At 37.0% G+C, this 72,089-nt stretch overlaps 1 protein-coding gene across 1 annotated transcript; it reads right to left on the minus strand.

Annotated features, from left to right (window-relative positions):
- Nucleotides 1-3,085: 3,085 nt before the first annotated feature.
- On the minus strand, nt 3,086-25,405 carry UFL1 (UFM1 specific ligase 1). Its single transcript, XM_062572728.1, has 19 exons — nt 25,271-25,405; nt 24,420-24,565; nt 23,336-23,364; nt 22,363-22,460; nt 21,403-21,517; nt 20,038-20,168; nt 19,333-19,391; nt 16,281-16,427; nt 15,429-15,604; nt 14,563-14,742; nt 14,213-14,333; nt 11,361-11,483; nt 9,946-10,066; nt 8,845-9,011; nt 7,616-7,746; nt 7,400-7,480; nt 6,509-6,594; nt 5,860-6,040; nt 3,086-5,227 (listed from the first exon to the last, which is right to left on the minus strand). The coding sequence occupies exons 1-19, from the start codon at nt 25,345-25,347 to the stop codon at nt 5,015-5,017; spliced, it is 2,382 nt and encodes a 793-aa protein (XP_062428712.1). The 5' UTR covers nt 25,348-25,405; the 3' UTR covers nt 3,086-5,014.
- Between the last annotated feature and the right edge of the window lie 46,684 nt (nt 25,406-72,089).

The raw sequence follows: 72,089 nt of genomic DNA on the forward strand, positions 1-72,089 counted from the left end.
TTTCGAAGACTCGGAAGAGCTCCTCTGGTACTACTAATGCAATTTCTGTGCTGGAAGGTTTGCCACTCTTGCAGCATGCAGGAAGCTGTTTATCTTGCATTTCACCCATGTGGTACTACCAACCTTTCAGTAGATCCTTCTCCTGTTTTTCTCATTTCTGGCCGAGACTGAATTACAGTCATGTCCTACCGTGTGTTTGGACAGAAGAAGGGCCAGCTAACTTCCACAAACAGCCTACAGCACACACAAAGCATATGGAAGAGCTTATACTTTGCATAGGACCCTTGTGCAGACCTTTAACCAATTTTAGCTTAAAGTCAGAATACTGGGTCCATTTGAACAAGTTGCAGGCTGAAGTTAATCAGACTGAAAAGGAGGGTGGCTGGTTGTGGTTTTAACCATTACTGACCTCCAGGCAGATTTTTCCATCACCAAGAGCCAACGTATCCAAGTAATTTAGTCTATAACATCAAGTGAGTGGGAACTGTTTTTTAATCACAGTCAAGTAAACATTTAAACAATTTACGTAAGTATCATGTCTTGTGAAGCTTTCAATAAAATTGCCAAATCTGGAGAATGTGTTCTAGAAGTTTTCTGTGTCTAGGTAATGTCTTGCCATTAAGACTATAATTATTTGATTGTTACTGCCACGACTTCATCACCTCTCGCTGTGGCTAATTGGTTTGTTATATCTCTGCAGACACTTATTTTCTTCTACACAAACTATAGTGAAATTTTTCCTTCTATTTGTTATCTGAACTGTTAGCTCCATTTAGGCTAAGCACTTGGCTGATTTTTCAAGCCTGAGATGGTGCAAATTGAGAAGAGGACAACAGTCAGATCTGAGTTTGAATCCAGAATGAAAATCAGGAATAGCTCCCTCTTGCCTTTACTTCCAAAACAGAAAAATCCGAAAGTACAATTCTTAATCAAGTATCTTTTGGAGCTTGCAAGTGAAAATAAGCCAAAAACATTATTCAAGTGGATCTATCAAGAGCTAGCGACACTTAGAAAGAGTTCTAATACAACATGTGCTTTTCCAGAGAGGGGACTAAAAAAACAGATGACTCCTCTAGTATATTATCTTCCTCAAACTTCAAGGACTTTCCCAATTTTTTCTGGTGTATATTAGAGATAATTATGTTAATATAAGACACATTTATGTGCATTTAAAACAAAGTTAATATTTTTGCTAATTGATGCAAATTACAGTACAACTGAGGAGGAAAATAAATTCTGTTGTTTCTTCAGAATACTAGTTAGACGTCTCATACGACTCACATCACCTCCTGAACTTCCTGAAGTAGAGAGCTGCCTATCACATCTGTGCCCAAACCTGACTTGTCTTGACCTAAGTTTCCTCTTCTTGAAGATTTGGGAGTTCTTCAACCAAATAAACAGCATGGTGTTCCTCTTTAAACTTTTCAAAGTGGCCATCCCACATTAAAAAGTGCAATTCCTCAACAATTCCAAAAAAAAAGAATTTAATGTTTTTCCTGAGAAAATATCTTCAGCATTTGATGAGTACGTTCTCAGTTATTTGGGTGAGCAGAGAGAAGGCATTCTGCTCTCAAGCATCCAAAAGCTTCAGATCACCACCATTTTTATGTTCCAAGTACAACCATCTTTCTAAAGTCAGAGCAGCACATATTTTGAGGCTTGAACAGCACTCAAAGGAAACATCACAACATGCCTTGCTCTGTAGTCCTCCCCAGGTATCCACTTTTGGCCGCTGTTGGGGACAGAACACTGGGCTTGACAGACTGTTCATCATATCCAGTACAGTTACTCTTACATTTTCTGCAAGAGTACTAAACTTCCTTTTAAACAAACAAAAACTCCCCAAATCCCAACCCAGTAGTCTACCCTGTTTTGTAGATCCTGATCTAAGGAAAACATAACTGTACAAACATGCATACACACATATACAAAATCTTTTATATATTTATTTATATACCTATAAAAGGTTTGTTAAGTAGCAACAGCTACATGAGCAGCCTGCTCAAGGGTCTATGCAGAGTGGAAGCACTGTAGCTGCAACCACGCAAGCTGTACGATGAATTTATCCAGACGATTATCCAAAGCTTGGAAAACCATCCAAAACTTGAAAACTTCTGCTAAAAGATTGTTAAAGAAATCGCAAAAGCAGAGAATTACAAAGAAAACTGCCGGTCTGTTAGAACTTGCAGCTTTCTTTTCTCTAGCAGACTTGTAAATAACCAAAGTTAACAAAATGAGACTTTCGTAATCACAAACAGGCAAAGAAAAGACTGCTGCTGAGGAAGATATCTTTCTACCTATGCTTAAGACAACTTCAGGTTGAGAGTAGAAGCAAATAAGGTTGTGGAATCACATTTGTAAGTATTCATGTGTATATAAATACATATGTACATATATATATATCTGTATCTCAGTATCAGCAGTGTAAGTCTGTAAAAATATAAAAGGTGTTTTTCAAATATTATAGGCTAAAGGATAGAAGGAGAGGCTGACACTACTACTTAAAGCCAAGGTAAAAGTGTTGACTTGCACATTGTGCATTGCATTTTCCTAGATATGTCAATAGGCAGTTTTACTTTGTGAACTGAATCCCTAATTTCTAAGGTAAGAACACTCTTCCTCCCATATGTATTCGTTCTAGGGAGTGAAAAAACACCAATTAACAAAATGTTCAGGAAATTATGTGTATTCTTTTTCTTTCTCTCTCAGAACACTTTATTTGATAAAGACTGATTTTCTACATCTAAGAGATTAAAAAAAAAAAAAAAAATGAGGTGGTTTCTGAACCAATGCCTTCCAGAATTCTGTCAGCAGCCAAAGGACACTTCTGAATCTCAGTGCTTCCTTCTCAATTTGGAAGAATGTATTCTTTTTTAAATCATTTTAAATTCATATTGTTGCCTACATTATAGAAAGCCTAATGCATTATGTAGTAGATTCTGTTATATATTATTATTCTGTCACACTGTATCAAAAGGGACACTCAGTGTCATGTTAAATCAAATGATGCATTTCAGATGGCCCCAAGTGCCATCTGAAAGCTGCAAGTGTAAGACCATCAATCATTGGTTAAGTCAACAGAAGGTATTTTAAATATGTCATCATTTAATATTATTAAAATCATATTTGCATACAGAACATCATATGGCATATTATTATTTTAAAAATAGATCAATGTCATATAAAGTCATCTACATTCAGTATACGAACATTATAGTTACTCTAATTAACAAGAAATCAAACTTTTGCACTATATGTAAATTGTATTAAACAGCAACAGTATTTTTCACCTCTTACTCCTCAATGTCCTTTATTGTCAGCTACGATACGCTCCAGCCAGAGAAAGAGGAGTACCTACCTTTGCTTCTGCCTCCAAAGGAAAAGAATTTAAACTACTCTCTTGCATTCCAATTGGTAAAGATTAGCACTTCGATGTAAACTTTGTTAAACAGTAATGGTTTTTATATATGTATATAATATATATATATATTTTTTACCTTAAATTAACTCAATCTTGGTTGAATTATTACCAAGTTTCTGTATTTGGTCATGTCAACTCTGTTTGTTGCAATTTCAGGCTTGAAGATATTTTTGGTCAAGTATACAGGATATGTATACTGTTGGAAAAGAGTAAACAAATTTAAACAAAGTACACTTTGCAGAGAATGCAAACTATTTTCTTTTGTTACCAAAGAATTTTAGCATAATGGGTGAACTGTTTTCAGTGAACAGCTATATTTCTTGTTTTACTACTCAAACTTAGTTTTATCCAAAAAACTGAAATTACACACAAAGTCATTGGGCATTATGGAAGTAAAACAAAGTATTACTAACATAGTTCATGTCTGAAAAATAACTGACACATGAAAATTAACGTCATTAACACTGGCAGAACTCTGATGTACTTTACCTCTTCCACTTTCCCCAAGACATTCAGTATAACTCAAGTATACATAAGGCTGGTAAAAACTCGAGGGAAACACTGTAACTATATTTAGCTTCTTCAGATTAGACAAACAGATTTCAGCATATAAAGTTTATGTAAAAAGATTAGCATTTAAATTCTTTTCAAGAAACTCAGGATAATACAAGTTGTCTCAAACAGAGCAGATCACAGAATGCAAAGCATGTGCCTCTAACCACTGTGGGAACCGGACTGAGAACTCAGTCTACTGAATAAACAGAGGATGTTAAATATGGCAGGTGTAACAGTATTTCTCCACTTACAAAATATCCATGCTAAAGGATATCTTCTCCTCTGTTTCCATTACCAGTTTTCAAGCGAGCTGCTATTATAGGCATTAACATGATATATTTGTAGCACAGGTGATGATTTTCGTAAGATTACAGTACATTTAGAAATATCACAGTAATACTGGGTCTCTTTAGAGATTTTTACTTGTACTCATTGTTTTTACTGTTGTGGTCTAGTGAACAATTTCAAATTTCTCCGCTGTTCATACATAAGCTGAAAATATCAACCACCTATATAGAAAAGTAAAGCTGGCCTTTCATTTGTACTCTATTAGATACTAGTATTATAGTTTCAAAACTAGCCTTTGAAATTGGGATACACAGGCTTACACACAGTGCAGCAATTCTTATAAATCCACACTAGAAAAGCAAAACTATAAGCCTGTGCCTCTATGTAAAAGAATATGCTGCTATTTGAACAATAATCATTTCTTGAGGCCTCACATAAAGATGCTCGCTTAAAAACATTGATTTCATACCCAATGTGTTCACAACTGTGCTCTGTCATGTTTGCATTTAATGCATTACAACATGCCTTTTTATATGTTGTAGTAGTATTTAGCCAAACTCCATTTTTCACCATTATCCAATAACTACATTCCCTGGCTGTAATTTGCAATTGTAACAAGCCAAATTTTTGTCAAACATTTTCTGTGATCCTTGCCTTCAAGATTCAACAAAAAACAAAAGAAGAAAAAAAACAACCCCCCTCCCCCAAATACTGGACTGTGCCATAGACATGGTACATTGAATTATGACTTTATTCCTCTGTTACAGAAGATTTTCTAGGTCTGAGAACGAGATCTTTGATAGAGGTAGTGATTTCCTGAAGCTCTTTTCGAATGTTATCTGTTTGCTCCTCCTCTTCTAGGTTATCTGTTGTGTCACCATCTCCCTGTTCAGTTTTCTTACTCTGACTGATCAGTTGTTTCACCACTAATCCTTGGTATTTGACTAAAAGAGAATGTTGATCCTAGGGAAAAAGCAGAACAAAGCAAAGAAATGTCAACATTACGGAAAAGGGATGCAGACAAGCCACGCAGACAAATTAAAGATTTCAAGTTAAAAAAAGCCCTCACATTTCTTGCTAAACAAGATTAATGATACATAAATACATATTTATCCCAATATTTTACTACCTAAACTCTGAGCAAGATAAACGATATCACTTTTAGCTCACTAGAATATAGAAATTGAGCCTTTTATTTTTGAAGAGGTACATCTGCCTTTAAAATTGAGTTATAGAAGTTCATATGCAAACACATTCTAAATGTGAAAAAAGAGGTATAAGAATTTTCAATGGTTTGTAACATTTGATAATGCACAGTTGGCTCCATGGTTAAAGGAAAAAGCTACAGCATTAATGACACACGTAAAATAGCTGAAAATATATTGGTAACACATCCCTGAAACACTAGGCTTGAAATACAATACAGATCAGAGAACTTGTATATTCTGCACATAAAGCAATGGTTACAAAAACACAAAGACGCCAGCCTTACGCAACAGAAATAGTCAATATAAGGCACCATTCTTATATTCTCTCTTACACACACACACACAAACAAAAAGCTATTCCCCCCTTAGAAAGCTGAAAAGGAATACCTCTGGGATCTTGCTACTTAGAAAATTAATGATCTGTGGTACGGATCTTCCTGGTGCATGAAGCATGCAGTGGGTTGAAAATTGAAATAACAAGACGGCTGTCAGGTGCAGAACAAGAGCTGGATCCTCTGTGACTTTCAGCTGTTCAATCAGAGCCTGCCTATGCTGGAATAGGACTTGCCTAAGGAAAAGGAATGTATTATGTAAAAATGTATTTCTCATTCTATCCTATAATAATTCATAATAGGCTCTATCTTTATGTGTTTGAGTTTTCATTAATGTTAATTTTTGAACCTGCCTGATTGACTGGTTTCTTGATGTGAAATTCCAGGTTAAAAAAATGCTAGCACTGATGTAGCTCAAAGATTTTGAAATCCCCCTTGGGAATTTTTGAACCAATATGTTGTAGTATCCAGTCAGTTAAGCAAATCAGCTAAATAAGAACCCTCTCCCTTTTCCCACCATATTAGGGCTACCTGCCTCCGTATTTTCCATATAACCATTTTGGAAAGACAGACAGCCCCTTCTCACAAACACACAGGCATCTACCTATTCTGTGTGATGACTATCAAACAAGCCACCTGACATTTGTGCAGTAACAGTGCTATAGTTCACATAATATACAGAGAATAAATAAAATTAAAAGTACCTTTCCTTCTTTTTGTCCCCTTTTTTCACCATAATATTACAAACATCCGCTGCAGAATCAAGGTAGGAAAGAAAATCTTCTAAACTCTGTTAAAAAATAAGTAAATAAAACAGACTCGGATATAAATATCTGATCTGTGTTAGCAGGTTAAAAACACAAAACAAAAAAAACCCCCCCCAACCCCCAGAAAACAGTCCACAATTTATCATCTAAACAGATGACAGTGAATACATGTGGAATAAACTAGTAAAAAGGAGAGAGAAAAAAGTATTTAATAAAAATAATCTTTGTTCATCTTTCAATAGCTCACATACTGAAACATTAAAACACACTCTGATCCCTAAGTCTTAAAAATAAAATATCAAAGGAGGAATACATGCTCTACAAGTTCTTTAGAAATATTTTTTCTTATGAAACATAAATATAACTTTTTGCATAAAAAAGTAAACTGCCTTCCTTTGTACTTAAATGGTTATGGTCTGAAGCTTTTTTTTTCTTTTTTTTTTCTTTTTTTTTAATATCTAGGATTTTATCTGCTACTGAACACATGCGACAATGATTAGGAGTTCCAACAAGAAAATACAAGCCACTTAATAAAAGCTGAGAATCTGCAGTTTATTCTCATTTGTACATAAAAAATGCACTGGACTCATCTGGAAGCAAAGAGCTAGGTGCCTATCAATATGAAATACAAGATCAGTTTTTTATCTTTAAAATTTGTGCATATGAAAACGTACTTACTTGTACTGACTTACATAAATTCAAATGATGACTTTGGGTTCAGCCTTCACAACAGCAGCAGCAACTTACTATACTATATAAATCAGCTCTTTATTAATATTGTATTGGCAGAAAGGAAAAAGTGAACTCACAGATTCTGAAACACTTTACCTTGCCATTCAGAGAAGTATGGAGTTTAGTTAAAGGACCTTTGGTGTCTTCTGGTAATTTACCCAAAATCTTGGTCCTGACCTATTGTGGGGAAAGAACAGAAATAATGTGTAAAAACTTATCTGTATGAACATTTAAAGAGAAGATAATTAAATATATTTGATGAGCATCATAGATCTACTTGAGATTATTAAAAAGGAACTGGTATCTGCATACCTCACTTGTGATGGCAGAAGAATTTTCTGTTGCCATCATTGAATCAGATGCTAGGAAGTTGAAAATAAGATTTGTAATGTCTGTACAGACAGTCTTCAGCAGATGCTTGGCAAGGTTAGCCTGAGTCTCATCTGTTGAAAGAGAAAATAAATTGTGATTAAAAGCAGGAATGTAGCTTCTTACAGCTATCTGATTTCACAGGAAGGGACATCACAGTGTTTCCCAAGATGCATGCTATAAACCATGGGTAGTACAAGAAAGTCATCTGCATGCATGAAGCTAACATCCATCATTTGCAGTTGCTGGTAGAGCATTCTTCAGTGAAAATAAGCCCTGGTCTGTAAGTTTGTAAATGCATTTGAGCGCACAGTATTTCACAGATGTACCTGTACAAGCAGTAAGGCAGTCACTGCACTAACCACTAACGAATAAACATTGCCATCCATTAAGCATAAAGTACTTAAAGCAAAGGAGTCTAAAGGACAAGCAGTTAAAAAAAAAAAGGCATATCTCATTTTAGAAAAAAAATGAGGTAGCAGAACACATGTACAGGAACAGAGGCTAATGGAAAATAATTCCATTTATTCCAAAACACAGGAACATATTTTTAGTTAACATTTCCTTTTGCTACACGTTTTCCATGGTGAAAATTCTAGAAGAAAGCTGAATACAGCAGAGAATCTTGGAAATATCTACAATATTTTCCTAATACTACTTTTTTTGATTACAAAGTGTACGTTGCTGAAGAGAACCCTCCAATAGAGCAACCCACTACAAAATAAGTCTATACCTATTGGAGAAACCATCCTCGAAGAGCGATTACTAATGTTTCACTATCAAAAGAAAGAAAGAACTGAAAGAAGTGGGGCCTTTTAGGGTTGGGCAATGTTCTATAATCTCATGAGTGAGACAAGTGACAATGAAATAAGCTTTACTTAATTTTACAGACAGTACAAAAACTGGCAGGAGAGGCAAACAGTTTGCAATAAAGGACAAGAACTCACAATCATCTTGACAGAATGAAGATTGTGGGTATTAAATAAAAAAAAGTAATTCAGTAAAGGTGCAAAGTTAGGCACTCCAGCAGTATCTACTGGTTAGAGTTAGGCAATATGAACACATTAAGTTGTTAATCTTTCATAAGCCCTTCTTTGATTCCGAATGTCGATTCTGGAATAAATTCAACATGCTTGATAGGGTAGTTTTTTTAAAGTATATATTTATTGTACCTGTGAAATGTTTTGTTCCCTTTTCAAACAACCGAATGTTATTGTACAAGTTTGAAAATTCTTCCTGCAAGTCCTTCATAGTTTGTCTTCTGCTAACTCCAGAGGAAGATGATGTTGAAGATGTAAACACAGAACGTACAACTTCCTGGTAACTTTTTGTGAGGGGTCTTAGAAAAGGAAAGAAGGGAGAAAAGGGGAGATGCTGAAGTGTAAAACTGCACAAGGCTTTTCCAAATACATCAGTATTGGAGAAAGCTACCTTCATTACACAATAAACGAGTGGGACATCAATGCCACAGGCTGATGAGATAAATGAAAAACATAATTAAAACTACAACAAAACCACTGGGAAATTAATATATTTTTGACGACTGCAAAAGTATAATTGATTACACTATGTATGGTGTGTTTGCCAGAGTTTTAGTTTCATAACAGTTCTTAAATGTGAACAAGATAAAACATTTCCAGAAGTGATGCTATTCACAAACTTTTTCAAAGCTTTGTGGACAAATTTTCAGATGAATGAAAGCTGTAAGACAGGAAGAGTCAAGATGCATTAAAAAAATACTCAGGTCCTTCTAAAGGTTCAGTTACTATTACACTCTAAATGTATCCAAGCTGGGGTCACACATCCTGCTAGCCCCAAACACACACTCCCGTCCTGTCTCTTGCATGAAATGTCTTTTAAAAGAAGTTATTAATCTTTGGTTAGATCAGTTTGCTGGCCTATCTTACTACGCAGTCACACAGGTGCCAGTGGAACATGTACCAGGCACTGTACAGAAAATGAGACTGCAGAAACTCCAACACGGATCAGCATAAGCTTCAGTGGAAATATACCCATGGACCAGAAAACGTTTGTTAACAGAGGACACAAAACCACCTGCTATCAGACAGAAGTATTATTTCTCATTATTGTATCAGCATAGCTTTCTCACATATAAGGATATATGCAATCCGGAGTTGCACAGAGAGTATTACAGTTTACTTCCATCAGAAATATATATATATAATGTATGCATGCAAGAAAACAAAAGTAAGAGAAGATTCATTTGAAAAGAATCACAGACTCTCTTAGCCTAGATTAATTGCTGCAATTACCTTATTAGATGTCGAGCAAGTTCTGCAATAAGCTCCTCAGGGCAATCCTTTATATGGGTCTTTAAAACATCCTGAATTTCTTCTTCTGACAGGAAAGGGAACTCTGGCTGCTTATTCCTGCCTGTAGTGGTCATGAGCAACATTCATTGATGAAACATTCTGTTTAATATTGTTACAATTACTTTGTGGCATGAGGTACAGAAGTGCCTCAAAGTTTAAAACTCCATAAAAGAAATGCATGAACAACTGAAGAAAAAAGAATGACTAAAAGGTAACAAGAGTTAAATTTTATATATAGTTTCTGTTTTGATAATTTAAAAATTATTTTTCTTGCAGACAACTTAGGAAATATACTAGTCCTTGTTGAGAGATTTCAAATTATCTGGTCCCATCCACTAGTTCAGAAATGATGATGATAAACTGTTTTTTTTAATGCCAAACTGAATAGAATTTTATTTATGGGATTTCACAATTTTTTTTTAACCACATTCAGTGAGGTACACTGTCACTTAAGAGAGTCAACTTCAGATGACAATATAAAATTTAAGATGAGATAATCCAAGAATATTGACCCTCATGAGAAGCTGAGTAGTTAGATCAGTATTACACATACAAATTGGTGTATTTATGTTTTGTTTTGGGGAAAAGTATGAAGTTTATCTGGATACTACAGAAAAGGTTTTTACATGTAGGAATGAGCTCAGGATGATAGCTGGGAACCATAAAAGGACAGGCATTCAACGCTCCAGGTGCAGCACAAGAAAGCAGTATTCTGCACAAAAGGTAGCTGAATTAATGGAAATCAGTGATGTTCCCAGTTGTGCCATAGTACTAATGAACTATAAGACCAGACAAGCAGGTGTGGTGGGGTCTTAAATCAGGTTTTTGGAAGGCTGTAATTTATATTTGAATAATTATATCTGATATATTGCAGGATTTTTGGTATTTAAATCTGATGACTGAGTATTTTTTCTGCCAAAGAAATAATTCAAAAGTGAAGTCTATCAAACAGCATTCTTTAAATACTATTCAGCTCAGTCTGGTTATTGCAACATAGAAATATTAACAACAACAACTGTAAATCATGTAAGGCTACACTGAAAAAAAAAGTTTATGCAGTAGCCGAGCAAGCTTGAGAAAAACTTCATTTAAATGCAAATTATATGTATCTTTCAGAGCAGCATCACAGAAAATCAAGATACTACACTTCATAACTTCAAATATCTCATTTAAAAGTATTTGTCTGCATTACTAGAGTCTAGTTATAAAAACAGAAGTACACTCTTTTGGTATTCCATCAAATAATAAAAAATAACATTTAATTGTGATCATGTTTCAGAGATCAGAAATATGCAAAAGCAGTTGATAAAAGCATGCCACTGAGAAGAGGCGAACTGAGAAAATAAATGACAAACTTGTGCTTGTTGTCTGCGATTCTTCATCACTGTCGGCATCCTTTCTTCCTTTCTTTTTTGTTTTCTTAATCTTGATCTCTCTAGCATTACCACCTCCTCCTCCTCTCACGCTTCCACTGCCCTCTAGTGGAGAATTATTTGCTTAGTACATAGTAAAGCAGACTTGACCCCCTCAACCTACAATACACATTTGAGTCTTACAATTATGACAGTTTTATATTTTAAGAAAACCCATACACCCAGTTAAAGCGTCATTTAAGCTAATGTCATTAATAAGCACAAATTCTAATCATATCAAAGGCACATATCATCGAGAAAAAAAGTAAGAAAAAAAAAGAAAAAAGTAAAATCTTTTCTCAGCTTGGGGGGAGGGGGGGTACACGACCAGTATTCACACTGTAAATGGAGATTTTTCTATTGGCTGAAAATAGTGTTTTAATAAGATAGTTCAATGATGCTGAATAATTGAGCTACTCAAAAATATTTTGGATAACATAATTTGGTGCAGCATAAACGTTAAGGGAAATAATCCTACATAGTAAACATTTATCAAAAAATATTCCTGCAAGTTTGCACTCAATTAACTAGAATGCTAATTCCTGTTCAGCTACTCCTAGATGACTGTAAAGCAATGATATGATCCAGTTGACAAACATAACAAATTATTTAGTCCCTAGATGCAGTAATCCATGTACAATGTATTAACACTGTCAACAGCACCTTAAATTTTCAATACAGTTACTCTCCACAGGGTAGCTGCTCTGCTGCTTTTGTTCCCTTCTTTTTTGATTCGGAAGAAATATGAACTCCAGAATAACTGGATCTACACATACACTAAGTCTTGAAAAAATAATTATTTTTATATTCAAATAAATACAAGGCTCAAGGTTTTAAGTAACTATCTTGCGCAACGCTACTGTCATCATTTAAGAAAAGTAAACGAAGGCAAGATGCTACTACTCACGAAGCTGACTGTATCTGCCATGTGCTAGAGATGGACTTCTAAGCACTACTCTGCAGCAACAGCAAACTTTGGCTGCAGTTAGCAGCAGACTGTGTATTTGTGAGACTGGAGTTTGTGATCTCTCCAGAAAAAAAGCTGATATTCTTCACAAGGTTACTTGAAACATGACTGCATTCAGCTGAGCAGATACGAGCTGTTTGTTAACTGTGCAGTACATCAGTTAACTTGAAAACAAGGTCTTTTTATTCTGTACTTCACTGGAATAGCCTCCAGAACAAACTGCAGTCTGCAGTCAAGATCTTATCCACATAGAGATCAAGCAAGAGAGACTGCTTTCAAAAAAGTCTTGATTTCGGACAAAAGGATACATAGAAGGATCATTTCAGGAATTATGCTCTGCATACACTTGATTCTAAGATTTCTTAATAAATCAATAGCATTAACACTTTCTGATGTCAAGATACACTTAAACAGAAGATACTTGCACAGCCACACACATATCTTAAGATGGGCAGCGTGACATCCACCACTTTTGCCATTAGGCAATAACGACACTCAATCTTTAAACCATGATGTAGATCATTTTGAGGTAGTATATCTAACAACCAATACAGAAAATACATGAGGATAGCATTTGCTGATGGTACAGCGTACATTATCTTTGGATGTGAATGTATCTATACACATATGGTATATGCTAAATAGAGTCTTACTCTGCAGAAGGCTAGAAACTGAAGTCATTCTATTTCTGACAGTTCAATTAAAGTTCAAGCTTCTCTGCTTCAGCTATGGCCTAGAAAAGTCTGCTATCTCTTGTGGCAAGAACAAGTTCAGTTTCCATGCCAACTCAGTCATGGCCTTTTAAAGAGCAGAATCTAATGTTTTCTTTTTCTGATGAGTATATTCAATTAAGCTAGATGCAACAGTGCTCTAATTCTGTTACTTTCAATAGTACATATAACTCTATGTGGGTTCAACAAAGATAGCTCAGCTGTGCTGTAGCAATGCAACAGCCATATAAAGTCTTCGTTGGAACTGAAAATATTTTGTCTTAGTAATACTGAGGCTGAACAATATTTTAAAAAATGGAAAGATTTGAAAGAGTTAAAAATACAAATTTATATTCCATCTCAAATTAAAGACTATTCCAAATAGCCACTATGCAAACGGAACAAGGCATAGGATGAATTTTACCGAAAACATACTTAAAAGAAAACTGTATGAAACTCCATATTACTGTTATGCACACAAACCACAGAAAATTGTCTGGCATGAGATTCTCAGAAGAAAGATACAATGTTATCAGAAAAAGAAAATTATCATCATAGCTTACTTTTCAATTCAGACTGAATGACTTTGAAAACAATTTTAAGACTATTATGAAGTCTTTTAATTTTCTTGGACCTTTGAAAAGTGGAGAGAATAATAGATCTAAAGTGTGTAATAAAAATGGTGCAGAGGTGAAGAAGGGCCTGAGCTAACGCTGCCTCAGTCAGTCCATGCAGCACACCTCAATGGAATGTGAACATACCACACCAATTCCGGACACACTAAGACCATATAAATACGGCTGCTGCACTCACACTAATAAATGAAGATAGATTCTCTGCTTCTACAACCAGTTAGCTTGTGCTGGACTAATTCAAGATATCCTTGTGCTACCTACTTGCACTTCTAGATCTGAAGTTAGTTCTCATGGACATAGCTCAGATATATCCATACCTACAATATAATGATGAGAAGCAGTTTGATTATTTTCTGCTTCTGCAATGGACTAGAGGAAACTCATGGACATTAAAATAGATTATGTTTAAAATATTTCCAAGGCTAAACAAAGTTACTCTATTTCCATTTCCCCCAACCCAATGGGTACCAATGGGTACCTTACCTGTTGCTTTCTTTCTTCTTTCATCCTTTTTGTCTTTTTTATTAGCATATGAATTTTCTAAAACAGATGCCTGTTTTAAATCTTCTTCAGTGATTAAATTAACAGGGTTATTTTTCATTTCCTAAAATGAAGATCATTCACTTAATAGCAAAAAGATACACATCAGCAACAAATCTAATATACATTAAATTTCATATATTATATACACATATTCCCTTTTTCATTTTTGTCCATCTTCTGGGGCTTCATTTCAGATGATGTGTCAAGAGTTGGTAACAGCAAACAAAACCTGATAAACTGTACTCCAACACTCAATATATATCACATATAGTTCAACAACAAAGAAGTACCTTTTCAGCTTTCTGTTGCATCAGATCAGAAAACAGATCAATGCAGCTGCTTAGAAATTTCTCACTGACCACAATGGTGTCACCGAAGACTAAACCTGAAGAATGCTTGTTGAAAAATCTCATCACTTGCTGAAGCAAAATACCAGCATCTTCAACTGACAATGAACTGGGCAGAAGAGTCTAAGGTAAAGAAAACCAAAATCATTTACATATGGTAACTGTTCTAGAATGGAGAGACATACTTGTAACGTGCATAAATAGGATCCACAGATATCCCAGTCAATACCTGTTAACTATTCAAAATACATTACACTTCTAAAATTAATTTAATAACTTAAAACTAAACACTATTTTTTATCTTCTAACATCCCAAATGGGTTCATGCAAAGTGATCAACTCTGCTCAGGAATATTAAGACTATTTCTGGAACAAAGCATAGGAACACTTTCAAAATACAACTCAACAGATACAGAAATTCTGTAAAAGAATGGAAGGCCTTCAAAGCCTAAAATTAGGATTTATCCAGGATGAAAAGGCTAATATCCTTCTACTCACTGAAACTATCCTAAGTGTTCAGATATTTTTTTTTCTGAAAAATGCCATAAAAATATATTGTTTGCTAGTAGAACACATTAGCACCAATTTTAAAACAAAGATTTGTCTCAGGTGTCTTGTCAGTCAAATACTGACATGGCCTTAACCTGTTTTTCTTCAGACCACTTCAAAAACGGTCTTTATTTGTTTTTATGATACCTTATTTAAGCTGAATATTCTTTAACAACATGGGAATTATGTTACATATACATGTAACTCCAATAAGATATCATTTGACACAAAAATTTGGCAAAATAAGTAACAGAGCTTACTGCTACATCTATCCAGTTTCCAGAGCTGATGGCTTCCTCTACCGAAGCTTCTACTTGATCCACAATTTCTTGACCAACACAAGCTGCTCTCAGAAATAACAGTTGTGTAGACTTGTATCTTTTTTTAATGTAGCCTGCCGGATCTGGGATGCCAAGTCTGTACAATGCATCAAATTCTGTAACGTAGGTAGAAGTCTGTTAAATTTAAGTATCTTCAAATACATATGGAATCTTAACTGGTAAACTTTCCTGAAAGCAGGAAGAAGAGAACTATAAACAAGTTTTATAAAGAATACAAGTACGTGCAACTTCAAGATGATGATGACCTAAAACTTGGTTCACTGTAAGTTACAGAGGGGGTACAGTTAGACATAGTTAATAGAAACATGAAGATTAATTTATGGACATGACTTGGGTCTAGATTTTGGAAAAGGTTCTTCTTGTGCACTGTATGCTTTGGCTAATGGGACTATTAACAGTTCTGGTTGTAATCTGGATGCCTCATCTGAAACTAACTACCTGGTTCAAACACACCATCTGAAAAGTCCACAATGAGCAGTCTACTTAAGAAATGTTTTCAGCAAAATACAAGTAGCATTTTAACTCTCTTTCTGAGAAAAACAATGTTACTGTTTAGCTATGTGGTTCCTCTTGCTGAAATACAGTTCTTTGTGCTGAAATAACGCACATGACTAAAGCGAGACAGTATTTTAGCACAGAAGAATCAACTACTATATTGATTTTCACTTATTTCTGAGAGACTTCACTCTAGACAGGAGCTATATTACGGTAAGACTAATTACCTAACGCAGTTTTAAAGATATTTTATCCATAACAATCAAAATCAATTACCTAAGTAACCATTCTGCTTGAAAAAGGAATCCACCCAGTTGCTCTGTGTTCTGGCATAGATATCTGGAACAAACACAGCCTTATCCTGTCTCCCACCAACCACAGTGCCTTTTAGACGACCACTGTTAACAAGTTCTTCTAGCACAGCTAAAAGAAAAAAAAATACATGAAGAAACATTTTTCACTTAGATGTAATCATCATTCAAAACATAGCAATTATTTCCCCCTTTTTGTTCCTTCTGTTTTCCTTCACTAGCTGTTTCTCTTTTTATTATTAATTGAAGAAAACTAAAAGTCAAACTACAAGTGTTTTTTCCAGTAAAATATTTATGAGTTCTAGCAATTATTTTAACACTTCTGAGAATGTTTTGATAAAAGCCCTGGAAATTGTACATGTTCCAAAAGAGCAAACACATAGGCAGGATCAAACCATTTTTTATTTAACACTTACCTAGAAAGTTTTAGCTTTTAATTTATAAAATGTAACCATAAAAGTATTTTTCTCTGGCCAGATAATAAAGTATGTGAGCGTTTTATTAATAATGTTTTCTTTCAGTTCCCTGGATGGATGTTAACATGATGAAAAACAGATCTGAACACACTCGAAGATATGAAAAACTGCTACTTAATTCACATAAATATGAGCACATAACATAATGGTCTCTCTTCATGGTTTCCAACAGTCACACTGTTACCAATAATAACCTTCTGATAATGCACAAATATTGCTGGCAAAGAACATGACTAACTTAGTACCAAAGAACTAAGGCTATCTTGATGCTAAATAAGATATTTTAAATCTGCTTAAGGTGCACAGGAATGTCTGATTTGCCTCCTATGTTTCTGCCCTTTTATATACCATCAGATATAATCCAAAACCACCACCCCCAAATAACAAACCAACAAACCAATCAACCAAACAAAAAAACAGTGACATCCACTGTCAAGCTCCGATGCTTCCTACAGTTTTGTTAGTGGCTATTTGCCCTCAGTTAAATTGTGTGGAACATGTTGATACTGTAACCCTGTAACCAAACACAAAATGACATCAAATGTACGGTTCCTTACTTGTAACATACAGGTAGCAATCAACATTTCAACATGGTTTGTACCGTACATGAAGGTTAAGCTCACCTACTCAGGAAAATTTTCCTGAAAATCTGATTCTGAAACAAACACTGTATTCTGTATCATGACATTTTTTTCAGACATGCCCTGTATAAATATGTCTCTGTGTTTTAACATGACTGCAACTAAAGGAGCTGAGTAGCTACTTTACTCAAAAAATGTAAGAGAAAGAACCAACTTAAACAAGACACAGTTTTACCTAATCTAAGACTAGTGCTGGAAATCATATTCTGCCATGTTTCAGTTACCTAGTATAAAATATAGCTTATAAAGCCACTTCCGAAAATAAAACTAGATTTTTATACTTACTAATAGTTTAATCACACTGGAAAACACACCTATCTTTCTTAAACTATACCCAGATAATACAGCTTGGCTCTCTGTTGGCAATGACAGCTTGCTTTTAATTCAAAGTTTTGGGGAAAAAGAGTAAAACTGAAACAGGTATCTCAAATAATTTTGTAGAACAGTAGCAGTGAACTAGTTTTAGCAAAAAGTGAAGAAACAAAGATGCTTTTTTTTAAAAAAATCATTTTAAGTATCAATTCTAAAATCCCAGCACAGAGAAAGCGCTTTCACAGGAAATTTCACAGCCTCTTCTGCGATCATGTCTAGGTAGTCTTTGGTTTTAAAATAAAGCAATAGAACATTTGCAGAACTACAGTAATATCACATTTATATTTAAAGTGACAGAGTAGTTTGTAGCATCCTGTTAGTTCTCCTTCAAAGTCTGAAAAAGACAGTAAGTATCCTGCTAAGCCTGTTCTAGGTCAGATACTTGGGAATGAGGAAAATTTGTGCTTTTATTAGGCTTAATAATTAGTGTTTTAACTTAAATGGTTTCTCCTTTCTAAAATTAGCTAGTGTCTATCAAAACTTGAGGTCATCTTAATATGAACAACAGCATGGCTATGTGATAGACCCAAACACTAGTCTAACACTAGGTGTTGATTAAGTAATTAACTGTTCATAAATCATATAAGCAATATGCTCAACTTACAAATAAAATATTCTCAGAATTTTTTCTGGAAGAGGTACAAAACTGATAAACACTGCTAATAATGATGAGCATAAAAAGTGAAGACTTAGAAAAATATATTTCTCATTATGTTATTTTTATGTTTCTAAAAAGGTATTGCAGAAAATGGACAGAATAAAGTAAAAAAAAATGCTATGGAAGAGAACAAAAAGCTCTTTGAAATTAATGAAACTTTCATGAGAAGAGATGCAAAGCCATTAAAGGATTCTGAAGAGCAGCAGTACTTGGTCAGCCAGAACACAAAATTAATGATGCTTGAAGCAGCAGTTTGAACAGACAGGAGAAGATTCCTGGTAATCAAAGAAAAGCTGCAATATTAGAAGTGAGAAACAATTAAGTCTTGCCTGAAGTTTCAGCAGTTGGGTAGGAAATTGTTATGGATTTCTATTTAAAAGAGAGTTGCAGAAAAGTAAACAGTTTAAGAGTATGCCTTATCTCTCAGCCTATAAAGACGTTTAACTAAGAGCATAACAAAACCTCTGCCTCTGCTATCACAGAGCAAAGCAAATAAACAAAATCCAGAGCAGCTAATGTCATTTGACTACATGAAATCTGTCCCCTTTTCTGTACTTCACTGATAAAACTGTCAGTAGCTAAGGGCAAATAAGAAAACAAATGGCAAAAACAAGTACTATGCTCCTTGGATCATTCTGCCCCCACAGGCATTTCATCAATGCATGTTTCCATTGCTTTAGATACACAGCAGCATCTCTTCAGCAACGGATAGCACAAAAGGTCTAATTCTTCAAGCTAGAGAGAAATACACTGCTCTTCATTTCAGAACTGGTGCTATATACTAAAACGCTTCTTTGAAAGCGTACTTCCAGTGATGAAGAATCCATTAATTAATTAGCAAAAATACAAAACAGTCTGAATGAAACTCACAGTATAGTAAATGTTCCTGAAATCCGTAACGAGTGATCAAGTTACTTACAGGGGTAGGCCTTTGAAAAAAGAAAAACAAAATGATGTAAGTTAATAAACTAGAACTGATATGGACAATCCAGACATGAGACACTGCTCCTGATGGACAAAACTATATCATATTTTAGCCCCAAGGTACTACACTGAACTTTAATACAATCTACAAGGTTTTAAGTCATGATGAAGTTACACATTTTTTAAAACACAGCTACTATAATTATCATACATCAACTTTTGCTGACAAAGAAGGTTTTTAGCTGGCAACTAAGATTTCTTTATAATCAAATGTGGTGGATAGATGCCAATATATAATTGATTGAGGAGCAGCGGAGTGATGGTTAGGATACATACTCTCCAAACAAATTAAAGAACTACTGACTATCATCTTCCTCAGCCAAAAAAACTTTAATATGTATCAGTTATATTTTCCTGGTTCACTTGGTTCCCATTAAAAAAAAAAAAAAAAGTGAGTCTAATGTAACTTCAGTATTTTTGTGAGCATATTCAAAAATGCATAAATTCTTTTCCCCCAAAAAATGAACTATACTTGAAGAAATTCTATCCATAAGTCTTTGTTTTCTTTTATTTCTAATCACAATTGAATTTCATCCATAAAGGCCTATGGGAAAAGTATTTTAATATGTAGTCATAGGTGTTGCAATTTACCGAGTAATTGCAGAGAAGAGACCACGAATGCGCGCTCGATGCCGGGATACAAAGGCTTCTGTATAAATCACCCCACGGTTTTCCTGGTCTAGTTGTCCATGAATAATTTTACCTAGACGCCTGGATAATGCCTGTAAATAAAAGCCATCATGGTAGCTAAAATTGTATTATTAAAAAAAAACCCCAAACCAAAAAGCTAAAAAATACATATTGACTGATCAGAAAATTAGTTCTCCTAAAAAAAAAGACACTATACTCAGAAATGATGATTAAATCTGAAACTAATAGTTAGGTATACTGAGAATGTGTCTTACTACATGTGCATGCATGGCACACTCCAAACTCCAGGGATTCGGCTTCCTTAATAATGCTCTCTTCTATCAGTCTTAAACGGATTGCAATATGTATGTCTAATGAAGAAACAAAATTTTGAGAGAAATCTGTATGGTTTGGAGATGCATAATCAAAACTAGGTAACCTTTGTATTAATTTTGTATGAACCAGTGGCAGGGAAATTCACTGCCCATTTTTTTTTTTAAACAATCAAGATGAAAATTATGAAATGATAAACATGAAAGAAAAAAGTGTAAATAGTTTACAAATGTGCATCCTAGGAAAGTGAACTAAAACACCAAGGCTACCTAGGAAAGAAAAAGAAACTGTACAATAAATTTTATATTCTAGAAGAGGTTTTCTAGAAACTGATCATGCAACAAATAGAGTAGTTCTGTTCATAAATCAAGAGAGCCAAGAGGGATGGGTGTGATACCAAGTCTGACTGCTCACCTAAAACAAACCACAGGATTTCCATTTGAAAAATGTTATCTTCCAAAGAAACATCCAACTTTGACTGAAAGTCACCAAAAGCATGAGACATCTCCACAACCCTTTTAAACACTTACACTCGTTACTCAAAGAGCTAAGTAGTTTTATGTTTCTATTCTGAATATCTGGCTCCAGCTTCTAGAAACTAAATTTATTTTTCCTTTTCTGGATAATCTGAGTCTCTATCATTGTATTTCTACTTCCTAGATAGCTAACAATAGTCTGATGAAGTTAAACCTAAATAATCTTTCTTATACATCAAACAGAGAAATCTTTCGATCTTCTACTCATCTTATGCCTCCTCTTTTCCCAGTAGTCATAAAGACACTGAAGAAATTTTACCCAATACTTAAAAGGTAAATATCAATCCTAATCTGGTAATTGCTGTTACACCACAATCTTTGTGTTTCTAATACTGTTCTGCTTAGAAGGACAACTAATCCATCATAATTGAAGCCGCAGATGTCACAAAGATGTCAAAAAAGGTGAATATTTCTTCACAATCAATTCTACATTTTCTAGGTTGGTGATTTGCATTACCTGTATCAAGAAGTCTCCTGGAAGGTCATACGCCTTACAGAGTTCCGATATTGTCACCTGGCCAGTTTCCTGTAGTTTATCATTTACTTCTTCTCCTAATTGATCTAGGTAACTCCTTATTTGAAACGGGAGAGGGGGGAGAGATTAAGCATGAAACTCAAAATCACCCTGCATTCATCCACAAGTACTTCACATGCAGCATTATTAATTGATCTGGTACTATACTTGTTCCTATTGTATATTTTCAGTAATATACAAAAAGTTATTTTAAATGAATAAAGGAAAACAATGTCAGTGGAAATGTGTGCTTTTAAAAGTTTGCAAATGGGTAGCTAATATTAAAAATGGTTATCTACTTGCTTTTATGAAAGTGTCAAAAAAGAAGAACAGGAAAATATATCAATGAGACTTAGAAAAAGGCTTTAGTAAGCACAGAAGGTGTTATCTTAGAAGAGTCAGGAATTTTACTTTCTTTTCCAAGAATAAATCCTGCAACACTGTTGGTAACAGAGGCAACCCCACAAAACTATTATTTCTGTGGTTGTCAGTGCACTGACTGTCATGAAATAAGTTACTCATACATTTTAGGCTTGTGAGGTGAAGCAAGAGGTAGGTAAAAATGAGAGAATTTGCCTACAGCTAAGACAGTGAGGCTACAGAGCAGATGACATCAAGGTGCTGCACACAAAGATACTGGGTAAGAACAGGAAGTGTCTTAAGTGCAGAACACCAGACAGAGACACTCAATAATGCCTTTGTTCCATGGATCCCTGGGTGTTCTGCTGAGGTAAGCCTAACCGGCCTCACAGAAAAGCGGCACTGATTGCCAAGCAGCCCTCGTGCCAATCAGGAAAAATGTATTTTGCCCCAGAAACCACGAGGGTGGCAATCACTGTTAGCCTGCATTTTAAAAAAATAGAAGAGACATGAATTTTACATGTTGCTTCCAAATGTACTTACTCATCTATAAGCTGTCCCAGCACAAGTTGAACTGTTTTGTCTGATTTAACAATGTCGTTAGCTCTGTTTTCAATGTGCAAGAGGTCCACATTTATTACCTAAAAGACAAACAAAAAAGGAAAAAAAAAAACACGCACGTAGGAAAAAGAAAGAAAAAACTCATTCTTATCACAATTTAAAATTGAAATTAATTCTCAAACATTGAGATACTATATTTGCATATTCATATCTCTCAAAGAAATTTTTTTTTCCTATGATTACATATATATATATATAATAAATCTGTGATTTGGAATAAAACATCAGTGCTTTAGTGGAAAAAGAGAAAGTTTCTGAAATTGTGGCACGGTTAGAAGAAACCTATAAAATAAGAATTTCAAGAAAGCTATGAACAGAAAATATTAAACTGTCTTATAGAAAGGTTTTCTGATTCCAAGTAATTTTGCTAAAGCCAGAAGGGAAATAAGTAACAGAAGAACATTACTGGAGGATAAAGGTTATTGCAGTCAAGAGATTAATGAAGAAAGAGGGAAGACCCAAAGAGGCACGCAGAGTTAATTATGCATGCTCCTGTAGCTTTAAACTTAAACAGGAACTATATATTTCTTATCCATCTGCCCTCCTTAGCTAACAATGGAAAAAACCATCAAGAAAAATTGTGCTTTTTAGTGGTGATTTCAGAGATCTCAGAATATTGTTAAGCATAGAAGAGTGTTCAGTAAGCTCAAGTAAGTTCAAATAAGTTATATTTATCTCTAAATCATAGTAATCATTAATTTATTACTTTGATTTCAGAAATGTTGGATATATGGATGGCTCAAGTAATCTGTGTTATTCTCACAAGAGCTACCAGTTTCTCATACACTCTCTTTTTTAAAAATAACTTAGCTGGAGTCTAACTGATGAGCTCCATATTTATGGTATACATAGTAAAGAAAAATAAACAAAAACTTTTTTATTCCCCCAAACCTACCTGTTGTAAGTCAACAATGTTTACTCGACCTTCAAAAAACAGAAAGTATATACTTTTAGTATACTAAAGTATGTTTGAACAGATTTAGAATACAGCACAGTCCATTATGTATGAAATACTTAAATACTTTTTCATTATTTTTTCATAGATACCTTAAATTAAACCAATTCACTTTTATTATTGTCAAAAGATAGGAAAAGCACAGAAGCAGTCAATGTGAGATATCCCGTATCAACCTGAACTGTGTCCTTGTTGATAACCCAATACAGAAATCCTGGCAGTAAAAATCACTACTTAAACTCCCTTCCAACTGGCCCTCACCTTGCTGCTAATCAAGATTTGACCACTAGTCTGTGAGTATCAAAACAAGAGACTGATAAAGCTTTCTACCCTTGCGTGAAGCTACTATCAAATACCAACAACATTAAATTCAATTCAAGTTATCACAATGATGTGATACAAAATGACTGACACAAACTGAGGTATACTTGGGGTGGTGAGAAACACCATACAGAGAAAACACAGTCAGGGAATTTGCTTTCCAAAACATACATTTACAGGTGAACTTCACAGCACTGTAACTTAAAGTACATTATATTGTCTTCTAACTCAAACCATTAACATGGTAATTTAAAGCATATTTGCTTTGTTATATATTTAAGTTGTAGCTGACAAAGCAGTCAGCTCTGTGGTACGATAGAAGATGTCAGAATCCATCAATGGCAATTTTAAAAATTATTACTACTACTAATGAAAGGAGAACAATTTTGAAATTCTGAGTCAAGGCTGAACATCTGGGCCCAGATTTTCAAAAACACTTAAACATCAAATTGCCTTCAAAAGTTTCTTCTGCCATCTCTATGTCAGAAACTCTATACGGGTGAAAATGAGTCAGATAACATATCCTGATATGTTTACCTAAAAATCAAATATAAATATAAAGTTAAAATAAATTTATAGTAGACAGATAAAGGAGTACGGACACTTTTTGGAACATTAAGGTTCTTGAGTATAACTTTCAAATTCTTTCTGTAGCCTTTGGAATTGATTTCTGAATCTAAAAGAAAGCAAACGCCATACTTACCACCACAAACATGAAGCTCATCCCGGATCTCCCTACTAATTTGTGCTGGAGTGACATACTCTTTTCCATCAAGCGTGTGCACTACTTCCAACTGCTTTTCAGCAATCAATTTAGTGACAATCTCTATACAGTTCCGTTCTGATAGTCTATTAGTAATATAAAGAATAATCCGTTACAGTATATAAGGACTTGCTAACTTCATCTTAAAATTGATGCTTTAAAGAACACTAAACACAGGAAATTCAATGAAGTTTACTTGCCATTGTGTGCAAATTGCTTTTAACGACAAAAAAAACTAATTTCAAGATCCTACTTTTCTCATTCCAAAAAACATGATCCATATACCACCGCTGATGTGAGTCATCCTCTAAAACAATTTCTACTCTTTTCCTGAACAGCTGTCAGCCCATCCTGCAGCACGACTTCACCCCCCTGTCCACCTGAGAACGGCTGTGCTCACATATTTGTAGCCTCTGCTGCTACTATGCTTTCTTATTTAAGTTTAATAAACAGGCAGTCTAGACACCAACCTCCACCGCTCAGCACCCCGAATAAAGAAACAGAGCAGAAAAGCCTCGAAAACACTTGGCAGCTTGGGCACTACTGAATTTAACGGCAAATACACGTACTCTTGTGGACCCTCAAACTCTTGTGGGGCCTCAACCGCCCTTCCGTGGACGGGGAGGGGGCACTACCAGGCTGAGAAGCAGCCGCAGCCCCGGCCGGGCCCCGCGCCGCGGGGGGCTGTGCCGGGCGGCGGGCGCGGCGCGGGGAGGGGAGGCTGCCGGCAGCCCGCGGCGGGGGTGCGCGGCGCGGCGCGGCGCGGCGCGGCGCGGCGCCGCCCCGCTCACCTCTGGGCCACCTCGGCAAACTGCGCCCGCTGGAAATCGGCCGCCAGGCGCCGGATCTCCTCCCAGGCGGCCGCCATCGCCGCCGCGCGCACGCGCGCTACACGTCAACCCCGCCGGGCCAGCGACGGGCGGCGAGCGGGGACAAACCTCCTCGCCGCCTCCGCCGCCGCTGCCGCCGCCGCCGCCTCCCCACAGCGCCGCCTGCAGGCCAGGAGCCGTGGCTCGCTCACCGAGGCCACGCCCCCCCCGTGGGCGGGGCTCGGCGGGGCCTGTCGCTAGGCAACGCCCGGCCGGGCCCCCGCAGGCGCGGGGCCGCGGTTGGGGCGGCCGCGGGAGGTGGCGGCAGTGTTATGGGGAGGTCCCGTCCCTGCTAATCCAAACGCTGAGGGCGTCGTGAGTTCAGGCCCCTCAGATCACGGCCTTTTCAAAGTCAGAAATTTCTGCTCCTCGAGCACAGGGTGTAGATTTTGGTCGTGCCACCGTGTTAACGGCCTTTTCCGCTGTTATCCAAGACTGGCTTGTCTGTGGTAATGGCCGAGGATACCGAACACGGGAGTTTTTGGCGTGAAACAGGAATAGGAGACTGTGAGCTTCCCTGCAAGGGGAACATGGTGCGCGGTGCTGAGGCAGTGAATCCTGTTTATAGCAGGATAAGCATGGGTTTCAGTTCTGTGGCTCATTTTGGTGAGAAACTGGGGGCAGGTTTCATTCAGCATAGGCATCAGACTTAGCAGTTGAAGTCTAGGTAGGCTACGAGGCCTTCATAGATAGTGAGACAGGCACCTCACAGGGTCATTCAGCTCTTTATTAAAATATGCATTTAATACAAGTTAGATTAATTACTCTCTCACAATGCCTGCTTTTCTCCATTGCAAAATAAATCAGCAAGGAAATTTCTTTAGGACCAGATCCTTGATTTAGACATCCATATTTAGGTGGAGTTAACTACTGTTACCTATATTGGGAGAGTAGGAAAAAAGTGGTAATTGTTGGGGGGACTTTTATGACAATTACATAGAAACATAGACTGTCATAAGGAGCATCTGGAAAAAGAAATGGGAACTTGGAACTGGATGCCTCCTACCTAACTACTAACTACACAACTATTCCTACCTAACTGCTTACACACATCTGAAGTACTTTACTTGCCAGCAAGGTCTACAGTCTATGGAGAATCCTGGCTAAAATCAGAATCTCTCTCTGGGTTTGCCAAATTAAGCATCATAGTTAAGATCCTAAAGTTAAATGCAATGATTTGGATCTTCAGTTGTGTATATGTGAGTTGAATTCAAGCCACAACTGCAAAATCTCTGGAAGTAGTAATCTGTACATAAATCTGTTTTTTGTTTGCTAGTCAAGTTTAGAGTTCTTGCGTTTTTCCAGCGTGCAAAGGAGGGGAGATGAATAAACACAAAACAGTTATAAGTGTTTTGGTACTTCAAAACTGTATGTTTGAGTCTGCAATCAAAGAGACTATAAACACCTTCTCTTTGTGGATTTGTGCACATGTGCATAACATGTCCCTGAAGATTTTCTATACCTATTTGTTACTCAGGTAACAACTCAGATATTTTTTTTGCTGTAGAAATCAAGGTTTTATTTAGACAGTTTATAAATTAAGTTTAATCTTGTTAAAAATACAATAACATTAATTTTTACTGTATATGCACATATCTTGCAGTGATCTAATCTTTAACATTATCAGCAGCTGTTTGAGATAAGGGTTTTTTACAATAGCTATATTCCTTAAAAGTAAAATTCATAGGGTTTATTTTACTAGAAGGCTTTCAATTTGGCTGATTCTAGAGCCATGATGGTTAAAGAAATGTTCTTGTCTCATCATTTCATATATATAAACTAGATGTGAAGATTTATATTGCTTTAATGTAGCAAATGATTAAATAAATCTTTACATAAAGATGATAGTACAGATTGATGGTCACATTTCGCTGATGCAAAACAAATGCTATAATGTCTTATGAAGGCCATGCACAATATTGCATTGATACAATCTGAGGATATCATTTCTCCTGTCTTAATTAGGGACAATGAAAGAAAATACTGATGATATTAATCCTGTCAAAGTGAATCAATGCTGTATGCATGGCATGAAGTGCATTGTAAAAGTTCATATTGTATACCCAGATACATTCATACACTATTCTGAATTCTCAGGGGACTTGGAATTTCTCCCAGTGCATTGAAAGCGCAAGAATTAAAGGAGCAGGTTGGCAATTCTGGAGTTACTCCTACTTGTGGATGCAATGGATTAGCCACTAAAAGACCAAAACTTGAAGAACTGAATGGAGTCACTGTTGGTTGCTATATATTGCAGAAAGTTATAACTAGTTGTCCCCTGTCCCAGTCAGATGAAGATACTGTGTTTTAGCTAAAAGATAAGAATGTATGGTCATTACAACATTTAGAGCAAGTGACAGGGACAGTGAAATACGACACTCAGGTACACACACTTGGTTTCTTGGTACAGAAACACCTACTTCTGCTTCAGAGTTTCACAGGTGCTTCAAGGGCACCTGTGTTTCCACACTCTGGCAGATTGGCTCATAAGGCCAAGTAAGAGTGTAATATAAATATAATTTTTGAGAATTCACCTATCACAACCCTGGTAGCCTTTCTGGAAGGAAGCGGAGCTCTAAGAAATCTCTGTTCTTCCTAAGAAATCTGTGTTCTTCTATTTTCCTGTGTTCAGACATATTCTAGTGGATGTTTAATGGTATTTGTTTGTTGCTTTATAGCATTATCCTGGAATAGGGTTTAATTAATAACTTAATTGAAATAAGCCATTGATTTAATGCCTGCTTGAGGTAGTTAGTCTAGCAAGAATGCCACCTGGTGCATCCTTCTTTACTGCAGATCAGATTCATCAAATATTGAAGAAGCAAGATTTTGAATCTTGCTGGAAAGTCCAAGAATGTATTTACTGTGCTTTGCAGAATGTGTACTCTGAAGACAGTGTTGATAACAATTCCTGTCCTACACATGATAAGTAAATCATACAAACTCAGTTGCAGACCCACCAGTCTGCCCTGCCATTCTTTTCTGAAATTACCAGTAATTATTCAGATAAGAAGAGAATATAAAGATGTAGTCACGCCTCACAGGTTGAACCTGCCACAGAAAAAAGTGTTATTAATGTCATTGAAATTTGAATAGCTGGGGAATATATGTTAAATGAGTTCTGTGTCCCTTTGTGTAGCCATTGTTCATCTTAAGATTGATTAGGAAATGAATCTATTGGTGGAGGACAGTCCACAAGACAAGAGGACAATGCTATAATGTCAAATTAATGTGTAAAGAATATGATAAGTGCTGTGTGTGTAAACAAACTATGCTGATAATAGTATAGGGTATTTTTCTGAGCATATAAAGGACTTCTAGCAATATATGGAAAATACATAAAAAGCATGAGTAATACAAAGTGGTGAAGAGTAACATTTCTAAGAGGCATGGTTTATTAGACATCCTTTTAGGACAAAAAATGAATTAGAGGTATTATGATATGCACAGTATATTTTTATTTTACCCAGAAAGAGTAGCGGTCACTTGGGAATAGAAATTGATCTGATATTAACAAGGAAATAACGCGTAAAGACACGATTATTTGCTAGACTGGACCATGTGCAAACTGTATGTTTTTGATATGGGACATTTTGTTAAGTTATCTGCAGAGTCAGGAAATAACAGTGTAACCATTTGTTTGTAATGATAAGGAAGTAGAAATGATGCAAGTAGAAATGAGTAAATACTTACCAACAGGACGTGGGACGTAAAAACATACTCGGTCTATAAATAGTATGTGAAGTTGATGAATTGAAGCATAAATTAGAATTTTACTAAATATTTGTTATTTATCTGGTTCTTTCTTTGCAGTAAATGTTCATATCAATAACAAAGCCTTCCCTGAGTAAAATACTAATAAATATACAGCACATGAAACAGTACAGTCATGTGGCTAATTTTACAAGTAAAAATGAATATTAAATGTATGAGCAGCTGCATTGTTCATATGTTCTTTGCATATGATTCAGATGTATTCAGCAAATTATATTTGCATAGATATCATTTTTATTCTTTTAAGTAACTCATCTATGTTTGTTGCTGTATGTAACAGAGCTAGTGAATTCTTCACTGCTTCAGAATACTAACTCAATTTATATCCTTGTTTGACAAGGTTATTCTCTCTACTTGAATTAGAAGACTAAATGTACAGAAGAATATAAACAAGCAAATTTTCTCTGGTCTTTTTTGAGGAATGGTTTAACATAATATACAGAATTTACAATAATCATTTGTTTCATCTGTTCTTTGAACACAATACAGACTGTTTAGGAGAAGAGAAACATATTTATGCAGGTTTTTGGCACATGCCCCGTTTAAAATCAAATGTATTGCTGTGTTTCCAGAAGAAATTGAAAAAACGAAAGCTGCCTTAACCACCCATATTTTGCCATTCAACTGAATATCTTGACTAATGCTAAATAGAAGACCAGTCTATTATTTATGGCATAACATGTCATTATAATCAGATGCTGCAAACATCAAATACATCTTACTCTGATATACTGAACTGTCATGAAACACATCATTGAAGTAGTATAATTTTTATTCATAATAAACCAGAAGCACTTGTAAAATATTGCAAACTGTAAAATACATGCTATTGCATAAACACACATTTATACTACTGAAGGTAAAAAACAAAATTTTAATTGATTGTTAACAAAATTCTGAATATCCAAAGCTGAACAAAGACTTGAGCAGCATTTGAACCCAGAGAAGTAAAATGAAAGCACTTAAAGATAGAATGAAGTTGTGTATTTATTTCTGATATAATTTCAAAATACAATTATATTAACAAATATGCAAATACTAAGAAAGCTAGAGATATTTTTATCCCTAGAATACTTCTCCCACAGTAATATATTTTCATACAGTTTTTCATATTGTTTCTTCTGTATTAAGTTTATGTTGCAGTTGAAATGTCATTGACCCTGTCTTAGAGCAGTAGCGAACTGAGGTTTCGCATAGTCTTGACATGCACTGAATTATTAGGAGAGGTGTTAGCTCAAGGCATAGTGGAAGTTTAAGCATTAAAGATGCCAGAGACTCGTCACCTTAAAATGGAAGAATGGATGAAATGGATCATTGCTACCCAGTGTTAGGGAATTAGGCACCCAACTATAAATCCAATGTTTATCATATAAGATCATCTCTGTGTTTGTGTGTGTATGTGTGCGTGCGTGTGTGTGTGTTGTGATTTGCAAAAGATAAAACCTAAGTATGCAGCATTCAGTATTTCATAAAGAGAAGAATTTTAATAGGAAAGAAAGAGCCAAGACTTATCCAGAAGGCTGGTAGGCCTCTCGCCTCCTCCCATCTCAGTTGCCCCTCTGGACCCCATGTGATTTCCACCACCTTACCAGGGAGCAGACTTCTGTTTCTCTCTTTCTCTCCCATCCTCCTTGGGCTGCTTGCAGCTCTGAACCAGAACAGGGACTTCTGGATCGTAAGTTCTACTTGTCTCCTATCACAGGTGACCCTGTCACACATTTCTCATTGCAAAACATGAATAATAATTGGCTTGTTCCCTTGTGCTCTCTTACATCTGAAAAACTGCGCTGGAGTCAGTCTATCATCTAGATGATTAGAAATACTTGATTTCCAGCCTGAATTAATTCATGAGCACTTGTGTTTATGTCATCTTTGTGCTTTAATTGAATTATTTTACCACTGTCTATTCAAGAAAGAGTTTGTTAGTCAATCACAGAGTAAGTATGACCTAGAAATGTGTAATATTAGTGAAAAAGACGAATATGATATAAGGGTAAACTATTTCTGATATACACACAGGGTAGTGTTAGTACTTCTGTAAAAGACACTGGTTAGACTTTATCAGAATTGGGTACAATTCTAAGTGTCCAAGTTAAAAAGAAAAAAACTGATAAGAGCTATAGGGATGATTTATGAAGAATGGGGAATAGAGAGTCTGTTTTATAAAAAGCATCCATCTTTTTTTTTAAAGACTGAAATATAGTTGATCCTTATATGTAAACAACTAATATATAGGGAAAAGCTGTAATTATAGACAAATTTGGCCCTAAAATGAATTCATATAAACTAGGTATGAATATATTTAGTCTGAAGCTAGAGAATTTTTTTTTTTCTAAAACCAGAACAATGAAGTTCTGGAACTACTTCAGAATGGGAGTTATGTGGCAAACAGCTGAACTGGTTTTATATTGAGATTTTCTAATAGTGAATTATGAGATTCAGCTGTCTAAAATATCCAGGGTCTGAATCACCATAGGAGATCTTTCTCAGTCTTGTATGTGGTTAGATGTTTTTGGAGGAAAAATGATCTGATTCAAAGTTCATATGATTCAGAGATCTAATTATTTTGTAAACCTGATTTGAGGATTATCAGCACATTTCAAGATACAATCTAATAGGATTATTTGAAAAGTATTACCAGTCTGAATTCTCTAGTAAATCAATCTAAAGACATTAATATGTTACGTGGTTTCATTTTTTATTTAGTCAGATTCTGTGAATGGAGACACAGTCAAAAAACGTGGTAATATCTATGGATAGGTGTCCTCTGACCCTGTCCATCTGTGAAATAAAGTAAACTCACAGTTTGAACAATTACATTTTATGATACAAATAGGACAGGCTAAAAGCTTGTGATGGTTAATCATCACATTTCAGCTAATGCATGGTAACTTGCCAAGCTGCAGTAGCCCAAATGCCTCTGACTGTATTCTTACATGCAGTTTGCTAAGCCATTCGCGACGGCTGTTAACAAAATTTCCTTTATGTTTGTAATCTAAATAACCCAAAATGTAGGATTACTTTTATTTTATGAACTGAACAGTGTCTTTTTAAAAGTTAATCTTAACATCTTTCTAGGTCACTAGTTAAACGGACACAAAGAAAAGTGTTTGTGGAGGCAGCATTTGAAAGGGTTAACGTGAATTTTTTTGTTTGTCTGTTTCATTTCAGTTCTGCACCAATTCTCTGAAATTGCAGGAATGCTGAAGCAGAAAAACTGCATTCTATTTTAGCTCAACATTTTAATCCGCTCCATTTTGTTAAAGAGTGCCTTCATGTTGCATGCACTGCAGATAGCACAGATGTGCTAGAATAAAAAAAAAACTTCACTGTTTTTCAGATGGATCTGTATGAAATGCCAGTGCATACTGAGAAGTAAATATGTCCTTCTGTTAGAAACAAACACAGCAGAAAAGAAAATAAAAAGACATTCAAACCTTCTTCTCCTAAATTTGCATCTGCAAATATCAATTTGGGAAAAAACATTTCTCAAGTGCTGAAGTGCTAACTAATCAAGCTATTGAATCACATATTTAGGTAGGAAGAATATCCCTTAGATTTTGGCCTTCTATGTGGTATTATATCTATTATCTTGTTGTAAATTTTAAATCTTTGAAAATCAAAAAGATTTTCCTCTTCTGTTTTCTCTGCATGTCATATCCTCACAGTATGGTGGATATTACATAATTCACTCTTTTGTTATGGCAATCATTTGGTTTAATATAGTATCAGACTAATGAAAGAGCACAGGGGAAACTACTGCTGGAGGGTGATAGGAGGATTAAAAGCTAAAAGAAAAAAAAAAGTCTTAGAATTCATGAATTCATGTCCCTATTCTGCTATTCTGGAGTAAGGAATCATATCAAGAGATGTGTGTTTTCTGGTGCCAGCCCAGGGTTTAAAATTAGTTAATCTGTTTAACTCCATGTCTTTGTTTCTGAGGTAGGCTTTTAAAATTTCCTTTAAGGAAAAAGCTTTCAAATGCATTTAGGAACTAATAGCCTTCTCAGATTATGTTTTCTTAGAGTAACTTAGTAGTTAGACTGCTGGTATGGTAAGAGCACTTGATGCTGTGGTTTCAGTGTGTTTTCTTTGTTTGCCATTCAATCTATCTGCTATGTCTTGTCTTATAATTAGATTGCAAGCTCCTTGGGCAGAGATTTATGCTTTTGTTAACTATATATAGTTAACAAAATGCACAGCAACATGGAGACTCAGTTTGGAAAAAGGGTACCTAATAGTTTTGATGATGCAAAGTGATAAAACAATATTATTTGCTTTTTAGAAATGAAAGGCTGCACTATTATCTGAGAAGGACCCAAAAGACACACAGGTGTGCAAGTGTAGCTCTGTGTATTACATTGTATCTCATAACTGAAGTCCAAATTTTCCTCCTCTTTCTATAACAATATAGTGTTCTTAGAAAATGGCCTCCAACTGAAAATCACTTATTTTTTCTTCATAACAGCCTTTGAAATCCTTAATTTTAAGTATTAGGTAAGGAACCTTGCATGGGATTTGGTCTGAAATTAATATACCTAAATTTGCAATCAATATGTAGGGAGCTACAGGCATAGCAGATGTCTAAGCTGTTTCTAGGGGAACCGATAGCCATCTGAGATGCTATAAAGTATCCAGAATGTTTGCATGGTCCAGTAGGTATGACAAAAGGCCTAAGGGAGGCCTTAACATGATCAGACTGACATGTGGAAGTCATGTGAAATACCTGTAGGCATCTTAAATGGCATGAAATACTTAGGAAACTAAATTGAGACTATAGTCAATATAACTAGTGGAGACCAAAGTGGTTTCACAGATCACATATAGCCGATCAGCCACGATGGGTGTTACCTGAGCTGCTAAAGAGCCACCAGCCACCACTTCAGAAGGGCACGGGTCTTCCTCATGTCAAGTTTGTCAGCCATGTTTCTTGAAAACTCTCAGCATCTCAAATAATACTAGGTATTTACACATGGGTAGCCAAATAAAGCTCTAGCTACTCAGTGAGCTGTTGTTTGCTAGGCTCCTTTGATAACACTGATTAGACTTGTATGTGTTAAAATGAAAGCTTAAACAAGCAGCATGCCTGTAGACACCTACCTATTGGAAGGATTCAATTGCACCCCTCGTGTCATTTAGGCTCTGTAGGATATTTCCTCAGGTCTCCACGTGCTGCTCTAGAAAACTGTGCATCTTCCACAAGCACTGTGTCGTCTTTACCAACTCCATGCACATGTTTTAAACAGCCTAAAGCATCTTATATATGGTAAATGTCTGTGCTTGGGCAAATGAGTTACCCTGCAGCTGTCTTAATCTCCAACTGAATCCTAGCCACTATCTCCATTTTATACCCTGGGAAAGAAAGACAAACACTGCCTAACATGGCCCAAACGCTGCCTAAGATGGCCAAAAAGTGTTGTGATCATAAATCAAATTTCCAATTCCTGTCACTGTGCAGTGACAGAAAAAAGGAGGATTCAGCCTTGGGCATGAAGCATAACATCAATTAATTTAACATGGCAAGTTAAACTCAAGTCTGAAGTGTACTTGAGCCAACTCTCAAACTATTTCCATAAGACCTCTATGTTCTTTATTTTGTTTATATGTTTTCCTTCTCTCATGGCACACTTACAGAGTCAGTAGTCTCAGTATTTGCTGCATAAGGAAACTGGAGAAGTTACCATGTTTAACCTTGTAGTTGCAAAATTCCAAGCATTGCTATGGTGATAAAAAAAAAAAAAAAAAAAGAGTAATACATTTTAAATAGAAAAAGCACAAATAAATTGGGCACTTAAAATTTTGAGTTTATACTTTGTTTAGTTCCTCTAACTATTGCAATCTTATCAACAGTTCCTCTCCTGCAAATTTCTGTTTGGTCATTTTGCAGTGTCTGACACAGGATATTTGAAAAGTCCATGAGCAGAGTTCTGCAAAATTGGATTTGTTTCCTGAAGGCTAATATGTACTGTTTTGCATTATATAATGTCTTCAGGGATCAGTAACTACTGGCTGTATACTAACCGGGCTGCATTCTGAAAGATTTACACCCAGGAACTATCTGTCACTAAGGAACCTACTTTTCCATACATTCCCAAAGAAAATGCCTGTGTAGAAGTCTGATATAACAGTTATTTTGTTTAGACTTTATCCTACTTTATTTAGAATCTTGGAAGTTGTCTAAGTTCAAACTCTGAACTTTGTAGTCAGTGAAATGAATCAAGTGTCTGCAGAAAGAGATTCATCTTGTCTAAAACACCAGTTTTAGGGTGAGATGAATTACCCTCTGGAGATGCCTCATTCATTCCCTTGATATATGGAGAGCTTAAGGTTACTCATTTTGAAGTAGTCAACTAACTTTCAGGTGACTGAATTTGATGATATTAATCATCCCTTTTGTAATTGGAATGTGTGCAACTGAGATGTGCTAACAAGATCTAAGGCTTTTCATCAAAGCTGCATTGACACTGAATGTTCAGATTTAGCTTCCAGATGGTAGATCTTCTTCTAAAAGAAGATTTTGTCTTCCGGTATTTTCTCCAAAGTATCACAGGAAATGATTCAAGTTTGTCCATTACTCAGCCATAAGAATCCATAACCAAACTACTTAGAACAAGTTAAATATCTTCTGGAAAAAAAAGAAAAAAGATCTTTTATTGTGTTTGAGTATTATTTGGCATTCACCGAGACTGTATCACGTCAGGTGAAAATAGGAAGTGTCTGTTTAATGTGTAAACAACATCTCTGTCCTTTTGAAATTCCTTATTATTTTACTCAAGAATAGTGTGAAGGCAGCATGGAGTATGTGGTGGTAGTGATGTTCAAGAGCTAAGTGAACTGTGGTCAGGATGCATCCAGGGGGACCGCCAAGGGGGAAGTCTCATGCAAAAGTGCATGTACCTGCCTTCTATTTGCTAATTACTGCTTACTACTGCAGAATTGCTGTGACCTGGAGCCCTGGTAACAGGAGCTGCAAAGAAGGACTTGGCAGTTAGCATCCTTGACAACGAAGTGGGCAGCAATGAATCTAATGTTCAGCAAAATCTGAGCTTAGCCCCCAGAACTGTGAGTTTTAACTTGGTGGCTGTGTTTTTCTCTTACATAAGTCAAATCTGGGACATATTAGGTGAAGACAGGGAACCAAGGAGCCAGGTCTTCATTCCCACTGTATGGGAATGAAGTCACTTCACCCTCTAGTAACAGGGAAAAGTCTGTTGAAAATTCCTAAGATTTATTCCTATACCTGTAATTTTGGTAGCCGCTTTTACTGTAGGGAAAGGAAATATATGCGGGTGAAAAATTATCCTGAGTAGGAGTCTTAGGGAAAAGAATTTTAAAAATGGAGAAAAAAGTGAAGTGGATTTCTCAGAAGCCTACTTGTAGAGACAAAATCTGATATTTCAGTTCATATGTATCCAGCAAACCAAGATTTGTGTGCACCATTCTTTGTGTGCTGCTTGTCTGAAATTTCCGAAACCAACTGTCAGTTCTTCAAACCTTTTTTCTCTTCCATGTAACAAAGATTATTTAATGAATTCAGGGACCTGGATATTTATTAAGATGACTAGCAATTTAGTTCCATATAATAAAAAACCCTCATAGCATGAGGTATGAAATATCTAATGAAGCAAAATATGTGTGCCAGTGGGTTCAATATGCTTTAATAAAACTCTGATTATTCTGAAATGGGCTATGAGATCTATAGGTTACATGACAAGAGTGCAGTTTGCAAGTAGCTGAGGCAATAGTCATTTACTAGACTAGAAAGCAAAATACACAGGAATCAAAGGCATGATTTATACCCATCCAAGTGATAGGAGGAATACACATTAAATTCCACTATTTTACCCTTGGATTTTGCACGGAAGAAAGTGTTAGTTTAAATGCCAAAGATTTTGAGTAACTACAGTTTAACACTTATATTGCGACTTTTCATCCCCAAATTGTTAATAAACTCATATATATATTATATATATATACAATTTTATACATATTATATCACAAGAGGGAAAACTGTTTAAAAGTAGAGAAAAATGATGCTATTTAAATTTATGAGTTGTGTGTGCAGTTAATTCTGTAATCAAAGGAGTTACCACTTAAGCACATTCACTTTTGTGGATGAAGTAATCTCTCTAAATTGAAGCCAAATGCTTGGATTTTTACATTCTGTGAATCTAAATTGCATTGCCTATTTATTTAGAATGAAAGATCCCTGAGGTAGGGAATATTCCTTTTATATGTATATATATATTTGTATATATATATATACACACACACATACATATTTTATGTTTTACAAGACCAGTTAGCTACTTTAGTAGAATCATGTAAGGCGTGGATAGTAAGACTGCCAGTGCAGGAGACTGATATTTTATAAGAGGAATAGAAAGTGAAATCTGAGACCAAAGACATTGGGCAAAATCATACCTTAATACGATGGAATGATTTGCATCCCCAGAGAACAGATAGGAATTTTCTTAAATCTTGTAAAATGTGTCATAGAGTAAATCAAGTTTCTGTGCCTCAGAAGCCAGAATCCCTAAGTCCAGCAGCAGTGTATTTTGTCCATGGTTCCCACTGGGAGAGAAATGATTTGGATCATACAGTCTCAAGTTACCCAAGATCCATAAGAGATATTCCTCATGTAGGTGTTGTGTGTTTCCTGTTAGCACAGCTTTGTCAGTAACCATAAAAATGTGAGTGTTGAACAGGCACAATTGGCTTGGAGTAGAAAGTTGGTCATTTTCTATTTATTTCGGTTCTTGATAGAGTGCTTATCAGGAATATTAAACTGATATCTCAATTTCCCTTAAAGCAGGCCCAAAGGGTGCTAACAATGCTCTGCTGTACTCCAATTCCTCTTCTGAATAAAGAATCAAAACAAAGATGAATATGAAGAATATGCTTATGAAAAATAAGTGTGCTAAATTCTTTTAACCATTGGAAGTAGCTAGCATGCAAGGCAAAGAGCAATTCAGAGGCTTTATTAAGTGCAAGATTAGAAAATAGCTATTAACTTTGTGCCCTTTTGAACATAGTTTAAATATACCCATGCATGGACACATTAAGCACAATCTTATGGATGTAGACTTGCTGGGGAGCTAATGGCTCTATAAACCCGCACTAAGATTTGCCTCTGCTCTGCTAGCCATATAGCTGCTGAGCCCTTTCCTTGAGGTGAAGGTGCAGAGGGAATGTATGTGCCTGAAATGTCCTCACTCATATGTATGTGTTAATTATCTTTCCCAAGAAAACCCAGCAGTGTTTTCTCTGTCTGCAGTCCCTCTGAAATTGCCTTCCAATCCCATAAAAAATGCTCTCTGCCTCACCCTATTAACTGAAAATCAAACTTCTTTCAGCTTCGTGGAATCAAGGGTAAATTCCAGAGGCTGATTGCTGAAAAACCCCAGCCATGGTTCCAGGCAATGCACCTAAATGGTTGCTTCTTTAGATGATTTCAACTGATGGAGTAAGACACAAAAACAGCAACTGGTTTTAACCACAGGGAATTGTAGGTCAACACTGTTATCTAGAACAGCACTAGGAAATGTGCACTGAAGTCAGTGTGGGCCATCTGAGTTTCTGAAGAACTTCATTTCTTTGCACTGTCACATGGAATACAGCAGTACTGGAATTGCTCAGTAGTAGCAGACAAGGGTTATTGGGAATGCAGATTCAATATTCTCTGATCAAGTAAGAGGAAGCAAAATGAATATTTCTTTTACAGTGTGACCTTCTAAACTCATTCTGTTTTCTCTAAACTAAAAAGTATTACTTCTTAAATTTGAACATACTCCAAATTAAAACATTAAAAAAAGCTTTTCTACGTATTGTGATAAAAACCTACGGCTGCTCTTGACAGCTGATGTTTAATTCTCCCAGGCAGCTATCTTTTGGATATTACACATTAATCCCATCACTGCATGAATCCTATTGTATTCATACTTCCTTGTCTCTTAGTTTTAACTCAGTGAAGAAAAGCATTGAGCACGGAACATCTGTTATAAACTATTACAACATAAATTGAAGTCTTAGGAAAACGCTAGGTTGGAACTGTCAGTTTGGATGGTTGGCATGTGGAAAAAGAGGAAGGGGAGGCTAAGAGCTGTCTTTGTCAAAACTGTCTCATTGGCTCTGCTGCCTCTCATATCTCCCTGATTGTGTGTCAGTGCTGAGTCAAACATGAACTGAGTGGAAGAATCACACAGGCCATTTAAGATATTCCTTGTCAATCTGCTGGTTGCTGGAATTCCTCTGAACTTACTGGCCACATTACATTTGAAACACTCAAGCTTGCATCCAGTCTTTGGGTCTTTGACATCCTTCTCCTGGAAGGTTTCCATGAATAGTCAATGGGAAGCAGAGAGTAATAGAGTGAGGGTTAGGAGGCTGGGTAGAATGGAGGATCTGTAGGTCACATCTCAGTTTCAGACATAAGGGAAATAACCAGCAGTGATACCTTTTCTTCAATGATACCATCTGGTCTAATAACCCAAAGATTTATATAACATTTTTTTTGCTTATGTCCCCTGACAATCATGGCTAGAATACCACTGACTTTATGTGCTTTGTGATTCTGGAAGATGGGATATAGATGCTTTTCAGAAGTACACACTGTGTCTTTTAAAATATCTTTCCTTTGTGGGCTGGTTTTCAGACTAAGTTCACCTTGCCCCACTCTTGTCACCTCAACCCTTCAGCCCTTTGTCATCTCTCCTTTTCATTTACTGAAATAATCAGACATGTCTTTTGGATACAGTCAATTCCTTCATACTACAGTTAAAGATAATTCCACATGAATCTACTAGAAGACTTTGGAAATGCCACACTTGTATTCTCATTCTCTCTTGTTCTCTTTGCTCCCTTGGCTTTTTGTATCTCTATCTGAGCTCTAAACTCCAACTTATTTCCAATATTTTTCTGTATATTTCAAAGAGTGAAAGGCATACTCAGGCTGAGACTCCATCAAATAAGGGATTAGCAAGTGACTAGGTGATCAGCCCAGAGTTATCACATATTTTGATGCTATTCTTGTAGAAAAAGAGTTTGATCTTAATAGTCTGCTTAATTCTATGTGCTAGTAATAGCTATTCAGAACGCTGGTGCAAGGATGCACCAGATTTTCCCTTATTCCTTTGACTCTGCAGGATACAAATAAATTAGTGATGAACATACTGTAACTAGTGAATAGAAATATAAGAATGGAATGAATGGGCAGAATTTGCCATATTTCCTTTTAAATTCCACTGGTCTGGAAGACTGTATACTTTCCTCGCAGAAAAGAAAACTGGCCTGAATATTATAGTAGAATTCAACAGAATTGTAGATCCATTGCCCCCTTTGGCAAAAATATAACTTTAGTGCATTGCCTGTGAGTCATTTCCAAATTGACTGAGCCAGTGTATTGACAGTGTACACAAACTAAGTTTTTCAATACAGTGCAGGCTGATGCAAACTGGTTCTTTAGGTTGGAATAGATTCTGAGCATGTGCAATCCATTCACTGATTCTGCTATGACCAGGCCAGATGTCTGTATAGCAGACAACCATCAACCACCCCAACCACTGCAATGAGGAAAAAAGATAACCCTACCCAGATATGTGCATTAATCATTGCACTGTCAAACTTTGTCTCTTCTCCATTTTCTTGGGTAGCTATTATTTAAAATGAAAAGTCTGCTAAAGGAGGACTTTGCCGTGTTCTGTAAAGTTCCTTGTGTGCATTTACACACTTCATGAGGAAGCAAAGTTTGTGCTGCAGTGTGTGCTACAGTGCTGCTCACCATCAGATGATAAGGAGAAGAGTTGTTCAGGTATGTGACATAACTGAGCAGACCTGTTTGTTCCACCTCAGGGTTTTGCACCTCTCAAAGTGAGGTGGTACAGCCTGAAATAAGTAGTGGCAATATAGGTTTTGTCAGGAGTGTAAGTTTTTATATGAGGCTTAATGATCTAGTATATTTAGTAGTTTTATGGAGGTTACTGTTTTAAGCTATTAGATGGGATGAAGAAGGGTAAAGGAACAACTGCTATCTGTGACATCCCATCTTCACATAGTTCCCATAAGGAATGCGTTAGGAAAGATGTTGACAGTTTATTAACATATATACCTACTCTCCTTGTCTCATTCCTAGCAACCCCCTGGAGGATATTAGATAGGACTGAATGGGTTTCCTGACAGCATGGCTTTTAAACATATGCTAGCAACTTACTCTTTTGCCTTGTCACAAGAGGTTATTACAGTAACGGTTGTTTATAAAGCCCCTAGAAGGAAACGTGCAGAATAATCCACTTTGCCCTGTCCTTACTGCTTCCATCCATGATTCCTATTTTTCCTTAGAAAGAATCAGGACACTTAAAGCACAATTAACAAAGAGTATTTCTTACCCAAAGGACCAGCATCCTAGTCAGGAAAAGTTGTACTTCTACTTTCACCACTGTCTTAAGTTAGTGCTCTTTGAGGGCACAACTACATAGGAGCAGGGCACAAATCCAGGCAACATCTAGCATTGTTAACATGCTTTCTGGCATGATTTTGGCCCATGTTAGATAACATCTTTTCAGACTTCTTGGGCACGATTTGGAGAAAAGCACAGGCCCGGGAGTGTTTTCAGTAAGCATTTTGAGTATGGCCATCTCTTTTCTGGTGTAAAACAAATTTAGCTGCACAGTTGCAAGTCGTACTTTGGCACGTGCCTTCTGTAACAGGGTGTGTATTCTCTCTCTAGTGCAGGCAACAGAGGTTTGAGTCCCTTCTCCAGAAGACAGATTACCCTACTGTAAAGCCTCAGCTGTACATTAAGAAGTCCAAGCTCTAGAATTTCCTGGTGAAAAGAGAACATGAGTAAGCATGATTCAGCAATATGATCCATACTTTTTTACATATGGTTGGGACAGAATAGGTACAAGTGAGGCATAATCACTCACTGAGCAGGAGGTATTTGGAATTAGCTCTTCTTGAGCTACCACTGTCTGTGAGGATTGAAAGCACCAATGTTGTGGGGCTCAGTGAATGTAAATTTTATTCTCAAGCCTGCTGTCTATTTTTCAGTATGGACACAAGCCCAGGTAAAGGAGTGGCTAATACCACCAAAATACTACCCCTACTGATGTTATGAACATGTTGGCTTAATCCTCTTGGCTCAGCAATCAAATATAGCAAAGATCTAGTCACTGTCATTCATTAATAGGCAGAAGAATTGCACATCAGACTGTTACTGAGGTCACAGCAGCATTCAGACCTCGGTGGAACTAGAAACCATTTCTTCGACAAAAGTCCAGCAAACGGAAAGGAAAGGAAAGGCCTGTAAGCTTAGGTTGGAAAAAAAGTGCTTGAGATGAGGAAACAGTAAGAAAGATATAGAAGGGAGAAAGAGACAAAACACTTTTCCACTTCATTTCTATTTCTTGCCCCAAATTAGCCTGTTAAGACATGCATGAAAAAGTATTATTTTATAATGATTGTTGCTTACTCCTAATTGAAATCTGTAATCCCACTACAGATGCATCCAGACACACTTAATCAAACCATATCTTGTTGTGCCAATTGAGATCCAAGTTCATGTCTCATTTCTAAACAAATTACACACAGTGTGAAAGTCCAGGCACTGTGCAAGGCACCTTGGAGCAAATGCTGCCAGCCTCTTCAGGTTAGCTGAGAAACTGTGCTGCTGCTGTTTGCAATCTCTAAAGCATAGCAGGATAGCTCATTTTCCAGGCTGCCTTGGATTTCCAGCTATGCTAACTCATGGGGATATTTTGTCTTTGGCAATATTCTAGTGGTGCAAAGAAGCTTAAATATGCTTTCTTTAAGGCTTTCTTGCAAACTGGCAGGCTTTTTTGTCGAAAATGAAGGCAAGGCTGCTAAGGTAGAACATCTCTTAGTCTGCTGACCATTATTTTGCAGACCTAGAAATTGAACTGAAATGCATATATTCTTAAAATGTATGGAATAGTATCTCTGACTTTCTTTCCTATACTCAGTTCCACCTTTAAATGTAAAATCTGAATTTGTTTGTCCATTGAAAATTTTGTAAGCTGCTTGCTTGTTTTCTCTTTCACTTTTTCCTGACACATATCAACACTTCCACTTCCCTTCTTAAAATAACCAACAAATACAATAATTTTGTTTGAAAGACAGCCTGTTACCCTTGTTTACCTAATGCCACAATGCTGGACTCTAGGTGGCAGCATATGTGAGTGAATATTAGATGTTTGTGCTAAACTGCTAATTTCAAACGTGTCTGGATTGATAGTCACTGTAGACTAGTCTTGCTTAAAAGCACTCCCTTTTTGCTCTTTCTGCTCTGTATTTTTATCCTATAAAACCTAGCAGTGTCCTAGGCTAATGCATTGAACTGCAGCTGGGAACTTAAAAGAAGTAAGTAGACTGTTAAGAAAGTGTTTAAAAATAAACCCACACATACCTAAAACTGAGGAAGAAGATTCTCCTGCCCCAGCCATAAACATCACTCTCCTCCCAGGAAAGGGCTCAGGATGCTGAAAATGTCACAATATACCCCAGTCCCACTTAAGGAGGCCTGAGATATTAAAATATTTAATTGGAATAATGATAAATTCTTAGCTCCATTTATATGGTATGTTCACTTTTGCCCATAATAAGAGTTTGAATGTAAACAGCATATCTGATTCCAGCCGCTGTGGCTGTTGCTGTAGGGCAAATACATGTGCCCTGGCACAGTATAGACATGACCACTTCCACTGCCCAGGTATATCTCTTTTGGACTATTAGCTCCAGTGATATCTTTCAGTGATTAAATTGCTTCCTTAGAGCATTTGTAGGGATTTGAATTTTATTCCCTTATGCTTGGACAATTGGATCCACGGGGGCAATGAGCACAGCCCCAGAGCAGTTTTGCTGTAACAGTTTGATTTTACAGTGCTATGCAGCAGCAGTAGCAGGCCTACTGGCACTCAGAAAAAAACTCAGGAAAAAATTATGTGGATAGAGATACCAGTCCAAACCTCTAGCCACACATGTGTGCACAGTAACTTAAAATAAAACAAATTATTAAGTTTCCTTGCCTGATGTTCCAGAGTGGACACTGAGAGAGGAATGAGCTTGATATGTGAACAAAATCTGTTAAACTTTGATTATCTCCAGCTAACATTCCTGCTCACCTACCTCTACAGCTATATGAACAGAAAGTTACTCTGTGATACCTATAAAATATGAAATATAGAATATGCTAAAATTCACATTTGTCCTTAAAAACTGTTTTTTTTTTCAGGAAGAGAAAGGCTTCTTATTACTACCAAACAGGCAAGGATTTGGAGGAGGCAGAGGTGCTTTTTTTCCCAGCTGGTAACCTCTATTTAGGCTTTTCCCTTACAGGGCTTTCCCTTATGCTTCAGTCATTAGCACGTGGCTGGTATTTGTAGATTTACAGACTAGAATCGTCGCTATTCCTAAGCAGGAAAAGCAACAAAAGGTAGCATATTCCTATTTTTGTTTTAGCCTTCTGCTGTGGGCAATTAACAATCTAGAACTGACTTACACGTCTGGATGTGTTGCTTGTCTAAAACTTATATAAAACAACCAGAAAAACTCTTCAGTATCATCTAGCAGAATGCTGCAGAATTATGTTTTCTAGTTCTGTTATATCTTCTTTGTAAACATTAGCGACATGCCCAGTACATATGAAATATTTGGATTTTCTATTATTCATTTTGTTAGCACAGTCTATACTGTCACTTGAATACATTCAGTGCTTAATATAAGGATGTAAAATATTTCATATACACATCTATATATATTTAAATAATAGAAAAACTGATTAAATGGGAAAGGTAACAGCTATTTCTTGGGAAGAAATAGGCTCATATATTTTTTGCTTTCAAACTCTAAAAATTGACATGTACAAGCTAGAAGAGGATTTCTACTGATGCCTGATCAGCAAAATGCAAAATAGTGGTCTGAAGTCTGACTTGATAAATGGATGTCACGCTCAAGGAAGCAGTAAGCAGGGTAGGCATAAACTGGGTCAGCTTCTTGGGAAGAGGCTAGTCCAAAGAAGCAAACTAAATGTGAGCTGTCAGTGAAATACTGTTAAGATTATTCCCATAACCATTATTCCTATAAACATCCTTATTTCTGTCAGAGCCTTACAGAGAGGCTCCTTATTTCACATACACTAATTTGCTTGCTCCTAGACAAGAAGGTGAGATAGGTCCCAATCAAGTTCCAGTATGAGTGCACTAACCCTTTGGTGACATTTGGATGTGAGTTTTTAGTTAATGAACTAAACTAAAAACCAGAATCTGAACTCCCTCAAGTTATGAAAATTTGATTCTGGTTGTTACTGAGAAGAGCCAAAGACATAAGCCTTTCTCTTCCTGAAAGAAGAGGTTTTATACTAAAGACCTGCTAAAGGGATATACTCAGGTTTACACTGCTCAATCATCTTCAGTTTGTTTATGAAAAATTATCCAAGAGGAACAAAAAAATTATATTCTCTCAAATATAAGCTGTGCTATGTGTCTTAGATTTACAGTCCTGAAGCTGCTAATTTGATAATTTGCTGTAGCATATAGCACACATAAACACACATGCTGGGCTGATGTGCATGAGAGAAACTATAGTTTGAAATAATTATGTAATAATTACATAGAATTATATAGAATATTATATTTCCTTGGAAGTCACTGAAAACACTTTCAATGATTTCTGATGCCTATTGTAACATGCTTGTAGTGAGGACAAAAGCCAAATGCAGTTCAGATTTTTTTTAATTGTTTGTTTTTCTCATTTTCTAGACCCATTCAACCCTTACTGTTCACAAAATTGCCAATATGTGGGGCTGTACTTTCAGCTGCTGTAACTTTATTACCTTCAGTCTTAGGCACAGTTTTCAGTCCAGCTGGAGACTTGGTCCATTGTCAACCATTATTCCTGTCCTAGATTTAGTAGAAACACTATTAGGGTGAAATTCGGGATTGTGGTAGATACCACCAGTGGCAGTTCTAGTCCTTTCTAGATGGTAGAGATCTCAGCACAAAATTCTGGAGTAGACTTGTGTGCATGTGTGTGTATGAACAGGCATACAGAGGATTAAGAAAAAAGTATCATACAAACCAAGAGCAGTATATTTTTACATTGCCAGAATAATTCTGAAAAGAGGAAAACATTTAGTTGCTGTAAATTGGGAAATAAAGCAAAAGCTCCATTCTTTTGTAGAAGACCTTGTAACTTTCTGTTCCACGTCTGCTTTTGTACTTAGCCTAAGTTAATGCCTGCTTGCTCTGCAAGTTTGTGGGTAGCACAAGTAATCCTTACTGGTGGTTACTGTACAGGCACAGAAATGCATTAGGGCTAGTAAAAAAATGCATGTATGGAAACGTGTTCAAGCAAATTGTTTTGCTTCTTTCAACCCAAATCCTAATGTGAAGGAGAGCCTCAGAAAAAGCATCCCAGCCCAATCGTGACAGAAAGCTCCTCATAGGGGAATTTTTAGTTTCCTGAAAAGAGGAAGCATAACTGAGATTTCTTTCTCCTAGCCCTAACCCTGGACAAAGCCCTAGGACAGGGACCATATTTCAACAAAGGAATCAATATTCCTAAGAAAATAATGTTAATGTCTCTACTTAACTATAAAATATGCCTCCAAAATATTGTTCTAGGATATCTTTCTTATAACAGTAGCCAAAATACTAACACCAAATCCTAATCCTGGGATGAGCATCACAAAAGGCCAGACAGACTTTATCCATACTGAAAATTCCTCAGGATAAAATTCTTTCTGCAACTTTGGCAGCCTTTTTCAAGCCCCATTGCACCTGAGGCTTTGGGCTTACTTTCTTCAATAAATCTAACCCTAACCCCACACCCTAAACCTAAGCTGACCCATAGGAAAGGAAACCCTACCCATCCATTAAATATTCTTTCAGAAATATGATGCAATTCTGCAGTTGTAGCATCAGCTCTTAACAGGGGAGGATATGTTGCAGCCCCACTATAAATTCATCTCTGGGCTCTGTCTCTAAGCCTACTCAAACTCTAACCCAAATGTTTGACATATATGCCAAAGACAGTGCTCTATCCAAGGATTCAGTATTCTTCAGAAGAGAATATTAGAGTCAGCCCTTGGGTTTCTTTGTTAGCTGCTGTCCAGATGCAATCACACTTTAGCTCTGGGCTTTCTCTTTCAGTCAAAAATAATCATAACCCAAACCCTAAAATGAACCTAAGAAAAAAAATGCTAGTGAAGATGAAAAATTCATAAGGAAACAATTATTTTTTTTACCACTCAGTTTCCTTTAACAGCTCTTTAATGATTGAGAAAAACAGCCTAGAGCTACAGCTTGAATGGTGCAGGAAAGGGATTGTTGAAAAAATGTAGGCTAGATTTCTCCCTTTTCTGGGTAGGGAGGAGGTCTAGGTTTATGGTTAGGATTACCTTTATGAATAAATTTACGATTAAGAGAGAAACATAGAGAAAGTATTGGATGGCTATGGTTAGGAGTCTGGAAAACCCTCTAAGAAAAGGAAGAGCTGAAACTTGAATTTTCCTCTCTGGAATATTGATTTAAGGAGGAACCATGGCCAGGGAAGTCAGCCTATCATTAGTGTTTCTTAGGGTTAAAAAAAAAAAAAAAAAAAAAACACAGAGAAACACAGGGGCTGCAGAAGGGCTGCCAAACCAAGGTTTGGGCTCCTAAAAGAATTGTCCCCAGAGAACAGGTTAATGTGGGCCACAGCCTGGGGGAACTTGGATGAAGGTTCATCTGATGCCAAAGTTTGTGTTAGGGTTTGTTGCTTTCCTAATAGTAACCACAGCATCTGCTGAGCCTTTGTCTAGTGCGCCCCAGGCAATGGTCCAGGTGAACAAGTCCACAGGAGACAATTCTTTTTCAGCCTACACCTTGCTTTAGCAGTTCCTTTGCAGCTCCACTCAATTGCTGTTCTTGGATTGCTTTCTTTCCAAACCTAACCCTAACCCTAGCTTCAGCTAAGCCTTGGCTCAACATCCCCCAGGCCATGGCAAAGATGAGCAAGTTTTCCAGGGAGAATTCTTCTGGCAACCTTCACCTGGCTTTAGCAGTCTCCTTGCTTCCCTATTCCAATTGAAACGCTAGGCTTTCTCCGTTTCCTAACCCTAAACCTAACCTAAGCTTACATCTTGTGCTCAGCTGAGCCTTAGCTTAAGTCCCAGTTCCACAATCCAGATGAAGAAGTTTCCAGGGGACTACAGTTTTTTGGAACCAAACCTTCCTTTTCTAGTCCCTTTGCACCCCCTCTCTAACTCCATTTGTAGGCTTTGTTCCTTTCCTATTACCCTAACCCTTCACTGTGGTCTAGGCCTCAGCTTATAGCTAAGGCTTGCTTTTATGGCGAAGGATACCAGTCCCATCACAGGCGCTGTATTCATCTGAGGACTGTTCTGTCCATTCAGCCTCAGATCTTCCTTTGGAAGATCATTTTTTTACAAATGTAGCCCTGAGTTTTCTCTTTGTCTCAACCTCAACCATAATCCTAAAAACAGATGAATCTTGTGGCAGGGAAGTCCAACTCTTGCCCAGACAAAAATTTCTCTGTATAGAGATTTCTTCGGAGATCACACTTTCTGTTGGTAGCCTCTTTCCAGACCCGTTCAGTTGGAGCTCTGTGTTTCACCTTTATTTTCACATGTACCTGTTTGTAAACCTATTCTACCACCTAGCCAATGTGTGCACTCTAACACATCAACATCTGAGATGTTGAAAGTGATAGATTTTTGAATAATATAAATACTTCTTATTCTTTGATATATGGATAGAAAAGTATGTAGAATATTTTTTCTTACAATAAAACACCTGTTCATTCCTTTTTGTTTCATTATCTTCTTATGAATGATTTTCCATTGCCAAATTAATATTTAATGGCACTTCTTATTTAACTCCCAGAAAGTTAAATTCAATAGCTTCACATCTCTAGGAAAGCCCAAACCTCTAGGGCTCTTAGTACAGAACCAGTTTAAGTATTTGTAAATTTGAATCTATGATATTTTCAATTTGACTTGAGGGGATGAGTTTTTGATGGAGTAAGAATGACACAAATATTTTCTTTCCTTCTGAATTTCATAGAACTAATGTTGTACAAAGTATTTTGCTGTGTTTAAGCAATATATTTAATAGAATTCACATTAATTTTTTATTCTTTTGCTACATAACTAACTAGAATGTCATATTTTGTTTGAGTGTCTTGAGTATTATGAAGCTTATGAGAGAATTATGAGTTAGACAGTGGCTGTTGGCAGTGCTATATGGCATATTTAAATAATCTTTCTCTGTCAACCGTTAGATAAAATCAATGGCAGGGAAAACGTTCTGTTAAAATTTTACTGAAGGAAGAGTTTTGGGTTATTTGTATTAGAGACTATTAACTCACTTACACGGAATTTCATGAGATCCCAAAGTGTGAAGGAAAGTTACAAAATGAGACCTATGAATGATACACATACATTAGAACAAAACTAAATAGAAATATTCTCTGCTGAAACCAGGTTAATAAAATGGCAAGGTTAAGCATCTGTAAAAATTGGTCTTCCCAGGGGAAGTGGAACTTAGAGGGAAGACTCAACCTAATATCAGCTGTGTGTTGTAAAGTCAGGTCCAGCTCAGGGCAGGCCAGGTGTGCCACAGCAGGAGCTGTGGAGATTTGGGGTACCAAGAATTGAGTAAAGCCCGCAAAAGGAGTTTGCTTTGTGCCACTCCTTCTCTGCAGCAAGTGGTACAAGGAGGAAGCTGACAGAGTGGACACACTCGTTTCTAGCCCCTTCCCAGATAGGAAGGACCTTTGCGCTTTCTTGTTCTCACCTGGTGGGCACAGGCGAGACTGTGTTGCAACTGCTCTGCGATAGTTGCCTGAAGATTTTACCAGTGTAAAGGGAGAAATACAACCTGAACATGCAGGGAGATTAAGAAAGAGTAACTCTATCAGCTGAGGGAGGATTGGTTTGCCCATGGGAATATTTGACTCTGTGGATCTATCTGGATATTTGGATAGACGTAAGCAGAACACCTTAGTAGTATCAGTGGGTTTTTTGTTCAAAATTTTTGTGAGAATAGAGACAACTAAAACAAAGAATATTCCTTTTCCTGCCTCCCTTTCCCCATCCATTCAGATTTCTTTAAAATATAATCTTATCTGCAGGTGCAGTAGACCACTGCCAGAATCTTAAGTCAGTGTTTCAGCCACAGTGAGGTTCCTTCTAAATGGTATATTCATTGTCGTTTCACCCATGCTTGAGCTTGCGTAACTTGTTCAGATGCCTGCATACCTTCAGGCATGTTATTCCTCAGAGGAGGTGTTAACTTCCTGCAGAGGTTATTATTTTGAGCAAGTAGGGTTTTCTGAAATACATAAGCCCTTGCAGATACTATATACGGTGTGTAAATTCTCACCTATGATGAGACAGAATTGATTTTTCCTTGCTGGCAGATACAGGAAAAGAAAGAAAAATACTTCATCATTTACCTGAAGAAAACTAGTTCAGGCTGACAAGAGAAACCTGGACTATTGTCATTAGAAACTGGGAATGCTTAATATCTTTCCTCTAAATTTCCAAATCATCCTATTAAAGGTTTCTCAAATGAAAATGAAAGCTGACTTACCAGATATCTGTGTCCTGGCTTCTCTCAAAACTTTTGTTTATTTATAAGCTGGATCAAGCACCTGAGAAACAAGTAAGACAATCTGAAGCTTCCATAGCTTTTTTGAAATGATACTTTAAATGCTAGTTGTGATTTCATCACAAAACAGTGAAAATTGGCTATGTGTTGAATCATCATTCTTGGAAGCAAACTACAACTGTATTTTGTTTCAGCTTATAAAATGTTTCAACAGTTTTATTAATATTCAATATCATTGTGGCACATTTATTCACTTGATAGCAAAGATTTACAATATGTATTACATGAACTGGGGAATAAAACTTAAGGTGCTTTTTATTAGCAATGATTGCATCCAGAAAAGTTGTTTTCTTTATTTTAATTTATTGGACAATGTTTGTAAAATGATTTTTGCATAGATTATACTATAATATAAGAAAAATGGTAAAAATGATTTCCTGACTTTTCTACATTCAATTTTGATCCTAGACTTTACCCAAAGATAAATATAACCTTATACAATTGAATTACCTATAATCTGTCAATATAAAGGGCTTAGTAATCAAAATTGATGTAAATTCTTAATTTAAATATGAGGAATAATTATTGCACTAATTATGCTCATATAGTAACATATAATGTGATTTTAGTTTCTCGTGGCATGAAATATTAATTGGATCTTGTTAGTAGCATTACAATTCAGAGGTAATATGACTTGAATTCTTAAATGGTTTCAGATACTAGATGTACAACAAAACCTACATATCCATTAAAAATATACTGCCCCTTCACAGGCTATATTTGCAAAGAATGTGTGCAGAGATTTTTTTGTCACAAGACATTGTTTATCTTCTTTTACACAAGAAGTATGTATTGCATGTTTGTATGAGGTACATATATAGACATACATACATCTGAGCAATGATAATGTTCTCTGTTACTTATCAAGTTATTTCTCAGGAAAAGTTCATGAATTACTTATGTTACTAAAGCTGACCCCAGAGCTGTCAAAAAAAGGACCTGTGCTATTCACATTGTTGCCTAATGGTGCTAAGTTCTGCATGTAATTCTCCTAGGTTAAGTTACTAGTTGTTTAATATGAAAGAATTACCAGTTTCCCTCTAAACTCAGGCCTTTAAAAGGTCTTTGCAGTTTTATGTTTCTGCAGCAACATACCTTTTGCTTTTGAAATCTTTAATTTACTTGGAAATACTCTTGCTTTTCTACGAACTCTTTCAAATTTGTCAATATCTCTTTTTTTAGTAATGTCTTGGGAGATGCGCATGGGACATACAACTTGCTATTAAAGCAGATCAGCAGTCCCATGCCTTCGTGTTCCATGATGTGCTGCATTCATGAATACAACCCTAATTGTATAAATCTATTTTGCAGCCATATCACATTGCCAGCCCCTTCTCGTTCATTTTTAGCTTTCACCTTTGGGCCTTCTATATCATTAATCCTGTCCAGACCTCTCCACCAGACTGAACATTTTTGTCCGTGTTTTTAATTGGATTTCCCCAGATATATTGGGTTGCATTTTTGTGAAGAGGAAACTCATTTTGATCCTTTCGACTCAGGTTTCTAATCTCTGTTGGTCTCTCTGTGTCACGTCATCTAACTCATTGGTTTTCACAGCTCCATTCAATGAGACCATTTTCAAGTTACTGTCCTGTTCACTCTATCTACCTGATCATCCCTGAAGAGCTACCTGAAACCAGAGCTTACTGAGCTCCAAAGCCAATCAGTAGACTATTTCCTTCTGCATCTGTTTCGACTCTGTTAACCCACCTAATAGCCATTTCTATTCTATCCCATTAGAATGATTTCCCAAAGCAATTTCAGTTTAACTCTTTTTCCCGTATTCCTGTTCATTTCCAAGTATGCATGAAGCCAGCCCTTCCACACCTGTCTGCTGAAATCAGCATCATGCCTCTAAATCAGTCTTCTAATATGAGCTGTGGACAGTATAGACTACATTTCATTTTCATCACTGAGAGATTTATATATGATCTGGCTTCTGTAGCTAGTTTACAAATACCTATTTGCACTCTAGCCAGCAAGTAAAATGAATGGAAATAATAGAAGCAAACAATAGCAGTTATCAGTCATGAATGTATTATCTTCATTTTTAGTTTATGACCATAAATGATGATGAAATTGATATTTTTTGCTGCACCCCAGTCTCTTCTGCAGCCAGAGTATTCAGTATGTTATATGTCTATAGTTATTTGTGGATGATTATAATAAAAATGGGAAGGAAGTAATCTGATTTGCATAATAACATGATGACTGATTGTTGTTTTTTGGATATCTGTGAATGCTAATGATTTTTTAATTTATTATTAAAAAAATCATTTTTCCCTGACATTTAAATGAAACAAAAGTTGAATGCAGAATGCTGATTGTGCTCTTCAGATGGAACATCTACAATGTGAAGAACTTATTAGGAGGAGAAAAACTGTGGAAGACTTATTTGATTGAATTATTCAAATCTTTTATCTGATTAATATTAATTGCTCATATTATTTTAATTAGACACATAGAAAGAGATGAATTAAGTCAGGTAAGATTTCAACTAATAAAAATTATCTACCCTGTAAAGTCAGATTTTAATTAATCTGGTAGTGTACCAACCTTTTCATGATGGTCTTCTGCAACTTAGGACTTATTCATTTTATCCAAAAGCTATATAGGATATTTTTCATCTGTATGTGCCCAAATCTGCAATACATCAGTTGGTACTTTCTCCAATTTAATTCCTGTGCTGTAATGAAACGCCACAAAATGTCCCACTGTGCTATACAAAAATGTGAAAATGATATCAGACGCTAGAAATGTTTTCATACTTTTTTTTATTTTTTTCATTTCTAGAGACATGGTTTTGGTGCTGACCTGCTGCAGGGCTATGTGATGCCTTGTTGCCATGCAGACGGTGATTATAGTGAAGATGGGAGGCAATTGCATTGAACTAGGCTGCCCATATTCACTTTCAGTTATTATCTGCACATGGAGTGTTTTCATTAGCTACTTGCTGGAAACATCCTCACTGAAGTAAGCATCTTCTGCTATTTGATTTCTGCCTAGGAATGTGCGTATGTGTAATGATTGCTGTAGTGCTTATAGGAATGCCAGAATAGCATGTAGTCAAATGGTAAATTCACCTCAGGGAAATTATATATTGTCAAAGAAATCAGTTTCTACAAAACCTTTTAATTGCCAAGTAGTCAGAGAGAAACCATCAAAACATCCATAGCAACAACTGTCAGGGTGTCTGACCAAGTGAAAAAGTCTGCTGTGAGCTCTGTTACTATGGATATATACGAAATACATGCAGTCATTTCTAGTTAAAGTTTAATTTCTTTAAATTCCAGACCTTTGGCGTATTATTTATAGTGAAAACAAAGAGCCAGATCTTTGACTGCTGAATCTATCTCATCCATCAGCTGCAAAAGCCAGCAGAAAGCCACTCAAAAGGAGCAGTAGAGAATTCCCAGAGATAGAGAAGTTCTCCATTAGGACATATTTTATGGAAAGCTATACAGAAGGGAAAAGGATGAAAATCAAAGGGTTGCAATAAGCAAAAGCAGAATGAGACCTTGGATGGAAGTAAAAACCATATGGCTGTATGGCATTGCTGGAGGGCTGAGAAATGTGGCCCCGTTAAGTACAATACAACTACTCTTCACACCTGTGTGATACCATACCTGAGAATACTTCTCGGATTGATACCAACTACAGAGGAGCAAATAGGCCTACTTTTCATGCCAGCTTGCTAATGAACACTGAGGAGTATGTCCTTTTGAGAGCTTAGTTTACTAGGAGGTCTTCCCATAACCAGCTGCCTGTCTCCAAATAACCTTAAATTGATCTCAGTCCTATAGAATATGCAGTATTTCACAGTTTTTCCAGAGTACTGTGCAGATAAACCAGACTCCTGTGTTATGAGTTGGCTGGAAAATGCAGGATGTATTCATGATTTATGTTTTCTCATCTCTGAGTTCAATGTGTGAAACATAATGCATTAACAATATTTATGGATGATAATAAAAAAGATTAATTCACTTGTAACGACCACTGATGAGCTGTTTTTCCTTGGTGCGTCCTTATTTATAAGAAGATTTAAGTGCCTAACAGTTTATATTCCATGGAGAAAACATAAAGACTTTATTCACTCCTTGTGTTATTCAGTATGGGCATTAAGCTAGAGTGGCATTGCTGAGGATGGAGCTTCAGGAGAGCTAGAACAGATTTCTACCTGGAAATGACAAATGTACATGCTAGAATTCCTCTAATAGAACAGGGTACGTGGCTGTGGCGCCTCTGATATTTGAAGGAAAACTGAACTCCTAGAATTCAAAAATGTCATCAGTATAATACAGCTTTCTAAAATATTAAAAATGACTACTACCACATCTATTAGTAAATGAAATAAGGTCACAGATACTTCAAAGAATAATGTGTTAAGTATGGCTTTGCAGGTTAAATATTTGCAAAAAACTAGGATTGTCCAGTTTATGTGAAAAGTCTTGCAGATCCCACAGATTTTATGAATTTTATAAGTGTTCATTCATACTATGTCCTGTCATTAATTGAACATCTTATGTTTACTTTCTTCTGTTTCACCAACCAAGGAAGGAAAAGTAAAAATCCCAGCAAAGTCATCTGCTTTCTGTTAAGAACAAATTCAATCACCTACTCTGTAACCACTTCCAGCTAATAGAAGTGGCGCTCTTCTATCAAGATTTGCCCCTTCCTTCTCTTCTTTCTTAACCCTTCCTAGCTAATACGTATAATAGTCAGTAACCTGACTAAACTTTTTTATACCAGGATATATTTATCATTGTTTGTATTTTGAAAGCTTTGAGGAGCTGAAACAAAACCCAAGTGGAGACATAGCTCGCAGTAAGAATGGAAATACGGGCCAAACCAAAGGACTAGACAGCTGGGGGTCCTGTTTCCTTTATGTGGTGGGCTATGAATACAAAATTTTCAGAAACTGTTCCTTCTTCCTGCCTTCTATCACCCACTAGTGTTGGAAGCTTCCTGAGCTGTAAAGTCCATCCAGATCAGAGTCTAACAGCTAGAGTGAGTCTAATATCCTTTAAATCCTGTTTAAAAGTGAAACTAGTTTGCTGAGAGCCTTTGCAGAAAATGAGTTGTACTAGGGATGATTTGATAACCAAAAATGTGGCTGAATTCATAATCTGAATCGCACAAATCAGGAGCACAAATTCGCTAAACAAATAGTCTTACTCCTAGTTTACTTGCACTACATTTACATTTTACATTGCTGAATGAATGCATGCAAAATATCTGCTTGATAACAAGACTTGAGAGTTCTGAGTTCATCATGCTGCACACAGAATTAGGTGGTGGGAAGGGTACTGGCCTTTAATGAGTTAATTAAGATAAACAGAAGGCAGTCAAGCAATACTGATATCACACACTACTCCTTGCTAATTTGCCCTGAGAAACCTGGAAAGGAGAACAGTCTAATAAAGATTACTGACACTAACTGTAGAGATGAAGGGTGCTAGCTATTGTATATCAATATAATACATCTCATTTCTGGCAGAAGAAAGAGCCTCCTTGAGATTTCAAGTTTGTAAAGATAATGATGCAGGTTCTGGCAACCTGAATTCCATTTCAGTCTTATTGCACAGCGCTTCCTATTAGCCACTCAGCTGTGAAGACCTAGCAGCAGGGAACAGGAAATGCTCGGCTCGAGGACTTAAACGCAGTTTGTGCCATCTGAATCTGCCGTGCTCATGTGAGTCCTGCTGCCTACAATAAGCTTTCTGATATCCTAAAAGACAGAAAAAGCAAAATCAACAAAATGGAGAATCAGTCATTTCAAGACTATCTTGGAATTATGAGATTAAATGGCTGTTAAAAGGCCATTTCTCTTGGGGAGAGGATATCAGACGTAAAAAGTTTATTTCTGAGAGGAAGAAAGGAAGACAATTATCATTAGCAATCTGTGTTTGTGATTTGTGGGTTGCTAGAGGCGAAAAGCAATATCTTTAAGGAAAGACATATGAAGTGACAATTTTATGGTAAAAAACAAAGTAAAAAGAAACAGAACAAATATACATCTTGATTGTTTTCTAAAGCCTATATCTCTAGCTTTATTTCTTTTGATAATGCTAATGAGTTTGGTGGTCATTGTGGTTTCACTTATAGAACAAAAAACATCATTGTCCAGCAAAACAAAAGAGAACAGAGTCAGAAGAAAAGAGGTAGGGCAAGGTTTTACCAGCTCAGCTCTCCCTACCTTTAAACAAAAAAAGTGTATAAAGTTGAAGTATGGAAAAGAAGCACAATATTTTGCAGCTTCTGGACATGAAGGAGTTCCAGGGCTTCCAGACACTAGTTTGAAACCAGCCTCTTAGAGAAGGAGGTCATGCCAACTGAGGCACGGACTTGCTACATTACTGTTTGTTTGGTAAGTGATTTAAATATGTATATTTTACAAGAAATGTGCATATCTCAGAACTGTACACCCAAATGGGTATTATCAGCTTGAGAAGGGATGGTGACGTGCTAAAGCAGTGATTTGCAAGTGTGACTGCATGTTTCGTTCCTTGAAGCATCTTTTGCCAGCAGTATCTTCACATTCCTTCTAACTGTGAGCACAACTTGCTCAGCTTAGTTTAGATCCTACTTTTGCAAAAAAAAAAAAAAAAAAAAAAAAAAATAACACTATTCCTAGGCATTTTTTAGGTGCCCAGTGGAGTTTCTCACTCCACTGTGGTATTGTTAGATTTTTATACTAATAATCATGTATGCTTACTATTTATATTCTTCAAGTATCTGAGATATGTTCTGTTTTGTCAGTTTGAGACAGGGACTGAGAAAGTAGTGAAGAGGCTTTGCACTTATCTGTAGTGCCTTGAAGTATTTTAAAATTAATACTACAAATAGTGAACTTTCAAAAGTGCTGGCAGTTTCAAACACTCATACAATAAATAACTGGCGCATAGCTATCTCAAAAGTGTTTGCTATAATCAGAAATCCTTGTACTCTCATGTCTTCTTCTAGTTCCACAATGTAGTATTGTTTAATGAGATCAGTCATTTATTCCATAATATGTGTGCCCCAAATGCAGAGAGAGTAAAAGAAGATGTAATTCCACTAACTGGCAATGAGAGGCTGATTGTTTTCTTTGGTAGGTTTTCACATTCATAAATTTTATGGATGTCTTACCACAGTGATTCACAGTTCCAGGCAGGTTTGTAGCATTCCTAGGAAGGCTCAACAGAAATTTTCCCTTTCAGCTGTTATTCAATTGCTACTGCAGAAGGAAGATCATGTACCAGTTATGTAGGGGGTTACTAAATTATTGGTCTATAGGGGGAACCAAAGCCAGTAAAAGTTGCCAGCAGTGCTCAATACTGAGAAAACCTTGAAAACTGTTTTATTTGAAAAAAATTTTCCAATTTATTTATTCTTTGCTTTTACCCTGTTGTAAACTTTGCATGAATGAAGAAGTACTAGCCGGGAATGTTCTTAGAGAAAGAAATAAGCCAGCTAGTAGAAGCAAGCTGTTGAAAGGGAGACTAAGAAGCCAGCCTGGGGCTAGATTACTGGCTACAGCTGTAGGGCCTAAGTCCTAATAAATAGACAGTGAGCCACAAGAAAAAAAAAAAAGAATCTTCTTATATATTGCTAAACATATGATGCAAGAAACACAGTAGCAATAGTTAGTTTGGTGAGACTCACATTGAGGAAATGACTGTGATTAACAAATGAATGCTACAGTCCTGAGAAGCAAATCAAACAGTTTCAGGGTGAACCACCAAAGACCTGTGAATGAAAGAAATGGATGCAAGAGATCGGTCTGCATACAGAGCTCCTCATGAGAAATATAGATTAAAAAAATGTAGAAATGTACCTTTTAACTATTTTGATGGAAGGAAAAGAAAACAAATAAATGGGATCCTATTGAAAGAAACAGTGTCTGAACACAGGAGAGAGTAATCTGATGAATTTCTATGACTCCAAACAAAGACTGCAGATCAAAAAAACCTTCTGAGAACTTACATAGTTAAGTTTTCCATTCTCATACAATTTTGGAGAAAGAAATCCCTAATCAAAGGCTGAATCTTTTGCAGAGTATAAATCCAGCTTACTAGGGAGATTTATGAGAGGAACAGTTTTATCTCTATAAAGATGTCTCCTATTGAATTTTTCAGGGACTCTATTAAAGTAGAACAAGTGTATCAGGCTAAAAGAAGACAGGAAATAAGACCAAGAAAGAATAACAGAGAAAATAAGCCTTGTAGGCTACTGGACTGGAAAGAACAACAAAAATTTAGGAAGAAAAAGGACTAGCCTTTGGGTTATCATACAGGGGATGTAGCAAGCAAATCCAAGTTCGATCCCAAACTGCAGGTAGCTGGAGGATAAATAAGTAGCTGTGTACACTAACTGAAAATGCAGAGCTTTATTATAAACAGACGTGTGTGTCTAGCAGATCTATAGATTCTCAGTGCACAGTCTTTGCTGCCAGCAATTCTACTGACATATTTAAGACTGTACCATAAGCGCAGTGACCAGTTAGATTTTTCAGGTGGTTCAGCCAGCTGTAACATCATCTCAGCAATAATGACAAGTGGTATTGTCAGCTTGGAAAAATATGATGATGTGTTGTTGCTATTTATAAACATCATGCCATGGACAGATAAAGATATCAATACGAAGCTCATATAAAAAATCTACTAGAGGTTGGAAAAAACTTTTTATTCAAAAATTTTCCAGTAGATAATTCTGATATCTCAAAACAAAATTCTTCAAAAATTTTGAGTATTAGTTGCGTTAAAATAACTGGGGCTTTCTTTTAGAGGTTGTAAACAAGTTAAAAGTAAACATTTTATGTTCAACATTACTTTTCTATGGAAAAAAACCCATGGGATGAGAATTTTACCAGGAGAGATTTCTCAAATTCAGGAATGGTCTAGTGAAAAGTAAAGACAACAGTATTCTCTTCTAGAATAATGAAAATTCTATTTCTTAGGAATTTTGAAAGTCCAAGTTCACTGTTTTTCTTCATTCAGCCTAAGGACTAGACTTAAATTTAGATTGCCTACATCCAAAGTGAAATCTGTTACCATACTTTGGTTATTCTTTGATGGGTTTAAATACCTTTGCTTTGCTTTATATATCTGGTTAAATATTCATTAGGTGAGAAGGAGAAAGTCCTCTCTATTGGGAAGTTCTCTCTACTTTTGTAATACTTTCTGATTCAGAATGAGAACATTTTTACATCTTAATTTTGAGGGTCAGGAAGCTCATTTTTATGGTGTTCTCATGGAAACATTAAGTGATGACTCCGCTAATAAAGACTTTCTGGGGTCTAACACTTGGTAGGTTCTTAACTCATTGATCACACGGGTTCTTAATTTTTAAACAGAATTTTACTAGTCAATACTTACCAAAATTCTGCTATACCTGTGCCATTACCTTTATCAACTGAACCTATAATCTCAGACAAAATGAAAATTTGTGTGTTTGACGAGACCTATTTTCCTTTAAACCACACCAACTGGTGTTAAATATACTCTTATTCTTTAATTCAGTTGTATTCTTATCCTTTAATTCCTTATTAGCTGTATCTTGTTCCAGCCTTTCAACAGCAGAGGCAAAGGTGATAATTAAGAAATGCTAAACTACTTTTTTGCATCAGATTGGAAACATGATACAGGAGAGGATGAAATTCTTTAGAAGAGAATGTACTGTCACAAAAGAGACACAACCCTTTCATGTTCTGTCTTCCACATATTTTCCAAACCACAAACAAACAAAAAAAAAGCAAGAAAATTATTCTATTAAGTATACCTTTTTGTAATCAGAACATTGATGAATTCTCCATCCCTGGAGAGGTGATGGAACAGCTCATCCTGGATGTCATCTCTAAGCATGTGGAGGAAAAGAAGGTGGTCAGGAGTAGTCAGCATGGATTCACCAAGGGGAAATCATGCTTAACTAACCTGATAGCCTTCTCTGATGGAATGATTGGCTGGGTAGATGAGGACAGAGCAGTGGCCATTGTGTACCTTGACTTCAGCAAGGCTTTCCACACTGTTTCCCATAACATCCTCACAGGTAAGCTCAGGAAGTGTGGGTTAGATGAGTGGACAGTGAGGTGGATTGAGAACTGGCTGAAAGGCAGAGCTCAGAGAATTGTGATCAGTGGCATGGAGTCCAGTTGGAGACCTGTAGCTAGCAGTGTCCCCCGGGGTCAATACTGGGGCCAGTCTTGTTCAACTTATTCATCAGTGACCTGGAGAAAGGGCCAGAGTGCCTCCTCAGCAAGTTTGCTGATGATCCCAAACTGAGAGGAGTGGCTGATACACCAGAGGGCTGTGCTGCCATTCAGAGAGATCTGGCCAGGCTGGAGAGTTGGGCAGAGAGGAACCTCATGAAGTTCAACAAGGGCACGTGCAGGGTCCTGCACCCAGGGAGAAATAACCCTAGGCACCAATACAAGCTGTGGGTTGACCTTCTGGAGAGCAGCTGTGCAGAGAAGGACCTGGGAGTGCTGGTGGATGATGAGTTGACCATGAGCCAGCAATGTGCCCTTGTGGCCAGGAAGGCCAATGGTCTCCTGGGGTGCATTAGGAATAGTGTTGCCAGCAGGTGGAGGGAAGTGATCCTGCCCCTCTACTCAGCCCTGGGGAGGCCTCATCTCGAGTCCTGTGTCCTGTGGGCTCCCCCAGTACAAGAGAGACATGGAGCTACTGGAGAGAGTCCAGCATAGGGCTACCAAGATCATTAGGGGACTGGAGCATCTCTCTTATGAGGAACGGCTGCGAGAGCAGGGCCTCGTTAGCCTGAGGAAGAGAAGACTGAGGCGGGATCTTATCAGTGTCTACAAATACCTTAAGGGATGGTGTCAAGGGGATGGGGCCAGACTCTTTCAGTGGTGCCAAGTGACAGGACAAGAGGCAACAAGTACAAACTGAACTAGAGGAAGTTCCACCTGAATATGAGGGGGAATTTCTTCCCTGTGAGAGTGACGGAGCACTGGCACAGGTTGCCCAGAGAGGTTGTGGAGTCTCCTTCTCTGGAGATCTTCAAGGCCCGCCTGGATGCAACCCTGTCTACCATGCTCTAGGTGACCCTGCTGAGCAGGGGGGTTGGACTAGATGATCTCCAGAGGTCCCTTCCAACCTCAACCATTCCGTGATTCTGGTGAAAGTTTTCCAGGAGTCATCTTGATTTTGAGAGTGAACTCTATTGAAAAAGAAAATACATAGGAAATATATCAAAGAGCATAAGACCTCTCATGCACAATTTTCATTTTCATGTTGGACTGGTTAGAAGATTATCTTTCCTAGCCTTTTTTTTTTTTCCTAAAGAGGGACAAAGTGTAAATCAACACCTCAGTGACCCTTGATTCTCAACATATGCTCAATTTTATTGTGCTTTGATGCATAAAATTCTTTGCTTGATATGATTCAATGTAGCTCAGATAAATTGGCTGAGATAGACTGCTTTAAGTCAATCAATAATTCAACATGAAATTGGTAATTCCAGTTACCCAGAGTTACCAAGTATCAAAATACTTCAGCCATGCTGCTTTACATCTTGCATTCTGACTTTTTTCAATTTCTCCAGCTATTAACCTTGCCTTTGTATTACCCTTCTGAAGGAGAGCCTCAAATAGAGACTGTAGAAAATTCCTGCCAGAATCAAAGGGAATAAAGTTCTCTGATACTTCATAACTATCACCCATTTTCCTGCATATTGTAAAATAATCAACTTGTGTTACACCAAGAGCTGGACAGGAAATTTTAGTTTTGTGTGTTTTTGATAGAGAAGATCAACTTCTAAATGATAGAAATTTTCTGTAAAGGCATTTTTTATTTCTTTTTTTTTTCTTTCCCTTAGGAAGAAATATGTAAATACTTCTTTTTCCAAACTTGCTAGCTTGCTAGAAATGCTAGCTTCACTTCAGGATTAACCTGAATCTCCTTCTGTGACTGAGGAGTCTCATCACATCTGTAGATTAGGTACTTCCTGCCTCTAGTCTGCTATAATCTATGTTCCCCAGCTGGACTATAAGTCTCATGATACCATAGAGTAGCCATTTGATTGAAGTATGTGAAGATTCATCAGTGCATTGTGATAGATGAAGTTCTGACACTGAGCACTGCTTATGAAGAAGTAGATTATGAGCTGGTGATGCTACAGCTCCTGAGAGACCATGTGGGATGGCAGATAATCCAATTTAATGTCAAACTGACTCATAACAAAATATTTAGCTATTTCTGAATCAGAGTTTTTCTGAACTTTCTGATGAGCAAAAGCCTCAATATTGTGACATTGATTTGGAATGAAAAGATGCATTGCCATGGATTAGAAATTCTCACAGTATTTTGGCAGTATAATGTGATACTCTAAGGGCTATAAAATCCTACTGAAAGGGCAGCCTGACTCACAGATTCTTAGATCATCTTATTCCCTCCTTCTCCATCATCCCAATAAAGGGATGTCTTCACCCTACCACCCTACCACTCGGGTGATGAATTTTGCAGATGTCAGGAGTCATGTCTTTCTTGCCTTCTCCACCCATGCCCAAAAACATTTTGTTGGTACACCTTGAAAGCAATGCAGCCAAAGTTGAAACACTGTTAAGAGAAATTACCAGCCTGCATAGAGACTATCATATTTTTCCCATTTGAGCTGCTGCTTCTCTTTTGCTTCCTAACCAATAACTCTTAATGGGAAATTGGGCCTCTGTGGTAACTCCTGACTGAAATGATAAATCAGCTGCTGTACTAGAAAAGAATTTAGTACAGCATAATCACAGGGAAAGGGTCCAAAAAAGGTCTGAGGAGCTTTCCTGCAGGATAATGACTGTCAAATAGTGATAACTATTGCTGTCAACGAATAACATTACCAACTCCTGTTTAATGGTAAGTAACAAGAGTGAGAACAGTGCACTGCAGAGATTAAAATGCTTAACACATGCATCAGAAAATGCACAGTCTACATTTTTTTCCCACCTAGACTGCAATTTACAGTTTTGACTGCTAGTCAGGCCATAAAATTAGAAGGATAAAGGTTCTGACAATGGTGGTTTTCTATAATTTGGGTTAAGAAAGGGAAAAAATGAACCTGCCATTATGGTTTCACTCCAAAGTTTCAGGTGTCAGATAAATGAAATGATATTTTCTTATGGAAATTGAAGTAAAACTTTTTCCTTATGTCATTTAAAATATCAGAAATTAGTTGATTCTGTCATCTTGCTTATGTAACACTGTAATACTTCAGAGTTCCTGAGAACACTGTGTATTTTTAAAAAGTTTTTATCCAGATTCTATGCAACAAATGCTTATTTGTCAGCTGCTCTTACTCTCCCACATCCTCCCCCCCTCCAAAAAAAAAAAAGAGATTTGTAATTCCTGTGGCCAATTTTAATTAAATTTGACAGATACGTAAAGGTCTGCAAGATATTCATTTGCTATACATATCATGAAATAGAAAGCTAAGAAGAAACTGAACTGGAGTAGTTCTCCACTGAAGGAAAGGTTGAGGCCAGAGAGGAACTATATTAAAGACACTAGAGGATCTGCAGGAGACAAGGAAGTAGGAATTAACTGCAGGAAAAGCTTTAACCAAAATTCACATTTTCAATAAATGTTAGCTCATCCAAGAACAGGGCACAAAGTCCCAGGAAAGCAGGTGCCATAACCTCTACCTTACTGAGAAATAGTTATTCTGCCTTTAGATAGGTCCATCATATGGAAAGAGCTAGGTAACAGACTGCTCAGGAAACCTCAGACTTGGACTCCCAGGACATAACCAGAAACTTGATGTACAAAGTTATCCTAGTTTCTTTTCCACCGCAAGCTTCTGCAAAGCTGAGCAGAGAGGCAGGAAGCATTTCCCAGTGTCACTGGCCTGTGACTGGATATTACCTCGGGATGCTGCGATGACTCATTCCTCTTTCCCCTTTCGCATTCCGAAGCAATATCCTTTTTTTTTATCATCATGGGGGCCCTTTACAGAATGGTAAAAAATGTTCTATGCTTGGCACTTTAAAAGACTGATTAAGCTCAGTGACTTAACCTCTTCTGGGTATCTCACTTGAATTTTTACTGTAAAAAGGGAGGTGAAGGTCTGTTTGGCATCAGCTGATTTCTTTTATGCCAGCTGCCTGAGAGGATGATGGTTGCTCAGCAACTAGAGTCTCAGGCGCTTCCTGTGCCTGCACCAAGCATCAACATGAAGGTGAAAAGCCTTCAAGGTGTTTTATCCCATCTATCTTCTCTTATCTATTGTCTTTATGTACCACACGTCTTTATGGAGTTGAGCTGTGGGTATATCATTTCTGTATCAGGCACCACAAATGCAAACAGAGATGAAATTAAAATCCTCCTCCGGAGAATACAACTATCTGCAGATCTTAGCCACAAAGAGTGAGAGATCATATCCTTTTTCTGACAAAAATACATGAATTCTTGTATATCATATTCTTCTGATGTCCCATCTGTGCCTTCCCATATGGACAGAAAGGTGCATTAAGCTTCCCTCTCTGGTATTTTGTGTAAAACAATTAGGATGCTATGTAGTAAGAAGCTCATTTTAGAGAGAGCTGAGAGCATGTACCATCTCAGTGAATAGGTGTTTGGCTCTGCTTCTGCATTTTCCCTCAGGAAAATGAAATAGGAAAATTATTTCATCCTTTCATTTAGCTCTATTAAAAGGGAAGCTTTGGAAACTGAAATTCTCAATCAATAGAATCTGTTTTTTTTTTGTTTTTTTTTTTTTTTAATTTCAAATATTCTTACATTTTTTCTCTGTGGAATTAAACTGGGGCACAAAACACATTTTTCTTATTTTTTCCCACTTCAAGTTTACATTAAGGTAGCAATAGAGCTCTGACTTTGTTTACAGTCTGGACAGACAATATTTTACCACTTTCTTTACCACTTTCTTCTGATTTCTTCTCCTTCCTGGTATTACTTAGAAACTCATAGTTCCTTCCCTTTTATAGTCCCAAAGTTTGTTCCCTTTATGCAAGACAAGAGGAGAGACAATATTTGCAGAGTCTGCCAATTCTTTACGCTTGCCAACTAAGTCCTGACACATAAAGAGACTTAACTCCATGCTTATTTACAGTCAGAAAACTCTATCCATACAGTCAGACAGCTTGTACCTTCTCAAGTATCTATGACTCTGAGGTATATGATGCAGCTTTATGAGTGACTTTCATGTCTAATATTCTTTTATGTGTTAATGTCTTGAAGGGAAATGCAAAATTTTGCACCTGAGGAGGAGTAACCCCATGCACCAGTGTATGCTGGGGGCCAACCATCTGGAAAGCAGGTTGGCAGAAAAGGATCTGTGTTCTTGACAGACAACTTGACCATGCCCTTGTGGCTAAGAAGGCCAATAGTGCACAGAATTAGGCAGAGCATTGCTGGGAGGTAGAGGGAGATGATCCTTCCCCTCTACTCAGCACTGGTGAGGCCACTTCTGGAGTTGTGGGTCTAGTTCTGGATGTTCCAGTACAAGAGAGAGAGGGACATACTGGAGTGACTCCAGTAAAGCATCAGGAAGATTAAAAGATTAGAGCATCTCTCATAATAGGAGAGGCTGAGGAAGCTGGGACTGTTTAGCCTGGAGAAAAAAAGGCTCAGGGGGACATATTTATTAGTTTATAAATACCTAATGTGTGGGCATATAAAGAGGACAGAACAGACTCTTCTCAGTGGTGCTCAGTGATGGGACAAAAGGCAATGAGCACAAGCTAAAATACAAGAAATCTTATTTAAACATAAGAAAAAAAATTTACTGAGATTCTGAGTGTGACTGGCTCTCGAAGAGCACCACTCTTCTCTCTTTTCCAGACTTTTTGACCATGCAAAGAAAGCACAAAATAACAAGCATGTCTATTGCATGTGCAGTCTTTTTAGGGAAAGACCTCAGTAATACAACCAAAAGCATGGCTGATGTGAATGATGCAAAGGAGTTTCAGAACTTCAAAGAAGTCTGGAAAACAACTATTCTCCAAGCATCGTCAGTGGACATGAACATTATTTAGCATACTTTCTTTTGTACCTGAATATTGCGCTTGTGTGCTAAATTCTTTTCTTCTGTTCAGTTTTGCTATACTAGAACATGCTCTCAGGATGTGCTGCCACTATGGTTTAAACCAGCTATAATAGGGATGCTGGAGACCCATCTTCCCCTAGTCATGTAGATCCTGCTTCTCCCTCCTGTGCTGCTTGTGCTTGGGGAGCTGTGTAGAAAACTGATTGTATAGCTGGTTTGACTCCACAACACATACACATATAAATATAGCCTGAGTTCCTAGACAGATCTGTTCTCTAATCTGGTGGCTTGGTTTCATAAATGCCCATGTAAGGGTGGGGGAAACAGCAGGGTTTGAGGGAATTAGGGATACTGCAACTCACTGACTTAAATTGGCTGGAACTGCCCTCAAACACAGTGCCCTAACACTTTAAAGTCAAGTTCAGTTGTATGTCAGTCTGAACAATAAGATTTTGCCACTGGTAAAGACTGAGCAGACAGGGAAGTTGACACATGATATAAAGCCAGTCATAGCATTTCTTACAAACTGTCATTATAGACTCAGGTACAGAGAATGAAATAGGTCTCATATTTCTCCATCTGCCTCTGACCTTTCTGTATTCAGCTGACCTTGACCTTGTCTGCGTACAAAATCAAGCTGCAATACAACACAAAATATAATTTTATTGCTATTTTGTCAAATATATTACTCACAGCTATGTTTATTGCATTGTTTAACTAGTACTAACAGGTAGCCAGGAAACATGAACTCTCAAAGGCATCAGCAGTGCCCTCACTTGTAAATCTTCTAGCTGCTTTGTTTTGTCTTCTACGCCTTCACAAAGCAAACCCTTCACTACTCTGCAGCAATCTGGGCTTGAATTTTATTGCAGGGCCCTCGTGTTTTGCAGAATACATGTTCTGTGACACAAGAGGCTCCTGTTGCACAGATTGGCAAATGCAAACAAAGGTTTTATTACAACGAAGAGAAAGAATACAACCTCTCACATCCCTTTTGTTATGAACTCGATGCTAAATTCTCTCGGCCCCTGCTCTGTTGAGAATAAAATTCATTCTGTTCTGCTGCTGACAGAAGCATCGCTGATGGGAGCAGAATCATGATTTCCTATTCCTATTTCTTATGAATTCATGAGGATCTTTTGATGTCTAATAAGATGAGAACACTGCAGTGGAGACACAAATGGGAGATGTGTCCTCTACCTGACTTCTCCCCTGAACCTCCTCATCATGTCAAAAGTGACTATCTTTAAGCTTTTACCTTTATATCAAGTTTGGTAGAACAGGGCCTCTGACTTCTAATACTTTCAAAGACAGACATATAAAGGAACGCAAATATATAGGTACAAACACATACACAAGATCACATATGTCTCTTCCTCAGAAAACCAAACTAAAAATGGATATATCTTGGTTCAAAGGAAAAGCCACTCTTAGAGGCGATGGTTAGGACTAGCATAATCCTAATAGCAATGTAATGATTAACAGGATAAGTTTGAGAGAAAGAAACTGATAGTACCTGCCTAAAGAGGAGAAATCTGAGGATGAATTTGTCCAAGTTTCAAAGCATGTTCTGAGATAAAGGCAAATGAGAGGTATATGAAAGTATAATTCCCCTCATTTTCTGGTAGATTTTCACAGCAAAAGCAAAATATCGTGAGAGAGTCTGTTGAGATTTACTCTCTTTCTTTTTTTCCTGAGAAGAAAGATAAAATGCTATTTTCTCTATTTACGATTTCCTCAGACCTCTTCAGATTTGCTGTGTATGTGTGTGTGTGTGTCTGTGTTGGGATGGAGGGATGGGGCATATGCCTGCATGCTGATATATGCATATACACAGTCAGAGTTGCATGCAAATGTGTGGTGCGTTTTTCTATGCCAAATATTGCCAGTGGCAGATTGCCATTTAAGACTGACAAGGCCAAATGATGATTAGCAGCAACAAGGACCATGTTGTCTCATTCTCTTTGAAGCTAAAGTGTTTGATGTTTTGCAAATTTTCAGTTTGTCTTTTATTGAATTTGTCATTGCTAATAACACTAAATTCAATGCAGTAGTAAGGTAGATATTTAATAATATATTCTAGTGATATTCTCACTGTAGTGTCAAGCATGGCATGAACTAAAGATCATGATTTTATAATCTACATCCAGCCATGAGAAATTATCTTTGAAGAAGCAAATTTGATTTGCCATTCAAGATCAGAGGAAGATGTATTGCGAGTAGTGAGATGAATCGTTATTCCAAATATATTCATCTCAAGTTGTATGCCTTCATCTGGATTCTGTTTAAGCTTTTTGAAAACAGCTTTCCAGATGTTTAAACAGATGAGTATCTGTGACTTCAGGGGCAGAAAAGTCAAGTTTTATAGGCTTCATAATGTAGTAATTTAATATAAACCAGAAAAATGCATTTAACATCTTCCATTCAAGCTTAGTTCATGATGTTTTGAATGTTAGCATTATCCTCCTTTCTCTGTTTTCTTCCTTTATTTGTCCCTCAACCAATTAGCTCATTCCTCTTTGGTATCTAACTCAGTCTCTCTTCTTTCCAGTTCGGATCCAAAAACTGTGCTTTATTGTTAGATGATGGTTTTACAGTGATGCTGGCCTCTTATCTTTGTGGTAAACAGTAGGAAAAAAAAAAAAAGAGTTGATTCAAGATATGGACCAGATGGATATTGTTTTGACAATACATCTTGATTTTGTGAAATGTAAATTTTTTCTTGGAAGTATTTTTTTTTTGTTGTTGAAGTTTTGTTGAAACTGAAGTATAGACCTAATAAATTCTTCTTGACAGATAGCTTTTAGCTGGAAATTTGCCAAAGTTTTTTGCCAGTTGCCTTGCCTGGCACAATGAGGTGGTTCCCTGATGGACTCTGTCTCCCAGACTCCTGAGCTCTGGAGCACGATTCCTTCCAAATAATACACAACTCCAAAGCTGAGGATCTATTTCTGATTACACTGAATTGTGAATTTTCTGTTTCAAAAGGAAAAAAACCCCAGTATTTTAAAATTTGAAATATAAGCCCTCTTTTGTGTTTTTGTGCTCCATTCAGTATATCAAGTCCTTCTCAGATCGAATTACACCTCTATTAAGGCCTTGCTTTGTCAACCTATTCCCGTACAGTAACTAAAAACAGAAAAGCAAAAATTTATATGAAAAGAATAAATAGATACATAAACTGATGATGTTTTCTGTTCTGTCCTGTGGGTGTCAGGGAGCAGTGAGGGCCAGCTGCTCCCAAAGGGAGGACAAGCTAGGAGCCAGAGGTGACCCAGCACTGGGTCTTACCCATGGGGCACAGCCCCACAAAGCTCAGCATGGTGGGCAGAGCTGGGGCTGCTAGCGGGGCCCATCGGCAGCCCCAGGCACAGCAGCCATGAACCAGGGCCTAGGCCCCTCCATGAATGAGAAGAGACAGGACCAGAGGCAGAGCCGGAGACCTGGCTGCAGCTTGGGTCCAGGATCCACCCAGGAGGCAGGGCCAGAGGAAGGGCTGGAGCCTGGCACTGCTATGGCATCGCAGGGCAGGAACCGACAGACCCGGGGCCAGGCTGAAATGGGAGTCTTTAGAAATCTTGAACAGAGTCTGTTTGAAAAGGAGCTCTTTCAGTAATAAAATCTCTTCCTCCATGTAGGAGAGTCTCATAACTCCTAAAAGTAGTATTTCTGTAGTTGTGTTTCTTAAGCATCATCCTAGCGACTTGGTAAGGCAACTTCTGCGGATGAAGCTCCTTCTGGCAACACTTTCCTTACGGTTCATGGATAGAGGCAGTACAGAGCTCACTTGCATTCATTGCTTCTGGCTGTGAGGAATATGCATACTCTTCCTCTGGGTCTATGTTAGAAGACTGTGTAGCCTTTAGGACCAGGCCTTTAAAGGACCCAAGTCCAAACTGTTTGTATACCAGGGACTTCACATCAGGCTAGCAATAGTCTAGATATGTGGACTGACCATCCTTTACTAGCTAAAGTACATTTTCTGCACTCATGGAGCTCATCACTCAATTTAATTTCATCTGAAAGAATTTTAGCTTCTGTATTTTAAGTCTACTTTGACATATGAACTAGAGGGTTCTCAGTGGTTAAGTGAGAGGAATCTGGAGATTTGCTTCAAAAATGTACTTCTGATATAAACTAAAATGCAAATGTAGACTACCAAAAATTTGTCTTTAACTTTCCCCAATAAGAGTTTTATCTATGACAATTTCCTCCTTGAGGGGAACTGATAAGGCTTTTAGCTGTGAAAGCCTTATAAGGTTCTGCAGCTTCTGTTGTCTCCAGATTACCTCTATTCTTCAACCCTTAGAAATACTGTAGAAAGCACCAAGAGGGTTGATGATTAAAAAATACTAATGCAATCTCTGAGACATCTTGTACTGCCCAGACAATGCCAGGCTGAAAAGCAGTTCCCTTCAGTGCAAGTATCTCCACTAGGTAAACTGATTAGAAATCACAGAGGAAACGGAACTTGGCAACTACGCAATCAAGTAATAGCAGGGAGAGGCATAAGTGGTCTCTATTCCTTGCTAAAGATTGGAACTGCTATTATCTTTGAACCTTTTAGCCAAGGCTTAAAACTTAGAAAGCAAAGAGATGCACACAGTGGTCCTCAGAGGGTTTTAAAATCTGCTGTGCTTCTGAAATTCATGATACACTTTACAGACTGAAGTCAGGTGTTATTCATGCTTTCTTGGCAGGTTTCTGCCAGACCTGGAACGCGACGACGACACATCCTTGTGGATTGTTTTACAGACAGAGTGACTAACTTATCTTTTCCATCCTTGTGCATTCTATGTGAATCAGAGTGAACTTTATGAGTTTGGCCCAGAGACAAGGCAAAGACTTGGGTCAGGTCCTTCTGTTACAGTGGTGGCTCACTCCACTCATTTGCAACCTGTGAATTTATTAATGGATCCAAATATATCCAGTGACCTTCTGTGACAGGTAGTGAATCATCTCTTATTCCAGTGCATAAATTGACATTTTAAAAGATTTTTAAAAACACTGTTGACTTGGGCAAGTGAAACATAATAACAAGGATTTGCTGCAATCTGATGCCGTAAGTTTGAATAAGCTGAAAATTCATTATCTGAGAAAAAAATCTAGTATTAGTCCTGCATTAACAACAGCATTGCAAGCTGCCATTTGTTTTAGAATGATGTATGGTTTATGATGCTGAAACTGCCATCACAGACAAGTCACGCTGATTTGCCTTGAAGATGATTTATGAATCATGACTCCAGAGGAAATCATTTCCCTAAAAACAGCTTACTGGAAGTCAAATCCCTCAA

Source organism: Rhea pennata, chromosome 3, assembly GCF_028389875.1.
Source record: "Rhea pennata isolate bPtePen1 chromosome 3, bPtePen1.pri, whole genome shotgun sequence".
In the NCBI taxonomy this organism is placed as follows: Eukaryota; Metazoa; Chordata; class Aves; order Rheiformes; family Rheidae; genus Rhea; species Rhea pennata.

Coding starts and splice junctions, on each gene's coding strand:
- UFL1 (XM_062572728.1), bottom strand. CDS start 25,347: ATGGCGGCCGCCTGGGAGGAGATCCGGCGCCTGGCGGCCGATTTCCAG. Junction 24,566..25,270: donor TTTGCCGAGGTGGCCCAGAG/GTGAGCGGGGCG, acceptor TATTACTAATAG/ACTATCAGAACGGAACTGTA. Junction 19,392..20,037: donor CTCTTCTCTGCAATTACTCG/GTAAATTGCAAC, acceptor CTTTTTTCAAAG/GCCTACCCCTGTAAGTAACT.